Source organism: Cygnus atratus, chromosome 18 (assembly GCF_013377495.2).
Source record: "Cygnus atratus isolate AKBS03 ecotype Queensland, Australia chromosome 18, CAtr_DNAZoo_HiC_assembly, whole genome shotgun sequence".
NCBI lineage: Eukaryota > Metazoa > Chordata > Aves > Anseriformes > Anatidae > Cygnus > Cygnus atratus.
This window is the reverse complement of record NC_066379.1, coordinates 10,033,811-10,102,038: the sequence shown is the minus strand read 5'-3', so window position 1 is coordinate 10,102,038 and position 68,228 is coordinate 10,033,811. Positions and strand designations below refer to the sequence as shown.

The window sequence follows — 68,228 nt, the reverse complement described above, 5'->3', positions numbered from 1 at the left end:
AGCACCTTCTCGTTCAGGAGATGTTTCGTGTCCTCGGGTCTGAAGGGGACCCCTCCGGTGCAAAATGCGGCGTGTGACTGAAATGCCCAAGGTCTGACCTCACCTGAACCTGCCCTACCCCGTTACACACGCCTGTTTCCCTCGATGGAGATGTAGAAATGCTCCAGCTCACGGGGACGTTCCCGGGAAGATCGATGTCCCGCGTTAGCTCCCAGCCACGTTTGCAGAGGAGCCTGGCAGGACTCAAACAAAACCCCGCTTGCTCCCCGAACACCCCCTTTTCCCATTGTTTGTCCCTCTTTTCCCTTTGCTGTGTTTGTGCGAGGCAAACTGGTCCTTGACCCTGCTCTGCCATTAGCTCTTCTCTCCTGCGAGGGGACCTCGGCCGGTGTCACCCAGCAGCGCCCCGGTGACTTGGAGCTGGGGCTTCAGCCTTGGGAACGGCTTTAGCAGGGGTTTATTCTCAGGCTACCTGCTCGGCAGATGGTTCTGTTTGTTTTGTTTTATGTTTGCTTTAATTCTGCTCTTAATGTGCCTTTTATTACGTCTTCTGGCAATACTTCTAGGCCTGTGCTGGATGGATGCTAGCCTCTGTTGTTAAAGGCTGAGGCTGGGCGGCTCTGGGCTGTGTTATCTTCAGATCTCTCCAGTTAGACTTCAGAACGTGCTAAAACACTCGGCTGGAAGCTTTTTTCCCAGGACAGTGCAGGATTTTCCCAGTGCTGCCACGTATCCCTGAGCTCCTCTCCTTGTCCTGCAGGGATCTGCACCCTGCTCAAAGCCCAGCTCTGCCACCGCCGGCAGGGCCAAGCTGCAGCGTGCTGCACTTCCCTCTCCCCCTTGGTTCGCTTTTTTGTTGGATGAAAAGAAAGCCCTGGCTTTAAAAATAGGGGTTTTGGAGCAGATGATGCTGGCTGAAGCCACAGGAAAAAAAAAAAAAAAAAAAAAAGAAACGAAAAGGCAATGTTTGAGCACAGAATGAGACAACTCGTGGAATGGCGGTGGGCTCATCAAAAATAAGGTGTGTGCCCAGACAGGGCAGGCTGAAAGATTATCTCCCACCCTGGGAAAAAACCTGTTTTTTCCTTTTCCTTTCCAAGTGGTGATTGTTTGGCTGGATGTTGACTGAGGCTCGTTCTCGGACAAAGGCTGGGGGGTTGGCGATAATATCAAAAAGGCAGTTGGAGCTCTGGGCCAGCCAAATTGTCATTTCCTTACGCTGCTGTCATCCAGCCTTCTGGGGCACGCAGAGTCTGGAGCGAACAGCTGAAAAGTATTTTTAAAAACAAAGTAAAACCCTTCTTCCAGAGCAGTTCTTTCCTCCTTGTACCCAGCTCAGCCTTCCCTTGGATATTGTGCTCGACTGCAGCATTTGATCAAGGGAAAAAAAAAAAAAAAAAGGATAAAACATATAGGTAGAAATCAATGGAGCCTTTAAACAGTGCACTGTGAAAAAGGCTGCACTTTACTGTTGTCTTTCTGAACCCTGTGAAATGCTGGGAAACTGTTTTTAATAAACAAGAGTTCAAACAGTGGGGCTCCGTAGCCAACAGTCACGCCTTAAACTCTAAACTTTACATGAAAACTCTCAGATCCCTTTGAACTCTCTTTTTCCTCCCTGGCAGAGGATTCCAGTGTTTATGCATTTTTTTGAGATTGCTGGCGGGATCATGAGGAGGGTTTTAATATTTTTTTTAAACAATCTCCTGCCTTCAGAAACCATTAATGCCCACTAAGAAACATCAAGGCGTTGCTTTGAAGTGCCTTCTGGCTACAGCCCTCTTACACTCTTTGGTTACTGTGCAATCAAATAATTAAATGGAGTCTAAAAAAATTCTTTTACCTGGTAATTAAACACCCCATGTTGGACAGTTGCGAGGGTTTTTAAAGGCGCTGCAAATCTACAAAGCCTTGAAATACAAAAGCACTCCTTGCTACTAGAATAAGACACTTTCTCCCTCCGTTGGCACCGTGTCCCGCAGGCAAGGTGAGAGCTCTCCCTCCTCCTGCAGCCTCACCAAGGTCAGGCAGCGGATCCCAGAGGAGAAAGGACAGCTGAGACGGTTGTAAATTATCAAAGCTGAACTCTCAAACATTTTTTTTTTCGTTTGTTTGTTTGCTTTGGAACGAACCGTAAGGAAGAAAAAGTTGGAAATAGCACTTTGGCTACTCCATCAAATGCCGCGCTGCGGGCCAGAGGCCGGCCCCAAAGGCCAGGGAGCACGGACTTGGAGGCGAGCGCTCTCCGAAGGGCTCGGGCTTGGCTCCGGGGAAAGCCTGGATGCGAACGGCACCGGCGGTGCAAGGCTGGCAGGGCTGGCTCCTGCTCGTCCCTCGCTGGGAGGCTGTGAACGAGCCGGGGAAACTCGGTGACAGCTTCAGGAGAGCGGGGCGAGTGCCGTAACGGGGTGTGCTGTCAGGCAGTGTCCAATAACAGTTCCCTTGCTGGGAGGAGAGGGAGAGAGCCACCTCCTCCGCTCCCGCGGGAACGCCGTCTCCCTTGGAGGCACCTTTTGGATGGGAGCTCTCTGGAACCCGGCTGCCTCACTTCCCAGAAGCTAGCTGAGAAAGTTTTCTCCGCTTCCAACCTAAATTGGCCCTTCCTTCCTGGAGCTCTGCTTTGATCCGGGCATTTGAATCTCAATGCAAAACTCAGCGTTTTGGGTGGTTTTTGCACGGCAGCAAGGCGCTGCGGGCTTTAACCCCTGCCCGGCCGTGCTGCAGCGGGCTCCCTGCCTACGTGCCCGTCGATATTCCCCAACCACCTTTTGGTTTTACAGCATCTCCTCTGGGGCAGATGTCCCAAACACTGCCCTTTGCCTCCGTCCTGCTGGGGCTGTTGGGAGGGTGGTCGGTCTGTGAACGCGAATAGCTGACTGGGGACATTTGCCCTGTTGCATGCGGTGACTGCTGCTGCTGCTGCACCGCGTGTGCCTTGCCTACTCCGCATCTGCCGGTGCAACCCTTCAGTGTGTTACCTGTAGAGGATGGCCAAGGCAGCAGCTGGCTGCGAAAAGGTTGCAATCTGATGCTGTATTTGTAGGGCTGCCCAAAACCTTTGAAGATGTAAGGATGTGAGGAATCTAGAGCTTTAGAAAAGGCCCAAACCAAGCTCCAAGCTCTGCCAGGCTGCCGCAGCCGCCTGAAGGTGCTGGGGTTTTTGGAGGGTGGAAAGGTTTTTTGCTGGACTCTTTGCCATTCGTAGTTTGGGTCCGGGTGAGATCTTGAGGGTTACCTGGGCTCCCCCACGCCTAGGTGAGCCTCCTGCCCGGGGGCAGCCTGGGGAGGGCAGGAGGGAGCCGCTCGGCCGGGCTGTTGGTGCCGGGGGCAAGCCCCCTCACAGGGACGATGCCAAAGCGTCAGCATTTCTCTGGGATGCATTGCTTTGCGAGGGGAGGGAGGAGAAAAGCCAAGGCCAGGAGCACCCCGGCCACGCATCCCATTTATCCTTTGACTTGCGAAGGATTTGGGAGGGTGAGAGCTCTCTTCGAGCTGTCACAGCAGAAGGGGAGAACAAAGGGGCAGCGCAGAGCCCAGCGAGACCCCGTGGAGAGGGCACCCTTCTCTGAGCTCCTTGGGGGGAACGGGGCTGGGCTCCGGGGGCTGGGGCACTGCTGGGAGGCTGTGGGGGGAGGAAGGGGGGGGTCGCAGGATGGGGCCTGGAGCTGCGGGATGGGGCTGCGGCAGCGCCGGGACTGCAGATGAGGAGGCAGAGCAGGCGCCGTGCATCGGGAATGAAGAGGTGGTTGGTTCAAAGCAGGGCGAGCCGTGGGGTTCAGAGATGTTCCAGACTCCTGCAGGGCCCAAGACAAATGCTGAAAGCCAGAATTCCCAGAGGGTCTTTCTGTTTTCTTTTTAAAAAATAAAAATACTAATAAAAAATCTACCTGTCAAATAGTATCGAGTGAAGCGCTGAATTAAGGAAGACAAGGCTTAATGGGCTTTCTTCCCTAAAAATAGATCCTCTCATGAAAGAGATGAAGGGCATTGCCCAGGGAGGTCAGCCGAAATTGTCTGAAATTACGCTATCACCTAGATCTGGTGTCCAAAATTAGCCTCCTCTCACTGCGTGGGTTCAATGCTCCCTGAAGATTAAACGCAGCACAACATTCATTTAATCTAAAGAGAGTCTAAGACATATGGCATGCCATAGTTTAAATGTCAGAAAAACTGAGCTCAGGACTCTCTGTGATGATTAGTAATATGCTAACGAAGCCACGGGGGAAGGAGCGTACACGGGTCTGTGCGAGGAGGCTGGGCAGGGCTGGGGCAGGAATCGAGGGTGTTGCTGGGAATAATTGAAAGGGCCTGAACCAGGGCAGCTTTCCGTATCCAGAACCAGTCTGATCTTTTTACAGAAGGGGAAGGAAGATGATTTGCTTTAAATAATCCTCCAGCCTCCTCTGTGTGGGTGTTTTCTGGACTCCGTGATTAATAGAGAGAACGTTGGAAAGCAATGGGATAGGAACCTCATTTAGAGCCCAAGTGTTCCTTACTTTTTTCCTTTTTAATTAATCTGAGGTTGCTCCTGGAGTGGAGCAGTTGGAGGAAGGTGCTTGAGGAACACGAGGTTAGTGGAAGGTGGAAGCAGAAGGGAATAACCATCGCCAGCATGCGGCGAGCAGTGTGAAGCAGCAGATGCGCCTGCCTGGCCAGTGCACGGCTTCCTCCTCGTTTCAGGAGAATAAACTTCCCTTGATGGGGGGAGAAAACCCCACAAAGCCCTGAGAAATGCTGGGGGGCAGCAGCACTGAGATGCTGCAGGACCAGGGCACCTGCGAGGAGGAGGAGGGAGTTTTCATGGGACTTTTCCAGTGCAAGACGCCCTCCTGCCCTGATACTGGCTCTGTCCCTATTACTGCAGAGCCTATAGTCTACCCTTGTGTTCATGGTGGTAGGGAGCATTTTGTCGTTGTTTTGGGATCTTCACTTTATGGTCTGAGAAACTGGTGTGCAGGAAAGCACTGGAAGGCTACGGAGAAGCTGATGTACTTGGGTTGCTGTGAATTGTGTTGGGTAAGGGAGAGGAAACTCCCAGCCCCTCTGATGGTGGCGTGGCACAGAGGGACTGCGGGACGATGGCAAACGCGGCACAGAGCAGAGTGAGTCGGTGCCCTTAGTCACACCATCGTTGCCTCCTGCTTTCACACCAAAAGCCAGGAACTGAAGAATCAGACAGGACTCATGGCTTGAGGGGGTTGGCGGATTTTTATTTGTTATATTGGGGGTAGCTTCGTGCGTTTCTGGACGCTGACTCAGAAGTTTTGCCGCCTTTGAGGCAGACGTCAGACATTCAGGCTAGAGGCAGGAGAGCAAAATATGTCATGCATCGGCTTTGACCTACCTGCCAGCGGGGGCTGAGCCTGTTTTGTGTCCCAGTGTAGCCTGGTTGTTGCTTAAGGAAGGGAAGTGCATGTGCTTGGGGTACTCGGACGATGGAGATGACCCTGTGCCGGCTTGCCTGCCCACGACCCAAACCCAGCCCCCACTCCCCACCACTTTGGGCTCCGTTTGGGATCCAGCAAGACCATTGCGCTTCTTCACACCTCCCCAACAAATTCAAGCTGTGAAGCACTTGGGAAAGTGTTTTTTTTCCCCCCCAAAAAAGCCTCCAGGCAATGCATGCCCATAACAGCCCCCCAGCCCGCTGCTCGCTCCAGGCTCCACCCAGCCCAAACGCTCCCGAGGACTGTCAAAGGTCCGTCGACACGTTTTAATTGTGTTTTTGTTGGACCGTGACCCAGCCTGCAGAGCAGAACCACGGCTTTGAAGCTCTCTGCCCGGCGCGGCTGCCACTTGCCCCATCCACGCCGCCAATTACGCGGCGCGCTGCAGCCTAGCGCGGGCAGCTCTCCTGCCTCCGCGGGTGCTGTGGGCCTTAATGAATGTTTCCAGCAGGCTTTGAAGATGAAAAATGCTCTAAGTGTTAAGTATTAGTGTGATTTAGGCGTACGGAGCAGTTAGGTCTCGCTCACATTCCTTCCTGCAGCGAGCCCTGCTCGGCTTTGCTTTTGCAAAGCTCAGTGCTGGGCACGGCGCTGGGGGGTGAGGCGGTGTTCCTGCGGGAGCAGCACAGCTCCTTGCAGCGGGATGTTCGCTTGGAAAGCAGGGCCCTGGGGTGCTAGGGAGGCTGTGCTCCCCCAGACAGACAGATATCTTCTGTACCGTTTAAAAAAAATCGAAGTTGTACTTTTAAAGTTGTAGCCGTGCAATTTTCCCACGCTGCCGTTCCATTTAAACGCTGACAACACTGAGCTGTGATCACCATCTTTATCCCGACACAGGCTGAAAAACAAAATGTTTCTGAAATGCTGAAGGTAGCTGAACATTTTCAGGGTGTCACACATTAAGGTTGTGTCTAACGATCTCCATGTCCCACTTATAATTGAAACAGAAGAGAGTGTTCACTTTTCATTCATTTTTAAAAGACTATTCAAATACCCTTTCATCTCCGCTAAACAGCCTGCCATGTATTTGAAGCCATTTTATATTTTGTTTCTACAGACATCCAAAAAACAGAGGTGAGTATTTTGGAACATTGATAGAAAGATGCAAAGGCTTGTGAGGCACTGAATGGCTTCAAGCTGCCTCAAACACATTTATCTTCCCAAGAAGAATTAGGCACAGTGTGATTCATTTTAATAGCAGAAGAAAAATAATACTACGATGTAGTGCTAAGTTCCCAACCTTTGATGGTAGACTAAAAAAAGAGAGAGAGAAAAAAAATCTTTCTTCCCTTATGTTGTTGAAGTCTCCCTACACCCATCCGTTATGTCCAGCTTATCAATTAAGATGAACCCCATGAACTTCAGATGGTTTTTAAAACAAGGCACCATCCATTTAAATGTGTAAAACTGCCTGCGGCTCCCTTTAAGTGCGGGATTCAGTCCCGAGCTCTGTGTACTCGGTGTGAAGTTGAGCCCTTTGATAGAAGTTTTACTGATGTTTTAAATGAAGTCTTCTCAAACACACAAAATAACCCAGATAATTTAAAACCTCACAGAAAAAATAGGGTGGAGAGAAAAAAAAAAAAGAGGTAGTTGGTGCCATTGGTCTAGCAGAAGAAAAGAGGCTGGCTTTGGTTACCAACATGACAGACCAAAAGCTTTTCCACAATTGCTTTCCCAGGGTTACTTGCTTGAGACGGGAAAGGTCTGGGCGACAGCTGGGAGACAAATCCAGCCCTGGTATGGGCAGCTTCCCTCAGGAACAAATTAAGGTCGTTCATCTATAAAATAGGTTTTGTGCCATAAATACCAGCGCGAGGATGGGCACGCGGTTAGCAGCTCCCGGCCTTCGTCTCGCTCACCCCTCAGCTCCCTCCCAAAGGCAGGTGGGCGAGCCAAGAGGTGGGGGTGGCTCGGGCAGGTGCTGCAGGCAACTGAGGGAGATGAGCTGGAAGCCAGGAGCACCCCGCAGGGATGTGCCCACCCTCCACCACCTCACCACGAAGCCCACCGATGTGCCAACATGGGCTGGCCAGAGAGAGCCAGAATCGGGAGTTTGAGAAATCCCTCCTGGGCTTCAGCATCCCAAGAGAAAGTCCTTCTCCTCTGTTCTGCCTTCCTCTCCCCATCGGGCAGGTTTGCAGGCCATACCAAATTTGTGCCCGAGTTACCTGAAGGACCTGTGCGTGATTTAATCGCTGCACTCGAGTCCAGCCCAAGCCTTTGCCTTACCTACTGGAGCTGCAAATGCTTCCCAGCAGGAACAGCTCCTGACAAGGAGGGGAGGGAGGGAAGGCAGGGCAGAGCTCAGCTACTGTTTTCAGCTACCACCGCACATGAGAAGAAACCTTTTAAGACATTAGGGGTGGAAAAAAAGAAGTCAGACAATATTAATTTGAAAAATATAAAATTTTAATAAAGGCTACATCTCTTAATTACAATAATTATTGTACCAAGTAATTTTTTTTAAATGAAACTCTTTATAATGCATAATTTACAGTATAAGTAGAACAAAATGCCATGGCAAAAGTCATGAGTACAGGACTTGTAATAAAAGGCATAAAATATATTTATACATAAACCCCTTAAACAAACAAGGGAGAGCTTGAACCCTGAATATAGGGCGACGCATGGCCTAGTAACACCATGCAGGCACAGGTACTGTACTGATTAAATTTAAACAACACTAGAGATAGTGTATTAATATTTTCACCGTACATTTTCTACAATATATACAGACTTACACGAAGTAGCAATGGCAAACAGAATGCACAGATTAACTTAATCAACACAAAACCCAACTGTAGAAATGCAAGGTCTTCCTTGGGAAAGGGTCGCTCTGTCCTAACACCCACGCACACGCACGCACATGTGAAGCTTTCCAAAGGGTTGCAGAGAGCCTTCACTGACACCTCCCATTGGCTTCAATGGGTGTTGTGAGGGTAAGGCAAAAAAAAAAAACACCACCAAAAACCACCACACAACTAATCACACGCTCCACAACAATCTGAAAATACTCCTCATCATAGTTACATGTCGTTTAAATATAAGTTGTGCTAACATTGAAGTAGAATGGCTAAGAAATTAGCTAGCTGTGTGGAATACATACGGGTTTTTAACTGGCTTTAGCAATGTGTCCTTTTGGTGTGTTAAGTATGGAAATGGGAACTGGATGGCTCCTTCTACAGCTCTTCCACACTTGGGTTTTGCTCTAGCTCACCTCGACCAAGATAGGCACTGGACACCACACGGCACCCTCAACACTGACAGCAGCAAAGCAAAAACCTCACACCACAGAAATCCATGGACGAAATAGCAAGTTTTTGGTGTTATATTGCATCTAACATACTTAATGCTTAAGACCTTTATTTCAAATTAGAGCAGCATAGATTAAAATGCACCGGGCTCTAGATGGATGGTAGGACAGTATTTTTATTTCTTTTTATTATTATTATTATTCCTTTAGAAAAGTTTTATCTTCACTTGGAGAAATATTGGGCACAACATCGGTCCTTCCCTCCTCCCCCTTCAAAAAAAAAAAAATCATGAATGCGCTCCTGGCCATACTCCTAAATTTTAGATAGTGGGAACAATATAAAAAAATAAACTAATCCTTCCTCCCATCACCCTGCTTCCCAGCCCCTCTCTTCTCCATTGTTAAAGCAGCATATCCAAAAACTGGACATAAGGGGAAACAGACTGTTCAATAAATATCAATAAGGATTACTGTTAAGGTAAGCTATACATAGTTTCTCTTAGTCCATAGATTTCAGATCCCCAGGAAATCATATATTATGTATGGAAGTCTCTCAAACACAGTCTGCATCTCCAATAGCCAACAGTGGTCATGTTTTTAATAAATAGTTCAGGGTTTTTATCATCTCAGTACCCAACTCATGAATAATAAATGCCATTTTTTTCCTCTAAGGCTAATTCAGCAAAGTCTTCAGAGACTTCACTTTTTTTTCTTCATTGGTTCAAAACTTTCCTTCAGAGTTTTTTTTTTTCCTTATCATCACTACTGTTGTGTGTCCAAAGACTTTTCTAGCTTAAATTTTCTTAAGAAACACAGATGCCATCAATCGATCCTTTCTACTTTCCCAAGAATCCTTCCTTCGTACATGGGCAGAATTGTTTCATCTTCCCAAATCTCTTCAAACACTGCACCACAGTCAAACTCGTCGCTTGCTTTTTTGAAGTAGTATCTGTGGTGAGGAGAATTAAAACACAGTTAAAAATCAAAAGGTAAAGTAAAGGATGCTTTGGCAGCTCTTTAAACCACAACATTTTCAATCTCTCCCTCCTAGGACACTCCTCCAGCTCCCAGTGTGGCCAGGAAAACCTCAGGGCAGGTCAGGTCCAGCAACATGAAAGCGTCCCCGGCTCTGCAGGGATGTAAGCGGGGACAGCGATGGGACAGAGGGAGCGAGGCTGAGCACGCTCCTCAGCAGTGACAGCAGCTTCTACAGCACTGTGAGTAAATTACACGCGTTGGCAGTGGATATCCTTAGCAGTAAGGAAAATTAGAAAGCATGGTGATTTCTGGTCAAATATCTTATTTAAAAAATAAATAAATACAATTTCAAAGCAAGGCATTCTTAAGGTTCCCCTCTCTCCCCACCTCCTTTCTTTCATGTGTTTTCTTGTTTCAAAGCCTAGTCCCAACATTAAAATTAGCAACTGTTATTAAAAGGAGAGGCTTTTGAGGCATACAGATGGATTAAAAGAAAGCCTGCCCAGCTTCCTGCAAAGCAGCAGCTGAAACTCTGTGGTAGTGCTACAGAAAAACTGGGAGCTCCCCATTAGAAACAACAAAGTGCCTAATTCACATATCCATTTTAAATGACAGAAACTACTGTATTTGTTTTCTGATGCTTCGTAGCGGTCACATGCAAAGAGCAACCCCGATCTAGCTTGCAAGATGTGACACCAGAAGGTCAAGTAGCAGTGTCCTGCATTCCTTCTCTTTTGCTTTGGGTCGTTAGATCATGAAGCCAATGCTCCCAGAGACAAAAAACACCCCCCACCCCTCCCGTGTCAAACAGTAAGGACCCCTCTATTATCCTGAATTAGACCGTTCAGCTTCTTGATTAAAGGTTCCTTTTATCCCGTTTCTAGCTTTCTTCCTTCTAAGGCTGCTTAATTGCATATGCACAAATGAAGGGCTTCCATTCAGAGGGGTAGCATTTAGGGAGCCTGTCCGTCTGCCACCGCACACCTCCTCGGACATGCCTGCTCCCTTGCTCTCTTGGAAAAGTGCTTTCCCATCTGATCACCAGAAATGGAAAAACCTTCATCAGAATTACCAAAAAAAAAAAAAAAAGAACACTTCCCACACCCCTCCCCTGTAGTTTCCAGACGACTGGGGTTAGCAGATGTTTGCTAGGTGAGATTTTCAAAAAAGGAGAGCAAATCAAACTTACTTTTACTGGTAAAACTGAAAAAGCCAGGGCAGGCTATTAGAATTTTGTTTTTAAGTAGGAAATGTTCTATTATGCATTTTTAAAATACACAGTAAAGATGACTTTCATATCTATTTATTTTTAGGGTAAGTTAAAATTATTTTGGTAGGGGGATAAAAGCTGGCTTTTTGCTTACAGAGATTGAAGCAGCTACATTTAGTCAAGGTATGTTTAGGATTTATTTTTGTAAAGTCAGTCCAAGCTGAATTGACACATGTTGTGTCTTTAAAGGTTCAGCAAGGAAAACACATTATTTAAGTTCCTCACAGCCTGCGCTCACTGAAGGCAATGGCACAACTCCCACCACCGTTAATGCTGCAGGTCAAGGCCACAATTCCCCAGGCCAGCAGGCTTGAAACAAAACCAAAAAAACAAGGAAAGTTTGAATGAATTACAAAGAACTTTCTCTTTCCTTTCCCCTTCTCCGCCCCTCTCCAGATAACAGCCGTTCTTCCCAATAACTTCCTCCACAAGCTGAAATGCTGGCTGTGTTTACAAAATTTTTATTTGAGAAAACACGCTATGACCTTTTACATAATTACAACCTTACTTCACAGAAAAAAGGGGGAAAAAAAAAAAAAGAGAGGAGGCAAAGCAAAATCCTCCCCCACAACATCTTCAAACAAGTCGCTCTGCTCTTATTTGCTCAGAAATGGGCTTTCCATTGAAACATATTTTATGTGGCAAGCCTTGCTTTTCTTTTTTTTTTTTGGACATCTGGCACCAATAGAGCCGAGCAGGCCTGGTGTTACAGCTCTGTTTTGAACCACTGCCATGTTAAGATTACCCGACACCACCCAGTTTTTTTGTGTGTGTGTGTGTGTTTGTTTTTTGTTAACGCCATCAGTATTAAATCACTGCTTAATTCCTTCTTTTTTTTGGGGGGGGGGGGGGGGAGCAAAGCAGCAATTTTTTGCAGGGCTGCCCCATGGCCCAGTGGGCACAGGCCTCAGCTTCGAGGAGGAGCAGTGACAGGGCCCGAGGTACCCGCCTCACAAACTGATTCAATCAATAAAGAATTTGGAGAGTCAAGCATTTATGCATGTCTTTGTGCATTAAATGAAAGGCAAAGGCTTCAAAGACATGCTTATTAAATGTGCCTTAAAAAGAAATCAATGCCAGATGTGACCAAAGCAGCCTAGTTAGTGCCTCCCCGTAACACACACGCTACTCTGGGCACTGCGGCCCTCTTCCCTGAAGGTCACCCGCAGTTTCACTCAAAGTCCAGCCAAAAGTCAAAGCTTAGATCAAAATGATTCCCTGGAGGTACACACATTTGTGTAATTAGTTTCACCTTGTGTCTGTGCAAGATAAAATACTGGGCATGTACCCAAGTTCCTTTTATAAATTTCAGTATTGTCTTTACCCAGGTGTAAAGGGGTGAGATCTAAGCAAAACATTGTTTCATCCTTGTCAGTCACTTAAAAACATTTTCTAAAGTAATTACAGTCTGACAAGGCACAAATAATTGCACCTGGAGGGGCTTTCAGGCCACAGAGGTTCTAGGCTCCTACTCCAGCACTCAGTCATCGCACAAAAATTGTCACGGAAAACAAACACACCAAAAAAATTTAAAAAGTATTTTTTTTTTGGCGGGGGGGGGGGGGTGTTGGCAGGGTACTACAGCCACAGGGGACAGAGCAGCAGCAAACCAGGGCAAGGCTGAGCAAACTGGTCTGCAACTGGGTCATGGGGCTGCATCCATGTCTGTAGCAAGAGGAAGTACACGGAGGGCCGTGAGAGACTGTACGAGCTGGGAAGTGGTGAAGGGGTGCAAGAAACAGCAGCACCTACCCTGGAGGCTGTCCAGGTTGGGTGTACTTGCAGGTTGCTGCCATCTGATGGCAGCTGGGCGGGCTGCAAAGATGACTGGGGGGCAGGATTGGCAATATTTCAGCCCCAGCCCCACTGGGCAGCATCCAGAGACAGACCCCCCCAGCTCAGCAACCCCCAGCCTGAGAGCGCCCCAGGGTGATTTCTGAGCTGCATATGTAGAGTTTCCAAAGCTAAAGACAAGCCAGTGATGGTGCACCAGCCGGAAAGTCCTCTTAACAAAACAAAATGACCATTTGGAGGTTAAATCCGAAGCTGCCAGTTACAGGGCAGGCTGCCTGGCTCTTTGAAGACGTGCCAAATTCAGTGCAAATTCAAACCTTAAAGCTGGACCTTCACCCCCCTGCACAGCCTGTACAAGAAGTGGCAGACAGATGATCCCACTAGCACCCAAATCCACTGGGAGATTACAGCAAAAACAGCCGACAAAGATACTGCCATGGGAACAAGAGCAAGGAAGGAGCAAACTGGCTAAACTGGGCCCTGGAAACCAGACACACAGGGTTCACTGGTGGTGTCTGAGGAAAAACCCAGTATCAGTGGTGGATTTTTCCCTACAGGGCAGTGTTTTTTCCCACTAACAAAGAGAAAAGGTTTTTGAAGAGCTGAAACAAACTGGCTTGCACCTCAGCTACATGTCTGCTCAGATGCAGTATCCCAGCCTTCCACTCACTGGATTTACAGCAACACTATTCAAACACACACCAGGAGCTGTGGGACAGAGGTGGCCTTGTGCCCATTTTACAAACACACAAAAAATTACAGTAGCAACAGGAGGACAAAGCCGTATGAATGTTGACACCTCTGGTTTGTAAAGTGAACCCCACAACCCACCCCACTCTAGGGGCTCCAGGCCCTCACTGCAAGGTGAGGTATTCACCTGGTATCCAGCTTTTTGGACAAGAGCTGTAGCACAAGGCTTGCCAGCCTGCATGTTTATGCAACTCGGAAAGAGGCAGGGGAGGGAGAAGGAGAGGAGGTGGCCCAGTAGCCAAGCTGCTGCTCAGGGAGTGCAGCTTGTCCCATTGCTCCATCTCCAAGCTGCTCTTGGTTTGAGTGGGAAGAGAATAAGAATAGAAAAGCTACAGGCTCCACAAGGTGATGTAAATGTGTTGCTGTGGGCAGATCTGCAAAAATATCTGCTGATTCTTTTGTCTTATTTCAGTACACGAAAGAACAAACAAATGACAAAGGTTCTTACCTATAATTTCCCTTTTTGCTCAGCTGCTCTTTAAAGTGCCCAAGTGTCAGGCTCTGGGCCTTTAACATTCTCCTGTAGGGAATTTCTTCTCCGCAAAAAAAATAGGTGACAACCAACTCACTAGACTGAGAGGTGTGAACAACCGGGAGTTTCTTTGGCTCTTTGTGACTGTAAAACAAAAACAACACACACAAAAACTCTATTTTTCCACTTGAGAACAAGCAGTTTCACTGCACTCAGTCTACACGTAATGCTGGTCAGAAATACAGTGGGTGTGACCTGCAAGTCAGATATTCCTGTACTCGAGGTGAATTTGTCATGCTGTGTTTGCACAGCACTTAGCCCTGTGGGATGCTGGGCTCTGACAGCAGCTCCTGGTTGCTTTGATGGTGGAAATATCAGCATCACAAAGCGCCCAGCCTCAGGGTGCATCTGAGCAGCAGCGACTCAGTCCCAGTTTGTGGCTGGGAGAACTGAGGTTAGGAACTTGCTGTAAAATCAGGACCAAGGTCCAGATGAGCGTGCAGGGGCTCACCATAGGCTAAGTACCTGCCAGGCCCAAGCACTGTACACGTCTGATTTTAAAAGATTCATTTCATCTACCTTCATACAAAGCATCTGACAGACTTCTTTCTCATGCACAAATCTACCTGCAACCAGTAACAGCTAACAGAGTAAAATTACTCCAAGACTATTTCACCTGAAGTACACAGGTGATCTTATTTTTTACTCATGAACATTAAGGATAAAATTAACCGGATCTTGTCATTTGAAATAAGGAACCCTTCTTAAAGAATAATTAAAACAATATTACACAGCAAAATGGCAACGCTCTGGTGAACGCCATGCAGCCAAATCTACAACTGCTTCTGAGGCAATGTACACTTGGCATGTCAAAAGGTCACAAAGTGTTAGTCTGCAGTAATTTAGTCTTCCTAATTTGTTCTAAGTCTTTGTAGAGTGGCTTCAGAAAAAAAAGCTGCTAGCAAAGACAGCTGGTGGACTTAAGGTCAACCAATTAAAAATGAAAGGCTCTAGTCAGGTGGCTCAGTCTGGACTTCAAACATTACTCATTGCTTAAGATGAAGAGGGTAAGAAAGAAAACTTTAATTATTTAGGCCATTTTAGACCTCTCTGTAGCAGATTTCTTGTTAAAAGAACCATCCTGTAATTAGACTAATCCAATCTTTGTCCACTTTACAGGAATGCAAGTTAAAAAGAGCCAGAGACAAGATTTGAAAATGTTTTGTTCTTTCTTTAAGAAGAATGTTTGAAAGACTAAAACTTCAGATATAAAAATTTCCTCTCTTTTCAAAGCACAATCCATTTAATGAAAATAAAATTATTATAATATATATATTTCCCAATCCTTTTATCCATGTGCAATACTCACTCTTCTGTCGTTAGACTTGCATTGCAAAATGGGGTGTTTCCCCCCTGAACAGCAGCTGAGTGGTTTCGATCCCTCTGCTGATTTGAGGTTGAACATCTGAAGTTGGGGGGAACAAATGGGGGAAAGGAAATAAAAAAAAAAAAGTTCTTTTTAAAAATTGTTGAAATACGATCTTCTTAATTGAAATCTCCTGTGGGTCGTTAAGTTCGCTCTTTGTATCAACCCTCATATGTTGTAAACAATCAAAGGAAGAATTAAAAATGCTGTGGGCTAATGATCCTTCCATACCCAAATGAATGATAACCAGTCCAATTCTCCACTTGGTATGTAGCTGGAGTCCGGCCCAGAGGAAAAATGGGCAAATTACAGCCATCAAAAGAGTGGAAGTAATAGCCTAGGATTCAAACTATTTGTGCCGGGGTAGGGTGGGGTTGGAATAAGGAGGCTCATCCTTGGGGCTTGGCCAAGCTGTGCCGTCATGCATCCCCACGGTCCAGCCCCATTCCTGATCTGGACCTCTACCTACACCGCGGGGAAGACACCGTCCACACGTTCGCACACGCCTGCTACAGCCTTGCCAGCTCTCAGCCTCCATTTGGGTGAAGAAGAGCACAACCAGCACCCAGCAAATGGCCCTGGCTGAGGCTCCTACCCCGGGCAAACCCCTACTGCTCCCCAAATCCCAGCACCAAACCCAGCTGGGGCCACCCCGTCCCTCCTGCCGCCGTTACCGTTGCTTCTGAGGCTTGGAGACTTCGGCGAGCCGGCGACACGCTTCCTCCAACTGGGCGAGGGTGTTGGGCGGCGTGAGCGGGGGCATGGTGGGGTCCTGGACGAAGGGGTGGGCGGGCTGCACCCCGCGCGGGTGGCTACCGGTCCCCCAGGGGTGGTGGCGGCCGGGGCGCTCGCCGGGGGCCCCCTTGGCAAAATCGGAGCTGTAGGCCTTCTTTGTGCTTTGTGTGCTTGGGGAGGGGAAGAAGTCGGGTTAGAAAAGCTGGAAAATATGACTTTAATAGCAGCTCCTATTCTGCTCGCTCCCTCTCAAAAGTCTGTCATAACATGAAAGGAGGTTTATTGCCAAAAACATGACATTTTTGTGGTTTTTCTGGTTCTGCGGAACAGCTTTTATATTAAACCGGAGGAGCAAAGAGTCTCATTTGTTTTTAGCGATTGTAAAAATAGACAGCCCATGTAATATATAAATATTTACCGGGAGCGATATTGCTGTAGACAGCTGCGTATTTACCTATGGGGCTTGTGCTTATTTTGTCTCTCGCTCTCCAGCATCCACTGCCAGACGTTCTGCGCCCGGTCCGCCTCACCGCCAGGTAGCTGCACCCCACCGGGGCCGGGCAGCCCCCCGTCCCCAGCCGGCAGGGCGACGCTCTCCGCTCCTCTGCCCGGCCTCTTGGTCAGCGTGCCCGTCCTGCTGGTGGCGAGAAGGGGACACGAGCCCATGGTTAGTCGCCTGCGCTGCCCCACGCACCCCAAGCAGCACCGACCACAACCCACCCAGCCCCCTGTGGTTTTCCCAAGCGATCCCACTGCGGGAGGAGGATGGGCTGATGTTTTTTGTGTGGGTGTGATGGAGAAAGGCTCGCGGCTTACCCGCAGGGCTCCAGCGGAGGGAGAGGTGGGTCTGTGCCTTTCAGGTGGCCCTTGCACTTGGAGAAGCAGTAGTAGTCGCTGCCTGTTGGGCAGCAGCACTGCGCCCGCTGAGCCGCCTCCGCCTCGATCTGCTCCTTCGTCTTGGGTACGGCGTGGTGGTGGATGTAGTGGTGGTGGACGTGCTTGGTGGTCTGCTTGGTGATAAATCCCTTACCCAGGAGGGTGCAGGCAGCCGGTGAGGCCACACCGGGCTGCAGCTTGCCTCCTGGCAGGCGATCGGGGGAGCGGGCACGGGGGCTGTGCCGGCCCATGCCGGGAGACTGGCAGCCGGGGGTCTTCAGCACGCGGGAGAGGTGCTCGTCCAGGATGGCCTGGGGGTCCTCCTCGTAGCTGCCGGACGGTAGGAGCGAGAGCGGGTGCTGCGGGTGCTGGGGGTTCGCCATCTCCCGACTGCTCTGCAGGCTGGCAGGGAGCTCCGAGCCCTCCTTCTCCTCGTCCTGGAGGTGAAGCATTGGTGAGGAATAAATGCAAGAGGTCGGGAAGTCAGTGAGACACAAGCTGGGACATCCCCCCCCGTCCCCAGCTTGCCCACCGCAGAGCCATCCCACGGGAGCTGCGCTCCTCCCTGTGCCCTCAGAGCAGGCAGGATACGGCCCCGCTGCCTCCTCAGCCCAGCGGCATGCGGGATCTCTGCCCGGTCCCAGCAGGGTTAATCCTCCTACCTCCTTGATTTGCTGCAGCCTCTCCTCCAGACTGTCCATGGTTTCTTGCTCCTGCTTCAGCTTCTCCAGCCGGGAAATGAGCTCCGCAGCGAAGGCAGCCGGCTCCACCGGAGTCATCTCCTTGGGAAGCCGGTGGGTCCTCTACAAGGAGCGGGGACAGAAGGCACAAGGCATGGTTAGCGGGCAGCGCGGGGCACAGGCGCTTAGCCGGAGCAGCATCGCCAGCTCCGCTACGCTTGTTGTGTATCCATGTTTGGATGAAAAGACGACCGCAACTAGGCATGGTCTGCTCTGGATTTTTATGAGCTAGTGCTGTGGCCTCATGGAGTGACATCCTCCCCACCAGCGTTTGCCTTCGGCAGGAGCAGTTGGTCGCACTCTGAGGAACCCCCGCTTGTTCTCTCTGTAGTACAACCAGCCCATCAGTAGCTACTCTGAAGTAGAAAATCTTCAAAGACTGTTGTCAAACATCAAAAAAAAAAAAAAAACTCTGAGGTGGGAGGGAGAGACTTTAACTCAAGGAATAAAGTGAGTATAAACAGAAAGGAGTTGGAAATTAAAAAAAATAAGATGGGGGAGAAAAAGGGAAAGAAAAAAAAAAAGAAGTCAAACGGTTGCAGATCAGAGAAGTACTGGTAATTTATTTCCTGGCTACACACTGGGCACCTTTGAGGTAGTGTTGTCTCAACAGTGTCCTAGATCTCTTCCCCCCCCTCCATCTCTTTGTACAGAAAATGAAGAAAGCTGCTGCAGGCTAGCAGTGCTATACTGCTGAGCTTGGCTGCCTCAAGCAGATCTATCAAGGGAAAAAGGGAACATCTCCAAATCAAGTGCAGAATATAAAAAGGCAAAACGAGAATTTCTGCCAAAAGAAGCAAACATGGTAGGGAAATTGGGAGTTGGAAAAAAATGGAAAAAGAAAGCACCCACCTGACTCTCCCCTCCTTCCTGCCACCCCCATGCACCCCCACTCCACTCCCCCTCACCCCTACTTTCACTCTTTCCTTTTTTTTTTTTCGTTGAAAGCAGAAAGCTGAACTGCCAACTCTTTCACATACTACCCACCAGATGAGGTGGGGCCTCTCTCCGGCAACCACTTAGCTCCAGAAATGATGTGAGGGTAGAAAAAGGCCACTCTGCTGGAAATTGTCACTCTTACACAAGCTGGCTCTATTCAGTCCCTGATCAAAGCACTGCCTTACAGAGAAAGTCGATTTGCACGCCCTGGGACAAAATAATCTAATTTACAAGCTCAGGCTATAGAACTTTCTTTATGGAGGAAGGGAAAAAAATACCAAAAAGAAAAACCACATAAACCACCCCCCTCCACCAGAAACATCATCTATGATTTCTTGCTGCTTAAGACAGCAGAAAGAGGAATTTTAGCATATTAATCTCAAGACAAGATAAGTTTATACTTGTCTGTGTAAACAGTTTATTCACTGCAGGAATCAGGAGCCTGAGAGTCAACTGAATTAGCAAGTCAGCGAGTTAATTTTCAAGAGCAAGGCAACTCCACGAACTGGACCCCCTCAAAGCAAGGCAGCGAGAGTTCTGAAGGCACATATTTGCTGCAAATGTTTCTCTTTTGGGAGAGCCTCCTTCCTGCCAGCTTACACATGGTGTGCTTTTGAAGGCTGCGAGCGATGCGTGCAAGGCAAACCCTGGGCTGTGCGGCACCGAGGAGGTGTCAAGGTGGTGCCCGGCTCCTGCACCTGCAGCCAATGCTCTGCCAGACCTCACCAGAGCATCCACGCTTGAGTTGAGACCAGGAGGGCAAATTCAGTGCCATGGAAGAGCCCTAATTAGCACCTGGCTTTCAGGCGATGACCAGATGTGACTGTGCATAAGCAGGTTTCTGCAAGGGTGCTGAAAGCACACAGCTCCTGCCTGACGCTGAGCAAGATCTCTCCTGAAAAGCTCTGGCACCGGGTAAGGATGGAAACACGCCCCTCCCCTGCTCCCGTCCCTCCAAGTGTACCGACAGTCCCGGGGGGTTTGTCCCAGGCCCTGCAGCTCCCACCTGAACTTACCGGAAAATGAGGTAGAGAAACTTGACCGTTGGCCTTAACGCTCCGATGCATCTCCCTCTGGAGCTGCTTCTTGCTCCCGATTCTGTACGGGGGGATCCCATCTCTGCACACGGAAGAGAGGTCACCGTCAGCTGGGGCTCTTGGAGGCATGGCTTGGCAGATCAGCCTGGCTTCCACGCAATCACCCCGTGCTCTAACCAAGCCAGTTCTCCATCGGCTCTAAAATACCCTGGGCGTGCTACAGGCCTATGTTCCCAGCTGTCCCGAGTGCCCTGGATGTCACCTGAGGCCAGGATAAGCCTCCAGCATCTGGCGGCTCGGGAAGGGGCTGTGTCACCACCCGCACGGCTGAGCAGTAACTAAGTACAAGCTGAGAAGCGAGCTGAAGGCAACTCCACCTGAGAAGACGCCCCAAAGATCCCATTAGCTTCACTTCTGAGGCATCTCCCTGAAAGGCCCTTCCACTGATAGGCTGAAGCTTTTGCCCTTCAGCTTTGTTGCAGTTTTCACCACCAAATTAAGCTGAGACCACAACTTTCTTCTAGCCCTAAACCACCCCATGGGACATCGGCACTACGGAAACAAGAAGGAGGCTGAAGATGGATGGCCACCAAAGGGCTGCTCCCCACCTCTAGCCCTACTGAGGCTCTGAGATGTTTCTCCTGCCCTGAGGCTGGCCAGCACAGGCTGGCGAGGTGCAAGCAAACGCGGGCCGTGCCCTTCGGCACAACATTGCTCCCCTCATTGCCAGGAAGCCACGAGGAGAGGCCAGGAGAGGAGGACGGGTGCCAACAGAACACTGCACGGCCTGCTCAAGGCAACGTGGGGCGTTCTCATCTGGCCACGCAAAAAAAAAAAATACCTCAGTTAGGATTAAAGGGCCTTCCGCAGACAGCGGGGACAACCAGAAGAGCATGCCTGGAAATCCTGAATGTCTGATGCCACCCCTTCTCTCAGACTCGCTGAATAACCTTGATCTCCGGCCCAGTCCCTTTCATCCCTCTGCCCCCACACCTTACTCATCTCCAGAACAGCTCCTGCCCAGCAGAAAGCTGTGGTGGCCGAGCAGGCAGCGGCAGCCCTGCGTGCCCAGGCCGCACTGGTGGTGCGACACGTTTCGGGTGCACGGCCAGAGCCAACACACGAGGGAACGCCATCCCGGGGTGCCAGGTCCCTTCTCCGGAGGTGGATGGCTAGATCTTGCCACTCCACACTCATGGTTTGAAGCACCCTGTCTCAGGCCTTCATGAAGAGCTCAGCTAATCCTTCAGTCGCTATTAAAGAGTGACTGTTTTAATGGGCAAGACTAAGTCGCAAAGCCCAGAGTGAAAGAGCAGAACAAATTCATCTTCATGAACTTGGAAAAATCTTGATAATGAGAGCGAGCACGCTGGGAGCCCACGAACAGTCCGTGATGCCACAAGATGATCACCAGGCTCCTGCAGACGCAGCCCGTGAGTGTGCATTACGCTCCAAGTGGAAGGAGCTCATTGTGCCCGTTGCACAACACGGGGCTGCGGAGCGCCTTGTGGGGGGGCAGCTGGCCGTGGCCACCAACCGCAGCCGCTGGTGGCCCCCGAGTGTTTCTGCCCCGTGCGCGGGGCACCTGACATGCCTGCATTAGGCTGGGGGAAGGATGGGGGAGAGCAAATCTTGAGCGAAAGCCAAATGAGCTGCACCTTCAGAGAAGCATCTGTTCACTGAGGCTTACTGAGATAAAGGTCTCTTAGGGAAGACCTTCAGTACACAGAATAATGAGTAAAACAGACATTTTAAAGGTAAGTAAAACCGCCAGCATGAGCACATTACAGGCACACATACATAAAGGTCTAATCCCGTTAGCACAGTCAATGACAGAGGAGGTGCCCTCCCTCAGTGGCAGTCCCAGAGGCCAGACGGGGCACGCAGGGGGGATGCTGAGGGTCTGTGCTCAGCACGAGGCACCCAAGGACACGACCAAGGGACAAGGGGGAGCTCCCCACCTCCCTCCCTCTGGGTCTGCCAGCAGGAGATGCTGTCCCCAGCCCTTGTACCAGGCTGGGTGCAGCTCTCCTTGCGGGGTGTCCCCATGTTCCCTGTGCTGCAGGACCATCTCTGCCCAAAGGGATGGTCCATGAGCTATGGAGCAGGAGTGGGGACTTGTGCTGCTCCCGCAGCCCAGCCAGGCAGGGTGGCTCGAAAAGAAGGAGAAAAAGCAAAGCCCTGCAGAAGCCAACTCAAGAGCGCGGCTCCTCTCTTTTTTAAGATCTGCCCTTGTTCAGGTCGGTATGAAGGCCGCTGCTTTCCCCTAAACCTCCTCTGGTTGCACAGCAGAGCCCCAGATCAAGCCTCCTGCTCCCTGCTTTTACAGCCCTGCCTTGTCAGAAGAGTTTTACAACTTGTAACAAAGTGCAGAATTAAAGGGAAAAAAAAAAAAGAAGGTATTTCACTGTGATGGGAAGGCAGTGCAGCTTGGGAAAGTCAGCCTGGAGAATGAGGAGGGACTTTTATAGCCAGTTTGATGAGTGCTTTCTAAATCTAGGCCTTCGACATGAAATGGGGGAGAACGGACAATGCCAGATTAGGAGGGCTGAACAAAATGTGGTCACCTACTGCAGGAGGGACAGGTGGGTAGAGCTGGAGCCAGGCTCAGTACAGCCAAGAGATACTGTGGGGGGCAAAACCCCGACACTGAAATAGCCCCCCTGATGAGGAGAAAGTGCCTTTAAAACTAAAAGGCTCCAGCACAGAGCACGGGTTGAGGGTCAACGCCAAGCAAGAAGGTGCTCCTCTTGGTGCAGCCTCTCCCCATGCTCCAGCAGCAAACATTTGCACTCACCTTCTTGGCTACTAAAGGCTGTGGGCTGAAGAGCTACAGGGTTTAGGCACTAAATAGTAGAGTTTAATTATAAACATTTCAGCTAACCAGGCTGGGGCTAAGCCAATCTGTTTCTGGGGGAAATACTAGTTTGAAGTCTTCTACCCAGTCAGCTGCCATTTAAGCTGAGCCAATTATCTTAGCCTTTTGACTCAGATGTGCCTGACCTAACCTGAATGTAGTTTTACTGCTGCTTTGAAATATCAGACTCATGCGCATATGCATTCACTCCCATCTTCATTTGGCAACGGCTCTGAAACAAGCCTCTGATCTTGCCAACATCAAAAGCCTGGTTTGTAAGATAAGGTAATATTTGAAGTTTGCTCAGCAGCATTCCCCTGTGTCCAAAGTAAATCCATAAATAAGATATAAGCAAATAAAAAAAAATCCCCTTTCCTCTCCCCCCCCAATCAAGAAATGGAAATATAAATTTGCATGATGCTTTGTGGCTATTACAAAACATATACACACAGGCTGATCCCTGGCACCTAACATAGAAAAAAAAAAAAAAAAAAAAGGCAGCTTGTGCACTATTTGGAGACCTCTCCTAAATCCAGTGCAGTTGAGGTTTAGATATATTTTTAAAAAACTGACTTTGCTGTTGTGTCTGACAGACTTTTCCAGAACAAGTTTTTGCTCTTCAGTCGATACCAACATAAGCCAAAAGAACTCACTTCCATTCGCGCTGACGGAACAGAATAAAACCGGGTCCCCTGTTGAAAAGTGGCAAAGCCTGGCAGCAGGAGAGCACCCTGGCACGGCCTGCAGAAGCACGGCGGGCTTGTGCCCCCATCGCACGCACGGTGCCTTCAGGAACCGGCAGAGCCAGGTGCCAGGAACGGCTGCTAATCCCAAGTGTTTTACTGCGATCTTGGCAGCAGCCCTCCGTCTCCGTAAAGGAAGTTTTACATCAGCCTCAACTTCAGCCGAGCCTCAAGAAGTGCCAATTTACCTCTCCCACTTCCAAAACACAACCGCCCCGGTGCCCGCAGATGGAGCGGGGCCGTGGGGACGCCCGGGAGCTGGCTCCGCAGCAGGACCCGGTCCTTTGGCAGGGCTGCTCCCGGCCCCGCCGTGCTGCCCCCCCAGCCGCCCCCCAACCTGGAGCTGCGGGCAGTTTAATCAGCCAAGCTTCCCCAAACTCTCACAGCCTGCACGGGCTATTGTTATGGCAGGAAAAAACAGGCAGGCTTCTTTCATGCGCTGCTTTATGGGGAGCTCCTATTCACTTGTTCAAGGAAATTTCAAAGCGGGCTGCTACCCTCTTATCCCCGCTAAGCTCCCCTGGACTAACAATGGGCTGAAAGCGATTCAGTTAAGCCTTTCATCCACCATGCACTTTATTTCTCACTCAGTGCTCTCATCTGTATAAGGCCTACAATTGGCATTGCTGTGAAGAGAGGGTATAATCCTAGCCCTGTGAATCCCAAGTGACCCTACACTGGTCCAGAAATGACTAACCCGATGAATGCTCTGTTGACACATGATCACATACAACCAGAGCCAGTAAGAAGAAATAAAGAAGTCACCCTATGATTCAGCTCTTTTATTTAATGCCAATATTGTTCAATAAGGGAATCTAGTGGGACAACAAACTATTTTTTTCCATAATATCAGTTCAAAACACACTTGTGCATAAAAAAAAAAAAAAAAGCTTTTGTTTATGCATCAAGGATTTTTGGTAAATCCTGTTTTCCATTGTGCAGCATCATGCAGCACTGCTGACTTAAAGAACCCAGAATGCAAATCTCCCTGAGGAGTACACGGGAATCACTGGCCACAAGTGACAGAGGCACTGGGGAAGTTTCACTGGTGAGACGCAGAGCACAGCACTGTTAAGTGACAGGTTGGTTTTTCCAGAGGACTTGTACTTAAGTGAAGATCATGAAACACAAACGGAAACATCTGCCTTCTATCCAGTTGAAGAAAATGGTCCTTCAGAGCACTATGCGAGTCCTACTGTCTCTTCTACCCCCAGACACAAAAGCCCCATTTCTCTCCTGCTGGGGAAGGCAAACTGAGGAAGAACAGTCACACAACTTACTCCCAGCTGCACACTTCTCAGCAGAGTCAGGCGGAAAACACAGATCCTGCAGTTCCTGGGCTCAGCCACAAAACCACCTCTCATCCCTACCCTCCTAACACACTCAGCCCTGCTCCACGCAGCTCCATTCAAATGGCCCTTTGAAGACTGCCCCAGCCACACTAGATGAGCAGCTATTTGCCCCTTCAGGTCACTGGCCCTATTAATGTACATTCTGACATACCAATGAACCTTAATTACAGCAAGTACTTCCTACAGGAAGCAATCTCCTTCTCTTTGATGACTGATAACTAGTTAAGGAAGCCTGGCCTTAAGACAGAAGGCACAGGGAGATACACTCCTTGGGTTAGTCAGGCAGCACTACCAGCACAGGGGAAAACACGTTTCCTGAGCTGCAGCTGCACAATGGCAACAGAGGGGTTCACCACCTTACTCCATCCAATGCCTACGGCGACAGCACGAAGCACGAGGCTGCCAGGCCTTGCTACGCCCCCCGGTTTGGCAGGACCCTCAGTCCCACCAGTCCCCGTCACGCATCAGCACAGATCTGCAGATGGCACGTCCCAAAGGGCCCGGGCAGGACGGGATACTCACACGCTGCTGTCTGTCATCGACATGGAGTCGTCCGTCAGGGCATCACTGGATATTTCACTGTCGTTTGCGCTCGTTGCGGGGGCAAAGACATAGCCGGAATTCACATGGTAGGGGTTAACGGGATCGTTCCTCTTGAAGGACCTAGGGATGAGCAAAACAAGAGTCCAGTTACCAGTCGGGCTTGGGCTGGAGGACAACACACAAGTTTAAGGGCGGCACTCTCCTTTTGGGAACCACGTACACTGGCTGCTCAGGCTCCTGAGGAGCAACCAGCCACCCACTGCCTGGGCAGTGTCTAAGAGCATCCAAAGACCAACCTTAAAGCTGTTGCTTTTGGCATTGGACATGCAGTTTACAAAATCCCATGAAGCACCCCTGGGCGCTCTGACACCTTCAGAGACTTGCTCCTTAGAGCTTGGTGCTGCTCTGCCGAGGCCAACGGGAGCTCTGCTGTTGGCATCAGCAAGCACAAGATCAAGAAGTTCAGAGCTCAAGTCCCACTGCAAGCCGCTGAGGGACCAGCTAATAAATGCCTCAATCTCCACTGAATACAGGAGTTAGGGGCGCTTTGGGAGAACCAGTTACGGTATCTGTGTGGCCTGCGACAAAAGAACTGCCCAAAACTGCTGGGGCAGGACCACCGTGTGTCACGGCGAGCATGGCCAGAGCCGCCATCCGCTGCCTCCGCCTTGGCCTCGCAGAGGGCTGCCATCTTCCCCGCACTACAAAGAGGCCCACTTGTAAGGAGAACCGACTACTTCCTCAGTTTGGGGTTTCTTGTGCTTAGGGTTGGGCGAGGGGAGAGGAGGATGGGAGGGCAGGACCAGCATGACGTGCTGCGGGCGGCGCTTTGAAAGGGGAAGGTGACAGCGGCTCGCATTAACGGTTACCGACACCGACACCCCGGGCTTGGCAAACCCAAAGCCCCACCGGGGCGTTTGAGCTGAGCGCCCAGGAGCAGACACAAGGAATTCAAGGCGATGGCACGGCGGGGTCACCATGTGGGGGAACCGGGTGTCCCTGTGCCCGCTGGGGGCCACCTCCAGCGCCCCCAAGGTCCCAGCCAGGATCAATAGACATATCTTGGGCAGGCGATAAGGGGATTACGCAGGGAGCTTCTAAAGCTGCGTGTTAAGGTGCAGATTTTGTTCCTCTGCGAGGGAAGATGGGGTTGTTAAGCTTCCGCGTTTGTATATCAAAGCAAAGGGCCTTGTCATCTGATAAGGACTGCTGATTTTAATAATTAGGGCCACTTACCCAGGACTTGGGGGCCTAAGGAATGTGCCAGCAGGCTCGGCAGGTTTTTTGTTTTTTAATGGGCTTTCAAGCTCCCCACCCCCACGGCGGGGCTGGAGGGGCCGGGGCTGGATGCAAGTGAGCAGCAGAGCGGCCCTAATGGGGAGCAGCAGAGCCCTCCTGCCGCTACCCACCCCATCGCCCGTCCCTTGCTCTGCTCTCACAAACATCCAGCCACCACTGCCCCACCGCCGTGCATCCCTGCCCCACCAGCACGGGAGAACAGGAGCTTTACAAAGGCTGAGGTTAAAAAAAAAATGAAAAAGGCAAAAAAAAACACAGGAGGGGGAAGCATGGGGGAGCTGATGGGCCTCTCTGGTATGAGGCGCGGGGCTGGGGCTGCTCGCAGGTATTCGGCCCAGCCGGGGCTGCATTCCTTTCCAAGGGAGGCCAAGACGTTTCTGATGAGGAGATCAAGATGTTAAAAAATATATAGCCAAAAAAAAAAAAACAAAAACAACAAAAAACGAGATAGTGAGGAATGCCACAGGAAAGAAGTTAAATCTTCAAAGATGAATTAATTCCACATGTGGGCGAAAGCTAAGTTATCCCACTACTGCTCCAGAAAAGTTCCTCTAAAAACGTGCAGCCTTCTGCTCGGCGTCAGGGGGACGTGGAGTCCCCGTGACACCGCCCAGGTCCTCGGGGGGCTGCTGGGCTGACTGTGCACGGGATGCAGCTCGTCATGACTTTGACTTGCAACCAGCTTGGGTCTTAGGAGTGCATCCGAGGACCATGGGGCTTGGTGGAGAGGATGCTCCACAAGGCTCGGTGGAGCAGGATGCTCCCCAGCCCACGACCACTGCCCTGCCCAGAGGGGTCTGGCTTCTCCCAGGCTGAGCCAGGAGGGCTGCGTTCCCGTGCTCTCCCCACAGATGCGATTGCTGGAGAAGCTGCGGTGGGGGCGGAGGCAGCAGCTCCGTATGAACACGGCACAGGGAGAGGAGGTGTGTCCAAGCACAGCGTTTGGGAAGATATAATTAGAGAAAGTGGCCAGAACTAACTCATCTTCCCAGGCAGTACCGGGCCGCAGCACTGCTTTACCTACCAAAACCCCATTGACACAAAAGTCCCCACAGTTTACATATTTTTTAAAGTAGGCCCCCACGCTCCCCCTTCACCACAGCACCCTCCAGAAATCCCCACATACTTCGAGCAAAACAGCCCCCGCCGGTTTTCTCTGTTTAATTTTTATTTTAATTTGACCACCTTACTCCAGTAATTGCACCCAGATGCACCAAGTTGCCTGCGAGGGTTTTAAATTCCAGGGGAAAGCGGTGGGCTCCTGCCACAGATGCTGCGCCCAGGCACACACACACACACACCCCCCCCCAGGCTCCAAACCCCGCGTGCAAAGTGTTTTCAGCTGTCAGGTAGCAGTTGCTCTGGAGCTTCAAGGAGAATGCCTGATGTTTCTCCGACTATTCTTATCCTGATGCGGTGACACGCAGCGGGTAACTCCATGTGCTGCGTTAGGCCGTGGGCACAGAGGCGGTACACTGCCATGAAAGCTTCAGGGGCTCTTGGTCCCATCCCCTGTTACGAGGGCACAGTTGCAGGGTGGGATTTTTTTTTTTTTTATTGCCAAACTCCACTTCTTCGAAATGAAAGCACTCTGGCAGTTCAAACCAGAGATTTCTACAGAGAAGTGAGAGTCTACAAGGTGCGTTTTGAGGCGAAACTGAATCTCATTAAGTATTTTCTTGGGACAAACATCACTGGGCAATCACGGGTTTAAAGGCAAAAAGAGGAAAAAATGCGTGCGCAAATGTGAAAAAAAAAAAGTGTATTTTAACAAAACTACGTTAATCACAGCTTCCATGCTCTAATTGTAGAACACTGCTTGGAGCATAGCTTTACAATGGCATCATTTACTTTGATAATTGAAGCCAAACTCGGTTTCAATAACTTCACACAAAACGAGCTCCACCGGCGGGTTCTTTCAAAGGCCAGGAAGCCCTCGGAGCCGGCAGAAGGCCATCTGCAAGCCCCAGCCTTCCCCGAGCAAGGCCAGCCCCACTGATGTTAGAGCCGAGAGCTTAATGGGAGGCAGATGAGTCCACCTTGGCCTGAACAAAAACACACTGTGCGGCGGCGCTGCAAAGGAAGGAGCCCAGCTCTGTGTACACAAACTCGTGCATGATAAATTTAGAAGCGCATATAAATAATAGCTGGAATTCCTGGACAATGGGGCCAGGTCCAACACTCTCGGCGGCGTGGGGAGGCCGCTTTTAACCTCACCACAACATACAGGGGAGGGCAGTCACTCTAAAGGACAAGAGCTCTCTCAGTCGAAAATATTTCCTGTATTAGGGCTCCAAATACATGGGCAGCAATTTGCATGCACGCGCCTGCTTTGCAGCCAGGCGCAAACACCGTGTTGTCACTTCCCTTCTGTTCCTGGCCGTTACTGGTGCTGGAGCCAACGTCCTGCAGCTCGCACGGTTTCTGTGGTCTCCAGCTTGCCATGCTTTTGGCCGTGACTCCATGCCCTGGGATTTCCAGGTGGTCTCTCATGCAAACACTGGGCTGGCCCCAGATTGCTCAGCTCCTGGGATCAGGTGCACTCAGCCCAGCTTTTGCTTCTATGGTCACATCGAAACCCACTGAAGCAAGTGGAAAGAGCCTGCACAGCACTTCCAGAACGTAACACACTGGGAAGGAGAGCAGGAATTCTTTAATTCCATCGCACATACTAGGAGGGAGGCGTGGTTTGGCCACTCACCAGGAAAGACTATGTGTAAGCTTCAGCTCCAATCCTAAATGCAATCCTAAATGCTGAGTGATGAGAGATAACCCATCCATATGCTCATCAGCTCCTAGCACATGCACGCACAAGTGGCTTCACAAACGGACACCTCAGGGAGGGACCGAGAAGCATCTCAGCTTGACCTCCCTCTCTTTGCATTGAGATCTCTTGGCCCCATGGAGAGCAAACGCTCCTGGAAATTCAACAGAAGGTGATCAAAGCCAAATGCACCACCTCATGTCCTGGGAGGGTAGATCTGATGTGTGAGGAGCAAGCTGCACTAATCCTTGGACAAAAAAAAAAAAGGGGGGGAAAAGACAAGGAAAAAAAAACCACAGCACTAATCGGGCAAGCAGCCACAGTTCTGCGAGAGCTCTCACGGACAAGGAGCATGTGGGTTTTCAGCAGGGCCTGCAGCACTGCTAGAACGTTACAGCCAAGCCCTTCCAGCTCTGAATACCAACAAAGGCTGCAAGATAAAAGCATCCAACATCCCCCTCCTGGAAAGCAAGCGAAGGGCAGCAGTTCAAACCAGGTTCTGCAGAACAGCAGATGCTCGGGCAGCAACACGGAGGGGCACGAGACGAGGATCCCCAAACCCCACATCCTCCACACGCCAGCTGCCAAGCGGCGCCTCCGCCCCGCGACGGCTCCCAGCAGGAGAGCCCCCGAGGCCACGGTGGGACGGGGCGTGTCCCTCCTGTCCCGTACCCACGCTGATGGCTGTCACCCCTCCAGCAGAGGCAAAGGACCAAAGCCGCCTCTCGCTCGGCCCCACAGCATCGCCCCTGCAGCCCTGAGGAGCCCTCCCAGCTCCCGCTGGGGCAGGAGGAGGCTCAGGCTCGCAGCCCCTCGGCACCAGGAAGCCCTGCACAGCTGGAAGCTCTCTGCAGGGCAGGAGGAGAGAGCACTCCAGCACAGCCTCCCCTGCGAGGCAGAGCGCAGCCCAAAGCAGCCCGATGCCCTTTGATGTCCATGAATCACAGACACGCTCTCAAAATTCCTGTAAACGAGATGTCAAACACTTACCATAGCAAAACCCAAACTCCTCGTCCAGCAGACAGGAGCGCACATCTGCCAGCAGAGCCCTCTCCTCTCAACCCTGATTCAACAAGCCACATTTATGGTAAGGGTGGGGAGAGGAAAGAATACATTTTCAGAGGATTATACAACTCATCATTTGCTCATCAGAGTCTCTCTTCCCCATCCCCCTTCTCTCGGAGAGGGCTCTTGCTCTCCTCACCCTCATCTCCTCACCTCATCATCATTTCTTTTGCTTCCAACAAAAGAAAGGGGCCGGGGTGGCAGACGTGCCCCTACCACGGGCACAAGAAGACAGTGCCATCCCATAACCCGCACACATCCTCTCCAGCTGCCATTAGGCACAACCACATCTTGCAAGTTTAGCTCTGAGTACACAGCCAAGAGGAGAGCACCAAAGATCTGCTCTTACTCCACACCTGCGATGTCTGTACTACCTTCAGTACTTAAAATTAAGTATCCCTCTGTATACATTGGCTCACAGCCATCCCAAATGGCTTTGACATGATACCAACCGCGAACGCGATGAGAGAGGCTGCGTATCACACAAACACAGTCAAAATAAAAGAAGATTTTCTGCAAGTTGCATAGTTTGATGTAGTAAGTGCATACATTTCCTGCTCCATGACCGCACAATTGCTTCCCACATAACCAACATAGTTAAACGCTGGCTGATGGTGGAGTTGGTGAACGAGTAGGTTACATTATTCATGTGTCTATGTGATCCTCTCTACTGCTGCGCTTAATAGGTTTGAAAGTTGAACCAATAATTAACGTATGTCCGGAGGACATAGTTGCTATGAAGTTTTTGATCTATACGAGAACTGAAAGAGCCAATAGAGCTCAAGAGCACAGTATCTTGTTTTCCCTCTGCAGAGGGGAAAAAAAAAAAAAAAAAAAAAAAGGAAAAGCCAACGCCCCCCAAATTCCACAGCACTCGGAGGCGCATGAAGCACCCGTGTCCCCTGCGAGCCCAGCCTTCCCTGGCCTCGCTGTCCAGCACGCCGCTCCACCAGCCTCTCCAAAAGCAGCCTCAAAGTCCCCAAAGTTAACACAGAGCACGATTCCCACGGCTTCCCTTACCTGTAGCCGTTCTCAATAGCTTCCGTAGCTCTGACGTTCGCTGTAACCCTCAACGTCTTGCTGGATAGTCCGACCACCGAAGGCAGGATTTTGTTTTTAAAGTCTGCACAGCTCCATTCCTCTTCTTCATTCAAGGTCGGGAGATAGCCACAGACAACTTTTAAGCTCCCCAGTCCGTTGCTGTTCATGTAAGCAGGATTCTCTCCTCCACTCCTTACATATTCGAGGTATATATCAGAAGTTAAAAACATCTGGTAAGCATTTTCCTCCATCACAGTCTGAATCTCAGTCTGTGCCTGATCAAACATTATAGAATCTATCTGCTGCTTCTTGATGCTATCCCTTATGTAGGTCTTGGTAGCAGGCTTGAGCTGCTTGGAGACAATGCTGTTGTTCTCGATGTACCTTTTGTATATAGCTTTGGCTACTCTTAAAGTTTTGGTATCCTTAAGGTCCATCTGCCTGAAGCCATTGCAGGCAAACCAGAAGTCTAAGGTATCCACACATTTTTCCCTTTCCAAGAAGGTCCGAAAAAGATAGGCACCATCTTGATCTCCCAACAAGGAATGCAAGGATTTGGTCCATCTGGCCAGAGGGGAGTCTGGAGACGCGCTGCCTTCTGGCTCCCCGAGCCCGTTCTCATTCCTCCTCGGGGCAGGAGGCACCGGCATGGCCTTGAAGCTTTGGCTTTTCACGAGGAAGGAGCTGGCGGGCTGCGGGCATGGTGCCTCTCCTTCCTCCCCCGGGACAGGGGGCCGGGGGGCGTCTTCCCTGAAGCTGCTGCTGGGGTCTGGGAGGTGGGCGAGGACCACGGCGCTGCTCATGGCTCCGGAGCCCGGCGGGGAGAGGGGCTCGGAGATCCTGCAGGAGCCGCCTGCGCCTCCGCCTGCCTCTCACTCAAGTCAGCAGGGGATCCTCTGAGCCTCCTCTCTGCAAAGGGAAAAAGAAAAAGGGGGGGGGGGGGGGGGGGGGGGAGAGAAAAAAGGAGTATTGATCTAATCAAAACCAGATCCTCCCGACATCAAAGACAAAAAGTAAACAGGCTTTTCAACTCTCCAAAAAAAAAAAAAAAAAAAAAGAAAGAAAGAGAGAGAGGAGGGGGGAGAGAAAGGAAGGGGAGCGGGAGCGCGGCTCCATGGCAGCCCGGTGGCGAGTACCAGCCCCGCGCCGCTCAACTCCCGGAGCACTTTTACGGGGCCGGGGGGGCACCTCGGCCCTCCCGCAGCTCGGGGGGGGGGGGCTCCGGGTGGCTCTGCCCCGCCGGCTGCTGCCCATCGGGCCCCCCCAGCACCCTCCGGACCCCCCCGGCCGGGCAGCGCTCGCCCCATTTCGGGGTACACCCCACCCCCCCCCCGCGCTGAGGGGGGGGAGAGGGGCTTTTTGGGGTGCCTCGCGTGAAATCCGGGAGCGGGGCACGGGCAGCCGGACACCACCCACTCCACCACCCCCCAAAAAAATAATTAAAAAAATTAAATGGGGGGGGGGGGGGGGGGGCGGCAGCCGTACCTGTGCGCAGGGGGCGTCCCGGGCTCTCCGGGCAATAAATAGGAATAAAAGGGAAGGGGCCGGGGGGGGACCGGGGGGGGTGAAGCCTCGCTGCCCGGCGCTGCACGAAGCCCAGGATCGATCCCGACGGAGGCTGCCCGTAAAAACCTGCTCCAGAAATGGCGACGGGGCCGGGAGGAGGGAGCCGGGCACCGCGCAGGGGAAAAGTCCGGCACGCTGCGGCTCCCCCGGCCCCGCTCCGCGCAGCCCCCGTGCCGTTCACACCGGCCCGGTCAGCGGAGAAAATCGATTAAGTAAATAAATAAATGAACGAATCCATAAAAATCCGCAAACCGGAGTGAGACAGAGCAATAAAAGCGGCCGGCGGGGAGCGCGGCCCCGAAGTTGCCACTCACCGCGCAGCCGGAGCTCGCTGCGCGCCCGCGGCCCCGCCGCTCCCCCGCTGCCTGTCCGCCTGTCCGTCCGTCTGTCCGACCGGCCTTCCTCCTCCTCCTCCTCCTCCTCCTCTCCTCCTCCTCCTCCCCGGCGGTGCAACCGCATCGGAGAGCATCGGGGGGTGGGGGGGGGAAGGTGGGAAAAGGGAGCGGGGAGGGGGGGCTCTGCGAGGGAAGGAGCCCCCTGCGATCCGCGCCTCCCTCCTCTCCCTCCCTCCCCTGGCTGTTTTATTTTATTTATTTTAAATACAAAAGCGCTGGCCCCTCCCCCGCCGCCTCCTCCCCCTCCCTCCCTCCCCCCGCCCCTCCCCGCCCCCCCCCCCGGGCTCTCCCCGCATCAAAGCGGGGGCCGCCGGAGCGGTCCTGCAAGGGCGGTAGCGAAGCCGCGTTTTGAGGCCAAAAAGCGGGGAAAAAAGCAAAAAAGCAAAAGCCATAAAAATCACCGTACATACAAAGCAGAAGCGGGGGGAGCCCCCCCCCCAGCACCGCCCGGTGCTCCTGCCTGCGGACATCCCCGGTGCGGGGCGTGCGGCGGGGAGCCTGCTGCGGGGGGGCTGGCCCTGTCCGGGGAGGGAGAGAGAAAATATTTAGATGGGGGGGGGGAGGGATAAAATAAAGCCCCCCCCCCCCGCTCTCGGCATCCTAGAGCGGCTACGGAGTTGCCAGGACCTTATCAAAGGGAAGCGATCGGCAGCCACCGCCCCCGGGCGGGGGCACCGCGGCACCGCCGCCCCCAGCCTTAAAGGCGCAGGCGAGGCCCCCCCCTACCCCCCCCCCCCCGGGACCCCTTAACCCCCCCCATGCTCCCCATATCCCCCCCATATCCCCCCCAAATCTCCCCCATGCCCCCATCCCCTGGCCAGCCGCAGCGCTGCGGGCCGGGGGGACGCTCGCAGCCATGCAAACTTGCCGCAAAGTTTTCGTCTCGGGGAGAAAATGGGTCTGCTGCCGCCCCCCCCCCCCCCTTTTTTTCCCCTTTTTTACATTTGTTTAATAAATAATCCGAAGGCATGTTTTCGCTCGGCATGCTAATTGAACAATGTCTGACTGCGATACAGCTGGCACATCAGCACAACTCTTTTCTGCCGTCGTGCTCGTATCCCCCCCCCCCCCCCGAATCCCGCCCCCCCATCTGTTAAATATTAAGCAGGCACGGGACGGAGGGGGTTGGCTCCGTGCAAGAGGTTTTCATTAGGGCTTGGCCCCCAAACCTGTCCTCCAGATCCAAGGCGCCTGCTGCCCTGCGCCCGGCCCTGCTCCCGGGCTGCCCGTGGGGGCTCCGTGGGTCCCCCTGGGCAAAGCCCTGCTGGGCTCTGGCCCCCATCCTGCTGCCCCCCCCCCCGGTCCTCAGCCCCATTTCCATGGTGCTGGAAGGCAGCAAACAGCCCCCCTGCAGCGCCTGGCACTCCACAAGCCCCCAGGAGGGACCACTGTGGGCACCCCATGCCCAGGCTGGCCTCAGCACCCCTCCATCCCCCTTTCTGCTAGGGGAAAAGCTCCAGAAAATGAGCCCCTTGGGGCTAGGAAGGTGGTGGGCAGCTGGGCAGCGCGGGGCAGGCAGCGCATGTGGTGACGCCTCTAGCTAAATAAATAAATAAATAAATAAAATAAAAAGGCACTTTCTAGTTTTGGTGTGCCTGAGCATCGTTTATGGCATGCCCTGGGCAAAAGCACACGCACGGTGCTGGGCCCCCACCCTGCCCCGGCACAGCCTGGGGTTGCCCACGCCAGCCAAAATCGCCCACGGCCCTGAGAAGGGGAGCCAAAAAGGACCCACCGCTGAGGAGTGTCCCGCCAGCCTCATCCTGCCCCTCCTGCCAACCCACATCTCCACCGCACGGGTGGACCCCGCTGTGAGACCCCGGGGGCACGAGGAGGAGCGCGGGGCCCCGCTCACATCCCCATCCCCAGCAGCTGGCACAGCGGGGAGACAAACCCCAGCTCTGGCCCCAAGTGGTGAGGGAGACCCTAGGACGGAAATCAGAGTCGCGGCCATAAAACTCCCTGCCCACCCGTGCCGCCTTCTCGTTGTACACCACTGAAAGCACAGCTCGTTTGCAGCACCCCTAAATGAGGCACTTGTCCCCACCAGGAGCTCGAGAGCTCGACGGCTCTTCCTAAACTCTCGGCCCCACCGGTGGCACCACGATCCCGAGCCGAGCAGCAAGGAGGCCACGAGTCATGGTAGCCCTGATGTGGCGTCCTCCGAAGCTTCGATTCCACCAGCTCTGGGATGGCCGAGTGCACCCGAGAGCTACGAGCAGCGAGGAGCTGACCCCATGCATGTTAATAGCTGCCTGGCCCGGGCAGCCCGGGCTAATAATACGAAGTAACACGGCGGTGCTTGGTTGTTGCTGCCCGATTACACATTTTTCAGGCCTGGGAACGTCTGCCACCGGACAGGGAAAGCAAACTTTCTGCCAAAGCTACAAGCGTCCTCTAATGCCGAGCAGTAAAAGCCATTTCTAGGCCCAGCACGCGGTTAGGAGTTACCAGGATTACTGGTATTTTTACGGCCGCTGGTGCTGACTATCGACACGCCACCGTGCCAGATGCTACCGAACCACACAAAAGGGTCCCTTCCTGGGAGAACGCACAGCCTGCGTCCCCCGAGCCCCTTGTGATGGGGGTGTGAGACCTCCTCTAGCCCAGGAGAGACCACCGCCAGCCGCCGGGAGGGGACTGAGCTCTGCCTGCTGCTGCGTCCCGAACTTGCTCCGAGGCACCAAGCTGGCATTAAAAACTCCGTGTCCCATTTAGCACCATAGCACAGAAAAATTAAGCCATTGCAATGGAAGCTGAAAACCTTGAACTTTTCCACTTTGGGATAAAATCTCTTCCAGCATCATTTCATTACACCTCACGTAGGCATCAAAGTGTCACTGAACCAACCCGTTTCCTCCAAGCCCCATCGTGCAGTAGTACTGCCCTCAGCCATGCACTGATGCCCTGCACCACGCAATAAAGCAGCTCAGGTTCTTAAATTTACTGCATTATTCGGGATCACATGCATCAGAATGGCCCAGCCAAAGAACAGCCCGCCATCCTGCCTCTGACACCGCAGGCGGACGCTTTGGGAACAAAATTAGAGGAGGGCAAGCCCCTGGGGCCGTGGCTTTGTGTGAAGTGCCCGCGGAGCACTGTCCTCCCAGCGCTGCAGTGGCCCCATTCATTTTCTGGAGTCTATTTTCTCATCCTGCCAACAGGGAAGAGTCACGTAGTGCCTGAGGTTTGAAAGTAATCTGATGAACTAGGCAGGCGGTGGCAGGTACAAGAAGGTCCTCCACAGTTTTCTTCATCTTTATCAGTTTCTGGAAGTCCTTATTCATAGATCTACAGGGAATCTCTGTGCTCAGGTAGCAGCTGCAGTCATCAAGAAAGCAGAGTATCTTTGAATTTTCTTCTGATTTTCCAGTCTAAACTTGAATCTGAATTCCCAGGCTGAACAGCAGGAAAATTAACTATTTATATTTTATTTGTTAGCTCTTTTTTATTTTAGATATAAATTCAGTAAATGTGTGAAAAAAAACGACAGCAAAAAGCTCTGTAAGGTAGCATCACCCAGCCGAGCTAATGCCCTCGTGGTGCCACTGCAAAGGCCAGCCACATCCTCGCCTTGCTGGATGCTGCTACGGATCACACTCACAGTCAGAGCAAAGAAGCTTGAAGTCACATCGTGGCACCAAAAAGGAATAATTTTAGATGAAAAGAAGAATCCGTGTGCAGTGAAGCTCCGTAATAAAAAGAAATGAATTTTTTATTTTTTTTTTATGTGTGTGAGAGCTTTTTTGGAGCAGGTGGTGAAGAAAAACAGAACACTGTAGGAAAGAAAAAAAGCAGTGGGAGCCATTAAGGAGCCGAAGAGCTCCCGGTGCAGCGCAGCACCCCGCGCTGTCCCGCCTGCCCCCAAGCAGCTCGGTGCCTCCGCTGCCTCTCCTGCCCACAAGGCCGTTGCCTGCAGGTGTCCTGCTCCACGGGAGGTGTCTCCAGGTTGGTGTCTGCCTGCAGAAAACGAGGCCAAGCGCCAGCGATGGCGAGGCTCTGAAGGTGACACCGGGGCTGTGTCGCTCAGCTCTCCTGGATACAGTTATTTATGGGTACACCCGAGCCGAGGGACCTACACCTTGCCAGTTCTTAAACTGCCTTCACCTTGAAATAGTCCTCTCGGTGCTGGCATGTCTAAAGGCGACGCTGCTGTCCCCTCCTGCCTTGTCACATCGCTCATGCTGTTTGGAGCAAGCCTCACTGACAGCCTCCACCCGTCAGGGACCACTGCATCCATCGGGTGCCTCCTGCCACCGTGCGTGTCCAGGGGAGGAGAGGTGCAAAGCATCCTCGGCAACTTGTGCAAGCATTGGCTGCTCGCTGCGGGGGGGGCTCACTTTTCTTTTAGGTGAGTGGTGCCGCTCCACTGCTCCATCCAGCCACGCCAGGTGTTTGGCCATCCCCAGGGCCAGCTCTGATGGCTAATTGCTCTCCTATATGTTGAAATTCTACTGATATGGGGAGTATAATGAAATCTAACAGCCTGGTAAATAACAAGAATAGCGACGCCTACATCTTACATCTTGCTTTTCCTGGACTGCAAGTCCCGTACCGCAGATGAAAGTCGGTGCCCATCACTGCACACACCGGGGACACTGAGGACAGGGCAGTGCCTTCCCCGTGTCCATCCCCAAACCAGCAACAAAGCCACAAAACGCCACCAAGCCCTGGCCAGCCCCAGCCACTTTGGCACCAGCAGGTCAGAGTTGAGCCAGCAGCGACGCCGACCCTTCCCACCACCGCGAAACGCACGGCAGCGGTGGGCCGGGGGGCTCGGGGCGCGCGGCATCGCACAGCCCGAGGGGACCCACGCGGCAGCACGGCCAAAATCTGAACGCGGCGTTAGTCAGAGGCTGACATCACGGGCGCTGTCATATGCTCAGCAAGCTGCGGCGTTCTCGCTGGTGGTCATGTTGATAACAAGATCAAAGGCTTGCAAGTATTTCAACAGAAGTGCTGGGAACAGTCTTGATCAAAATAAGAGGAAGGCCCTGTATACAGACGACATGAGAGGTTTGCAACCCACATGTGAACCTTTGAAGTTATTCTTTTTTATTATTATTTTTTATAAACTAGTTTAACATCATTAGTTTAAGAGGTATAAAACTGATCAGCTGTATAACCTCTCTACATACTGCAAGCACAGAGTATTACCCGCATGCAGGCATGCTTTTGCGGTGGAGAAGAAAGCACTGCCAGAGATACTCAAAAATAAGACAAGAAAACACACAATTAGTTTTATGGGATTTGAAGTTCATTTCATAAATCGACATACTTTTGTTACCAAGTATTGCCAGATAAGTCTGATACATTTTCTCTTCCTATAATCCTTTTCACGTTTCCATTCCCCCCTACAGACTTTTTTCCTTGATGTTTTGTTCAGCACACTCCCTGCTATCTGCACACGTTTGGCCGGACTTTTTAGACTTGAAAGGGGCCCCGTATCAGCATTAAACGTTCTCTGAGAGCTGATAAAACGCACACAAGCACTTTGCTATCTATTAACATTTTTGAACTGCTTCCTTCACCTGCACGGAACAGTGATTGAAAAGAGGGTGGGGGCAAAAAAGGGGAACGAGGATATTTATGGCCAACTTTCCGCGACTTATTTTTTCCACACGCCCTTCCTCATTACGCATGAACTAGACACCGCTTTCTCTGCTAGCTTCTTGTTCAACAACCAGTAGATCTGCAAGGCCTCTGACGGGCAGCTACTTGATCCAGCATACTGGATGTGTGCCCACTGCCTTGGGAACAAGGGATGCAAACCCTACGCTGTCGCATGCAGCTGTGCTACGTCCTCTGCTGAGCTCCTCACAGGTGGCAGAGTCCAAATTTTACCCCTGAAGGTAACGTTTAAATCCTGTTGGAGGCCAGGAGGTGCCTACGTTACAAAAACACCCTGAAATCAGGTGGAACTGATTTGGGAGAAGGTGGAAATATTTCCACTGATGGACTTAGGTGTGGGATGGGACTGCTGTGCCTGCTGGGGACGTACCTGTGATGCCACAGCGGAGCCACTGAGCATGGTCCTCTTGGCAGGCAAAGTGGGAACTCCTTAGAGTCCACGTTCCTCCTCGATCTCTCTCTGCTCACCGCTTTGCTAGGCTTAGTACTGATTCTGGTTTTGCTTCATACATAGCCTATGAGCGCCGTGGGGACTGTGAATGCAGAGCGGCCTGCAGGTCAGCCTGCAGGGGTTCTGCACCCACTGCACCCACGGGTGCCAGTGAAGCGCTCCTCGGGCACACCCAGGCGAGGTGTCCTCCTGCACCGGTGTTGTTGGCTTGCTAAAAGCATCAACGGATAACATTTCTCTGGCAGTTTGGATCTTCGTCTGCCAAATGGGTTCAGAAAGGCCTTCCCTTCCAATTCGAGAAGCTTCAGCCCCACCCACACGTGCACTCCTCCTGCTCCTGCCCACCCCAGCCCCCTGCCCTCGCCCCGAGAGCGCTGGGCAGCACCGGCTCTGCGTTTCAGCAGGGGGGGGAACAGGAGAAACACCAGGAGGTGATGGCAGCACCGGTGCTGGCGAGGAGCAGGAAGGCCGGGAGCAGAATCCATCCCACGTGCTCAGGAACGGGCCCGTTTTTCCCTGCTCAGGGGAGCCGTTCTGCTGCATGCGCAGAGCAAGCAGCGTGCGCTGGCTCCGGTCCTGCGAGGGCCGGACGCTGCTGGACGAGCCCGTGGCCAGCGTGGTAACGAGTCGGGGCCAAGGGTGTCTTGGCAGGGCAGCGCAGGAAGTGAAATATATGATGTGTTACCAGCCTGAACTGATGGGATTCGATTCTGCAATATAATCCGTTTTGTTTTCTGGCTGGTTTCTAGAGCTGTGTAAAAACGGTTACTTAAAAACTCAACTAAGGATGAAGTGTACTCACTGAAAGTCTCAGCGAGGAAAGGAAACCCAAATGTTTTGAGTTTAACTATTAAGCATAGTTTCCAGCTAGTGTGCTCAGAATTTGAAATTAAACAAATGAAAGAAACATGTTTCAATGGTTTTATGTAGGCAATAATGTCATTAACAGGAAATCAAGAAATTGGGCTTTGCAGCTGCAGCACGAAGTTTAACCCTTCCCATGCAGCGGGGTGCTTGCTGGGCTGCTGCAGGATGGTTTGAGCTGCGCCTGCCGCGGGGCACCCCACGCAGACAGCAGGGCCCTGGGTACCCCCATGATCCCAAAAGGGCGATGATCATGGGAAAAGCAGGAGAAGAGAAACCAGTTACAAGCAGTAAGTCCTTCCCGATTAGTGGCAACCTTTGAGATCACTAAGTCAAATGGAACTCTCCACTTCCAGGGGAAAAAAGAAAAAGAAAACAAACAATAAAAAAAACAAAGAAAAAGAAAACAAAACAAACAATAAAACCAACCTGCAATCCTTTTGCACAGCTATTTTCAGGTGTGCTGTCAAAGTTGAGCGCCCTAAAATGACACCAGTTTTGGTCTGTTTCTGCCTGTCAGTTCGATTCTCAGTACCAGGGAAGGCACTGAAGGAGCTGGGTGATGCCACCACCACGCCTCTCACAAGCAGGACCAATACTGAGGCTGCAAAACCACCATTTTTTTTAAAGGATGCCTGTGAAATACAGACTGGAGGGAGGAGACTTTGCATGGTGAAAGCCTCATCCCCACGTTGTACAGCAGGCACAGCCCCAGCCCCAAGGTCCCTGGGGTTTCCTGTACACAAACAGTTACACAACCAAACCCCTTATCTGAGCCCAGCCGACGCTGGAAACACCTCTGAGAATACCCCCAGTACCCACCAGATGGAGGGGACAATAACAGGGAAAAACCAGAGGCAGATTATTCAGTTAAGCAATGTTTTTATGGTTTGAGATGCCCGTGCGCAAACACACCACGTAGGACACAACGTGAACCTGGTTGTGGTGCTGGGAATGCCCCAAGGGTCCCTCTTGGCCTTGCATCAGGGGAAACCCCAGCCTCCTGGGATGGTAAAAATGGTTCACATGGGCTGTCTGCCCGAAAAATGGTGGGATGGGATGGGATGGGATGGGATAGGACTCTATACCCTGGGTCTGCCTCTGTTACAGAGCAAAAGCAGCGAGCTGGGTTTGTTGCTGACCTGCACCAAACTGGGTGGGACTTCCCACTGTGTCGGGAAACCAGCACAGTTCCCCAAAGTCCCCAAAAGATAAGTGATGCCCTTTGGTTTGATTTCTCCTTCACCCAAGCCGCCACTGGCAGGCTGCTGGGGGCAGGCTCCATACAAAGCTCTCCTTCATTGCCTTGAATGCACAAAAAGCCCCGAGGGCTGCCACTCCTGTACTCTTTTGTTCAAGCCAGCAAACAGGGGGCCAGCAGTGACAGAATTTGTGCTCTAAGGCCTGGCCCTCCACATCAGAAGCATGCGTGTATTCTTTACACAATTTTCTAGAACTGGAACCAGAAAAATTCAGTGTGCTGTTGTGGCACAACACAGACCCAGCTGCCAGCCCTTGTCCTCCCTCCAGAGCAGCACCAACATCCAGAATATGTTTATTGCTGTGGGGCCCTCCGGCTCTCAAACAAATACCTGGATGGTGCTTGGGAGAGCTTTCCCTGGCACTGGGCCCCTTCTGCCCAAGAAACACCCAGTGCAAATTTTCGGTACCATTTCATCCAATATCAGGTTGCACTGCTCTCCCTTTTTCGCAATTTCTCTAATTTATGCATATTTTTTTAGTAGATAGTATCTTCCCCTGCCAAAGCCCTATTGATTGTAAGAAAACATGTTTTCTTCCACCATGGGAACCTACACCATAATCCTTTCAAGACAGGTTAAATAATTAATCTCAGCATCATTGTTTCACGTTTTCATTAAACGTAGGGAAGGCATAGTAAGCGTGAGGTCAATCTCTCTCCAGACTAGACCCAAAAATGGCTCTTTGGACATGTCTTTGGTTAAGAGTCATTATTGATTTTTCTTTTTAGTAGAAATCATCATGCCGTGGGAGAGACCATCAAAATATTGTTTTAAGCTTTTCTCCTTTTGCTAGTTATGACTTCTCATCTTTTTGTAGAAGCCTGGAAATCATTTACTCAATATCCTTTCTCCCCATAAGAAACTGGGGGAACTGGGAACCTTGTTATGTCACTGAAAATCAGGAGAAACTGGAGAGAGATTTGGCCACATCCTCACTACTGTGTAGTCCCAAAGCTGTAGTCACCAGCTTTGGCCACTGAAACCACGTTCTGGGCTCTCTCTTCCCAACACAGCCGAAATTAAGACACCTTTTTCCCTTGAGAACAAATTTAACTTAAGTCTCCTGATATCTTGAGAGCATAATCCTGGACTTTTCTCAATGCCACTGACCTCCCCCCCATTTTTCATAACATTTTTGTTTTTCAGGATGACCGTGGGTAATGGCCACCCCCTTACTTCAAGAGCCCTTCCAGTTCATGGGCTGTACAAGTCATAGCCCACCTCCGCCATGGGACTGGAGCAGGGCCTAGTTTGCTATTGTTAGGCTGGAAAAGGCCAGCACATCCTCCCCGTGCCCCTCTGCAGCGGGGGCACGGACTGGCAGCAGCACTGCAGGGCTGTGATCTCTGAGCACGTTTTGTGCAGTTCTGGATCTGGGAGCCGGGGGCTGCTTTGGGCACCGGTAACACGTACTTTAGTGCTGGTCCCACTTACCCACCCCGTCTGCACCACTGGTAATAGACTCATTAAAAGCACAACAGAAATGCTGAAATAACTGCTTATTACTATAGACATAACTTTAGACAATAACTTAAATTCTGTAGGTTTAACCAATTTACCATCGTCCTTTCATTATGCAGGGTGAACATGAGAACAGAGGGCAGCGTATGTTAAATTGCTTTCAGTTCGTAAAGAATGTAATATCAGTGCAGACAAAAAAATACGTTAATTTATTAAATTCAGCAGTAAGTCGTTTCCACGAGCTCATGCCTGTTCCCATCTGCTGTTGAAGTGAGCACAGATCACAGACTGATGTGGTACACCTGACAGCAGGCAGCACTGCAAGTGTCCATCTGTCACACGGGGCTCTAAGTAAAATGACAAAAACCTGGGGGCCGGACACCTGGGGTCAATCAGCGCCCAGCCCTGGGCTTTGGCCATGTGCATAAAAGCACTGTGCCCAGAGGCGCCGAGGGTTTGCTCTGCATCTCTGAGCAGCACGAGCCCTCATAGAAGGCCTGGGTCGGAAGGGACCTTAAAGATCCTCTACCTCCAACCTACCTGCCTCCCCTTGCTGCAGAGGGGAGCAGGGACATGCTTTGGGGCAGCAGCCACAGCCCGCTTCCTTAGGCCGCCCCCTTCACTGTGAGTGCTTCGTGCAGGATCAGGGAATGCATCCAGTTCAAAACGACCCTCCTCCCCACAAAAAACAGACACAGAAAAGGGCTGTTTACACCCTGGATCGATTCCTCGCCCTGATTCAGCGCGCAGCCACAGGACGGTTGCACTGGTGCAAGGCACAAGGCGCTGCACTGGCAGCCGGCAGCGGCCACGGCACTGGGGATGGGAGGACTCTGTGCAATTGTCTTTACTTTTGATTTTAGTCCATATGTTTTCAGCTTACAAACGTACTTTTTATATTTACTTCAGGTGTCCCCCGCTCCCAGCTGAGTCAGGGCTGTTCCTTTATGTGCTGTTTCCAAATTCCTGGGCCAGCTTTAAATGCCTTGGACGCAGAGGGCGCAAAGGGCAGCTCCAAGTGCCCAAAAAGAAATGGATGCTTAGCCACAGAGTTTGATAAAACTCAGGGAGAATTATCCAGACATACCCACCTCAGCAGACAAGTTTAAATATGGATAAAGATAGTTGGAATAATATAGATACATTTTTTTCCATGTTGTTTTCTGTTTTGACTCCTTTTGGATTATTCAAAGGGAGGTTCAGGCTTTGATCTTCTCTATTGGCAATATTTTTTCTGCGAGGTTTTTATAGTTTGAGAAGAGATGTTACATGCTTGCAACAGAGACTATCAATATGATGTGGGTCTGAACAAAAAACCTGGTGTCAGGTTCTCCATTTGGAGTGTTACCTCAAGCTTTGAAGTTTGTAATGATTCAAAAGCATCTAGAGCTGCTACAAATGTTAATAAAATTAAAGCCATCTGAAAGTGAGGCTTGCATGTGCCTTTGAAAGTAGGTCTGTGATCAGTTATTACCCTCAATTACCTTGTTGTCCACTCTTTTAGCTCGAGGTTAAACTCTTAACACTTCGCTTTGAAGTGGTTATCCTTTTATCTATGACCGGACTGAGGAATTTAAGGGCAATAATCAATGAGAGCTTCATAAGAATAAAGGGGAGACAAGGCCAGGGAAAGAGGTGTGAATGTGCCCTTAACGGCTGGCTGCGGTTCTGGGGGCTGCAGGGGACGTGGTGCTCACTGATATGATCTTAAAAAAAAAAAAAAAAAAATAGAAAGAAAGAAAGGGGAAAGGGGGGAAAGAAAGAAAGGAAAGAAAAAAAAAGGAGCCCCAGCAATTTCCAAACCACTGCTAAAAATAAAGCAAAAGCACTAATTCGGGGTGGGGCTGGGAGTGGGGAGAGCACAGCGAGGTGAAGCGCTCATCAAAGGCGCGGGACAAGTAGTGAGGCCCACAGATACGATTAAAGTATTGGCTTAATCGGGGCTTTGATGTCCGCCACGGCACGTCACCCTGCCAGGCGACAGCAGGGACGGGGACGGCCGCGTCCCCCCTGTCCCGCTGCAGAGCTGCGTGGCGAGTGGTCCCCAGCACTGCGAGTGGTCCCCAGCACTGAGAGCGGTCCCCGTTGCAGGACCTCAGCCCAACGAGAGCAGTGCCTGGGTCAAATGGTGGCACCACCAGAGACACCACGAGATGCCCGGCGGGCCACAAGCGGGTCGCTCCCAGCCCCAACCCGCAGGGTCCCTTGCGAGGGGACGTCTTGCTCTCTGCCACCTGCACCCCGCTGGTCCTTGGCCACCTCCCAGCTCCCACAGCGCACCACGAAGCCACCAAGGGACACGGGAGTCCCTTTTTGGAGAACGGCTGGCCCAGGGGAGCCACGACGAGGTTGTTATCCCAGTCCTGCACGCACACTGCCAACGAGGAGCCCCAACACCGGCCACGTCCCTCTGCGCACCCCCGAAGGACATCGGCGTGCCACCCAGCCCCTTCCCCAAGGAAAGGCAGACACCCTCTGCTTTTACTCCATCAAGGGAAAATTGTTGTAGTACTGCTGGCCAATTTTCTTTCTTTCTTTTTCTTTTCTTTTTTTTTTTTTTTTTAAATCCAAGGTGCCTAAAGCAAGGTGTTGAAATCTGTGTTTCGAACGCAGAGCTTGGCATGGGATCAAATCCAAATGGCCTGGTTTTTCTGAAGTCCTGAGCACAACCTCCAACACTGTCAAGCGAGAGCTGCATGTGCTCAGCATCTCTGAAAATCGCCCCGCTTTGCTTTGATCCAGTGCCAACGTTTGGATTTGTGTGTCTAATTTAAGGTGCTTGGGTTGGAAAATGTTGACAATTATTGTTACTCTGAAATTAAATCAGTGCTTAATTATTGAAATTGATGGTAACTTATAGTGGCATTTTCTAAAGAGCCTAAGGGAATCAGAAAGAGATTTTCAAAGGCATAATGGCAGTTCAATGTCTCAGGGCCACGTCTGCCTCCTCATACCTGCACTTTCTTACTGCCTGCCCCCGTTCTGGTTCTTTTTAAGGGCCTCCTGAGAGGTGCCGAGGTCTCTCTACCGTGAAGGTACAAGGAGAGGTGGATCCAAGCCCATGAGTGCAGACCTCAGCTTCCAGCCCTCCAAATGCACTTGGCTAAATCACAGTGAAAAATCAATTGGCTTTGGGTGCCTAATTCCCCTATAATCCTTCAGATAATCCCAGCTTTAGGCTTCCAGATACTGATAAAAAATAGAACAATGCAAGAAATTTGTGCAAACATAATAGAAAACAAATATATAGCTCATACAATTTTCAGATACTCTGAACTTAATAAGAAATAGGTTTAGGACAATAGCAATAAAATATTGCTCAAGAGAGAGAGCAAAGGCACCGAGACCGCGGAGCCCGGGGCTGAGAACACTGTTTCGTAATTAAGGTAGCCTCGAGACAACGATTGTCATACAGCGGCGTTGCTCAAGGACCCAACCATTATTGCTTTCATTATAATTTTTCAGGAGAGGAACTTTTTCTGGCTCGGCTCCACATTCATTCAAAGCTCCCAGTCACTAACGAGAAAGCATTGATTGAGAAACGCTAATGACAGCCTCCGCGGGATGCAGTGAAGCAAGCCGGGGAGAGCCTTGCGCTGCGAGGGGCAGGCATGGAGCGGGCTGACGGCAGACCAGGAGGCTTGCTGGAGAGGCTGACACCGGTGGGGACACCGAATGTCATGCTGGGGGCGAGGAAACCACCGAGAGCAGCATGGTGAGACGCGGATGGCCAAGCCTTGCAGAGAGAGGCGGAGGTTTTTGCTCTTTGTGCAGCCAACTGGCTGAAAAAGGAGCGGCAGGGAAGGTTTCTCAAAGAAAATGGAGCTGACTTGAAAAAAAAAAAAGCTGGTAAACACAGTGTTACAGCCTAACATCTTTTTTGTCCCCCCGTCAAAACCCAAATTCAACTAAAATAATTTCAGTTGGTTGTAGCCCTTCCACCTGGTCCCAAGTGAATCTCCCTGGAACGGCAGGATTAACTCCCATCATCCGACATTACCTTGAACATGACCGTGCCTGCCTGCTCTTAACTGCTGACCTATCTTAATCATCCTCGTAATTAATACGCCGAAGTGAAGTCATGTCCCAACACGGTCTAATTTTCTAGCGAAGACAAGTGCCAAGAAGCTTTAGGAACAAATGGAAACACCCCGCGATGGCTTCCTCTTGCACCAGCCCCAGAGAGCCACTGCGGGTAGTTGCTCGCCTACCTCCAGAGCCCTTTCATGCATCAGCCCAGGAGGACCAGGAGGACGCCTGGCCCGGGTTAATTTACTGGCTAAGCAAACGAGCAGCAGCCGTGGCCGTGGGGCTCAGCAACCAGCCAGGGCTCGGCAGCGCTCGCACCGGCTCCAGCTGCTCTGATGTTTGGCCAATTATCAGCACGTGGATACTCAGGCAAGACGGAGGTAATGGAAGGAGGTAATGAAGGAAGAAAGAAACGCTTTCAAGTTCTCACTGCTTCTGTAATAATGCTTCTGCCCGGGACAGTCCGAGCACACCCCAGCTCCGGGAGCATCTCTGGCTGCTGAGATGTGGCCGGCCGTGGCGCGGGGAGCACGGACATGTCCCGGAGGTGCAGTATGAGAATTATTTTATTTTTTTTCCCAACTTGTTGTATCAAAGAACGGAGCCAAATACCCTAAAAAAAAATAGATGAGTGTGTTATAAAAGGTCCCGGATCCTCCAGAAAGCAGTGTACGTGGCTGAGGACAGCGTGCTGCACTGCTCTGCTCCCAGGAAACACACCAGGCATTTCTTCTTCTGGGGTGCTCGTGTAACCCAGCCGGGGTCTACGCTGGTGCCCCCAGCCCTGAGAGCTGCTGCTGAGCTGGCAGACGGACAAGTCATGTACATGGTCCTTCCCCAGGCCCAGGGGGATCTTGCAGGGGGTGACCAGGTCCCTTGAGTCTTGGAAGAGGGGAAAACGGTGCCATAAAGCCCTGGGGTACACGGAGGAGCCCCGAGCCAGGCAGTGCCTGGAGCTGCAGGAGCTGTGCCGGGGAGGCCAGGTGGCTCTCCCCATCTCGGAGACACGGGGCACCAGAGGGTTCTCAGGGCCAGGCAGGAATCGCGGGCTAACAAAGCTCAATCAGCTTCCGTTAAGGCTTCAATGTGTTTTCTCCCCACCCAAGACAAACAGCCTTCCCCTGGGTCTCCCCCTCACCCACTCATCCTCGGCACCTTCCCTTTTTCTCCCTCCACCATTAAGAGTGGAGGCAGACAATGGGAGAGCGATGAGTGTCAGCCCCTGCTTTCGGCACCGCGGTGATGGTCCTGGTGATGGGGCCGCCGGGCTGGCTCCTGCCTCCATCCCGGCTCGAGGGGTGGCGAGGGGTGGCTCCCTCCCTGCCTTTTACCATTCCTCCAACATACTGCCTCAAACCCTTCTGGAACAGTGCATCATGTGCGTGCTGGGGCAGACGGGTCCTACTGCAACTCATCCCCGCTCTGATGCATGACCCACCAGCAATGCTTACAAATTAACGCCTCCCTTCCCAGGTGTCCCATGGGTTTAAAGGAGCAGGGGGTAATCCCTGGTAATGCCTCCTCCTCCCCGCACAGCAGGTTCAGACCTTCCCAAAGCAGCCGGAGGGATGGGGAGGAGAGGCGCAGCCACGCTGCACGAGGCCGCGGCAAGGTTTTGGGACTCTGACGAGTTGGCAAATCCCTGGATAAAAGGGAAAATATGTTTGTAATAAATAACACTGAAGTAACACGTTGCGAAATATTTACTCCCTCGGAAAGACGGCTGTTTGCTCGCAGTGGAGCTGCTATCTGATCCTCTGCCAAATGGCGCTGAGCTCCCTGGAAAAGAGACTTTTCTGCGGTTGGCAGGAGAAACCAGGTGCCCAAAGAGCAGCACTGCGTGCATGTGCGCAGGCATGCGTGTGCGAGGGGGAGATGGGCCAGGGGGTCTCCGAGTCCTGTGCAAGTCCTGCGAGCGCAGAGCGGAGGCACTGCGCGGCTGAAACTCTGATTTTAAGAGTGCACCTACCGATATGTCAGCGTGGAGACTGGGAGAAGGAGGAGAGGGGAAAAAAGAGAGGTGTTGATAAAACACTTGTTAGAAAGAAAATTGGATTAGCGGTGCCATTCCAGCCATGAAGTTCTTTGAGCTGGGGAAAAGAAAATAATAATCTTGTTCCTTTCTTTCCCCTCTCTCCGCAGCCCACAGAAGGCCTCACAGCCAAAACATCAGTCCCTCTAATCTTATTTTCTTTTTTCTAGCATGTATTTTATTAACCCCTTTTCTCATTTAACTACGATGAATAGCTCAGTGGGTAACATCCTTCTTAGAAAGTGAAAACCTCCTTGGAGATGCGGCGCAGGAACAGAAATGCAGACAAACTTCCAGTTCCCGCACTTGGAAGAGAAGCCCCTTCTGTAATCCTGTCTGGTGGATCCCGACGTTGTCCCCCAAGGTAGCCGCTATTTCCAGGTCCCCTCTGCAGAGCGGGGACAATCGGGGAATTTAGCTGCCGACACGCTAGGAGATCATCCCCGCCGCTCTGAGCTCCGTGCCACGGAGCAGAGATTAGGGGATAAAGAAATGGGTGCCCACGCTTGGCTTGGGAAAGCCGGGCTCTGGTGGGCGAGGGTCCCGCTGCGGCGGGCGGGGCGCTCTGTCCAGGCAAGGTGCTGGAGCACGCAGTGGGACCAGTCCTTCGGTGCAGCAACGCAGATGGATGTGGCCAACCTCAGCCCGCAGTGATGTGCCCCGTGGCAGAGTGGGGGGAAATCTGCTCGGGGGGCTCATCCTGGAGCCCGCTGGGGAGCCCCAGGCCCTCAGGAGCGGTGCCCGGGCTCATCGCTGGAGGCCAGGCTGGGCTGGCGGGCACGTAGGGCACCACGGGATGGAGTCAGGAGCCTGCAGCTATGGGGCACATACAGTACAATCCTCCACCACCCTGCAGGGTCAGCCCCACGCCGACACGGGGCTGCTGCCGGCACCGGGGTTCCCAGCGGTCCCATCCCCACCGCGCTCCAGGAATCAGGAATTTGTCCTCTTTGAGCGATTTCGTGCCGCAAAGCAAACAGGTATCTCAGAAAGCTCACCGGCCCGTCTTCCGCTGCGCACAGTGATGTAAGTGAGGCCAAAGAAAAACAAGAACAACAAAAAAATCCCCTCCAAACCCAACAAATAAAACGTCAAACCCGAGATATTCCTGCCCAGCACTGCTCTAAGTGAGAACAGAGCTTTGGCCTGGCGATAAAGAAAATGTCAGCTCCAACTCGCTTGGATGCTGCCTTCTCTCCAAGCGGCCTCCTTCCCGGGAGAGGAGCGGGAGCAGGATCCGGCCCCGCGCGATATTCGTGCGTTATTTTCCTTGACAGCTGCGGTGCATAGTGGTAAGTGCATGTTTAATTCATTCACAATTTATGGTGTAATGAGAACAATGAGTGTGTCTGAGGGAATAATTGCTTCACGGCGGGGAGCTGGAGAGTTCAAGTTGGTTGGCACCTGGACTTTGAATCGGGGCCGGCGGGGATTGGCTCCGCCGGCCCCACAATAGCGCTGGTAACAAAGCTGCCGGGGACAGGGAGGGGGCTCGCAGCCACCCCCGCGCTTCGCCGCTGCCCGCCCGAGCTGCCCGCGCCTTTCCCTGGGCGTGCGGGGCCGCCGGCCGCGTCCCAGCCGCTCCCCACAGACCTCTCCAGCCCCACCGTGCTGGGCACCGTGCAGAGCTGCGGGGGCGCTGAGCTGGCCCTTTCTCACCCTTCATTTTTGCAAGCGCTCTGCAAAGCCGTGCCCCCTGGAAAAATGTTCTTTTATGCCACCCCCGCCCCAAAGACCTCTCCAGAGCTTGGTCCTGGCCGCCCGCTACCGAAAACCTCCTTTTGTCGGGGAGGGAAGGGACGTAGGGAGGGGGCTGACCCCTGGCAGTGTCCTCAGCAGCCACATGGAGTTTCGGAGGCCTCGGAGGTCAAGAGCATCCATATGGAGGGCCCGGCCGCCCCGCGCGTCTCCCAGCTGTCCCCACGGCAGCTGCGCTCGCAGCCCAGCACGGCTCCCGCGGGGGCAGCTCCCCGAGGGGCCCTGGAGCCCGACGGCCTCGGGAAGGCTGCGGCCGGAGCCGTGTCTGGCTCCGAACCCTCTCTGGGGCACTAACAATCCGCCAGGCTGAGCCCCGGCAGATCGCGTTATCCACCACGGGCGCTTTCATGCCGTGTCTGAACGGGGCCGGGTTTAGAGCCGGCAATAAAGAGACGCCGACAAAGCGTTGCTCAAGCGGCGCGAGGTCTGTAAGAGGCTGTGAGCAGCTCGTGCCTCTTGGCACCCAGCGGAAGCGCAGATCTGATTTCTCCACCAGACGTGTCAAAGCACGAGCAACAAATCTTCCGTGCCACAAATCCACCCCGAGGAGATAATCTATCAAGACGGGGCTCTTGGACAGAGCTTCACACGTCGGAGGGGAACGGGCTTGTAAAGCGCTTTGAGAACCTCGGGTGGAAGGTGCCATGTAACCACAGGGCTGTTGTTCATTACGGCCCCGTTATATTGGGGATCTGCGCTAGAGACTATCGGCGCTCGAGCTTTTCCATACAAGGACCGCACGGGATGGAGCTGGGACTCTGTTCCCGGCCTCCATATGGGAAAGCCGTGTGCTGGGGATGTGCTCGCCTTGGACTTCTTTCAGAGATGCTGAGCTGCGAGTCCTGGTACGCATTAATCCCCACGCAGGGCTCGGCAAAACGCTTCGAGCATGGATGTAACACTTGGTAGTGAGCGGAGCCTGCTGTTAGCTGGGGCAACATCTGGGTGTGAGCAGATGCGGGCCATGCGGATGGGCAAGGCCCTGCGAGGGCTTTCTGTTAGGGACCCGGAGGCGTTTTGCTAAGTGTTTAAATGCCTTAGGCACATAAATTCAAAGCTGTCACTTGAGCTGGGAACCTAAGTCAGGCTGAAAGGATCAGGACTTCAGGCTCCTGTGTCACACAGGTCCCTTTGAAAATATCCCACCTGTCTACATGATGGAAATAGGCACAGATAGGACCGGGAGACAGAGTTTAAGTGCAGACAGAAACACGGATTTGCAGTCCTGACAGAGAGTCGCGTTTTATCCCATCTCGTCTGAGGTTAAACACAACGTTCTGTCAAGCCACATACGGAGGAAAGCATGGTTTGGCAGCGGCGTCTCGCGTAACCACGGCTGAACATGGCATACCTCCGCAGGGCCGCCGCTGCAGCAGCACGATTTGCATCGCGGGGAGCGACTGCCAGCTTGACTTTCATCTGCGCCTTAGGAGCACCGAGGAAGCAGAGTAGCTGTGCGTACACCAGCCCTTACGTCCGCCCTGTAACGCTGCATCTCAGCACAGCTACGGCTGTTCGTTATAAGCGCGGGTCCCTCTCTGCACGGGCAGGAAAAACTGCAGATGCTGAGTGCTTGAAGAGAGATGCTACCAGGACGCTGCCTGCATCTGCCCTGGGCAGGGAAGGCTGAAAGCAAGGTGTGGCCGTAGGTGTAAAATGGGAACGGGGCTAGGGTGCAACCCCCTCGCCCTCTGCTCCGTCCCTTCCACGATGCTGGGCCAGTGCTGTGCTCAGCCATGGCCAGAGCCCCCCAAAATCCCACCTGGGTGGCATTCAGACACAGCCTGGAACCAGAGGAGGATTCAGACCCATCCCCGAGCCCAATCTCTTCTCCCGTCTTCCAGCATGACAAACCCAGCCCAGATGGCAGGTCAGGATACAAATAAAACCACCCGTAATTGCACGTGGTTAATTACCAAGGGTGGTTGGGTTTCTTAGAGAACATTAGGTTGTGAAGAGTCTCAATCAGAGAGCCCTCAGGGCAGTCAAATCAAAGCAAGCATCAAAACCTAGAGCTGTTTTGAAAACACAGCTTCAAATGCATACTGCGGCGGGGCAAGGCTGCAGCGGCCTGCCCAGCGAGCAGCACGGCGCTGGAAGGGCTCCTGCTGCAAGGCCGGACCGCGCGAGAGGGCAAAGGCTGCGACCTCCAGGCCACAGACATCTGCAGGAGCCTCCAGGGAGCCCCAGGACTCCACCGAGGGCGATTCCAGCCATGCCATAGCCTCGGTGCTCATCCAAGCTCCGAGGCAGCCCTCGTGCCCCAGGCGAGCCGGGGAGATGTTTCCCCTGCCCTTCTCCCCGGCCGACCTGTCTGCGCGCAGCTCTGAGGCTGTGCTTGGGAGAGGTGTGCTTTACAGAATTGTCCTTCACCAACATGCAGACAATTAGAAGTTAATTTAGGAACATTATTCCTAATAAGGAAGTTTAATAAATAAATAAGTTTTAATAAACTCACAAAAAATTGTGAGTGATAATTGCAAAGTCTGCACGTATTTTTAGACAGCCCGAACCAACGCATCTTGTATTATCAGTTTTTTGGAATGACGTAGCAGTGTTACAGGCAAGGACAAGGTGCAGGGAGGGTGAAAGCAGCACTGAGTAAAATTAAAGAAAAAAAGCCAAGTGAAGAAAGAAAGCGCTGCTTGGCCTGGCAGGGCCACGCGGGCGTTCCCAGCTGGGGAGCGGGCGCTGCAGCCCTGGTGCTCACGCGGGGCGCTCAGGCCCATCTGTCGCGGTGGCATCGGGCCAAGACACAAGCAGGCCAGATCCTGCACGATGCTCAGGCTCACAGGCCAACTTCGCACTGCTTGTTGCAGTGAAGAGGGCTCACCTCGAGAACAAAGCCTAAAATACGCCTTAGCATTGCCTAGAGCGGAAGGATCAACCCCCAGCCTAAAATACATGAAAGAAAGTACGCTGCAGCCCATATTAGACCCGTGGCAAAGGGTAAATACCTTGATTCCAACCAACATCACAATGTACTACATTGTGCGTCGCAGCAATCACAGACCCACTCCACGTGGGAAGCTGCTCTACCTGCATGAAAGAGGGCAGAGATGTGCCCAAGTGCTCGGCCCCGCTGCTGTTGGGACAGGGCGTGGGGCGGCAGCTGGGCCTCGTTGTAACCGGAGCTGGTCTGCAGGTGCCTGGTTATTTTTTTACTACACCCAGTATTTATATTTCAAACCGTAGCACAACCGCCCAGCAGAGTGGTTTATGGCACCCATAATGCCGGCAGGAAGAGCCATGTCAAAGGCCTGGCAAAGCTGCACCAGAGACACCGCCTGCGTTGGGGTCGAACCTTGAGTTGTGGGAACGGGGCTGCAGGAGATGCTCCATGGTCGGCTGCTCTGCTCCCTCCCTGCTGCAGGAAAGGGGGTCTGCGTGTTTGCTGCCCTCTTGTTTAAATTTCTCCTGCTTTTACAGCAAGGAAACTGGGCCTCGTCCAAACCCTTTAAACTCAAAGATAAACTTTCAGGAGATTGAAGTTGGCTCTGGGCAGGAAGCCGTGTGTCCCACTGCTCCTTGCTCAGGAGCGAGCTGGGGGAAACACAACTCACAAAGGCCCACGTGCTGCACTCTGTGCCCACGGGAGGCTCAAGGACCTCTCTTTACACTAAATGCCGCAGCGACAGGAAGGTGATTTGAATGGGTTGTGTGACACGAGCCCCAGGAAGGGGACCAGCTGGCCAGATGTGCACCCAACGGGCCCACTATGTCATGGCAGATGTGTCTCACTGCTTGCTTTGTGCTCGTTCAGATGCAGCCACAAACAGTGCCCTTCCTTCCAGCCGTGCCCTGAGCAGCACAGCAGGTACATGCACTTCATGCCTGCCTCCAGCAGAAGGCCATGTCCACCCCTCATGTGCCCAGAAAGAAGCCAAGAGAGCAAAGCGGAACCTCCAGGGACAGCCATCGGGGCAAAGCACTCATGCTGCTCCAGGTCCCCAAACCTGCACCAGCTCGATGCTGCTGATCACAGCATTTCCTGAGCACAGCAGCACCAACCCCCTGCTGTAACCTGTGCAGGAGATGGCAGTAACATAGGTGGTCCTCCAGAGCGAGCTTACAGGGCTTGGGCTACAGCCAGCCGCGGTCTCCTGAAAGTTTGAGTTTAAAGGGTTTGGACTAGGCCCAGCTTCCTAGCTGTAAAGGCAGGAAGAGTTTAAACAAGAGGACAGCAAATACAGTGACAAAATTGGATCTCTATTACAAAGTCACAGAAGAAAATGGAGACTCGCTTACGGCGCGCAATTCAAAAGTGCCTGCATATCCTTCTGAGAGAGGCAAAGTAGGTGGTGGGACCGCTGCCACGCCTTGCAACCTGGCTGTTGCCTTGACCGAAACCTGCCTGTGTAGTTTCTCTATCACTTTAGCTATGAGACAGCTGCATTAAAAATGTTGCATTCCTTTTCTCTGCAAACTGATCAATCCTACGGGTTACTTTGAAAAAAAATACAAATGGTTGAATCATTTGTTTTCTCCAGGTGTTGTGCAGCAATCAGTGAAGAAAGGTTGAAATTTCAGAATAATTTTGAGGGGGCCAGGTGACTTCTGTCAGGGGCAGACTCCCTCCCTGGCTATCCCAAAGCCTTTCTCCCTCACAGGTCTCACAGCTCCATGGCGGTGACCTCCTGGCACCACCACCTTGAAAAAAAAACACCTTAAGGACAGGCAGAGGCTCACCTGAGGAGGGCCAGGCCCTCTCCTTTGGAGCCAGGGCTGAGTCCCCTTTGTTGACGGTTTTATCACCTCATTACATGGAAACCTGGGTGGGGCTTTTTGTTTAATATTTTGGCAACTTCAGCTACCATTAAGCCATTAACTCTGCAGGACTCTGTCTCCTAGTGGGTGGCAGGTTTTCTTCCCTCCTGCTTTACGGAGAATTACAGGCCCCGGTGAGTGATTTTGCTCTGTCAGAGCAAATTGCCTTCACTGACCTAACATCTAATAAAATGGAAGATGTTTCTTCAATTATTTCAAGTGCAAAGCACTAGATTTTGTGTTATTTCCACTTACATTTGAAATATATATAGAGTGTGGATAAATTGAAACAACCTAATTTTAGGACTTCTAGCAATTTTTCCATAACTACCTCTAACTGTAGTGCTCACGCTGCTCTGAAGAAAAACAGAAAAAAGGAGGGAAAAAAAAAATCTCCTCAGCACAGGTCACTGACAATTTCAGCTCTAATAGACAACTATATTAGGAGCAGTAATTAACGGTAAATGGAGCCTTTGAGTGTCTGGTCTGCTCCGGATCTGTGCCCTCAGTGAGGCCTGGGTGCCCAGCGGCTAAATCATCTGCTAAACAGGTTTTTAGTGCCGTAAATACACTGTTTTTAGTGCCGTAAATACACCGTGGGCTGGGTAAACATGTGCTGGGGTGACTCGCCCTTTCTGGTGCTCAGAGCACCCTAAAGATGGTATTTTGCTGAAATAGCTACAGACTTTTGAGAAGTATTTACATTTTGTACAGTGCTAGTCTGGACTTTAAACGATTTTTCAGGTCCCTGAATGCCCAAGTTTCATGTTAAGTACCCAGTTTTAGCAGCTTTGTGGCAGGTCAGTGAGCTGAGCCCCAGGTTCCCTAGCTGCAAGGCAGCACCCTGACCAGTAAATCTTGCACAAATAGGCTAAAAATCTTCATTAAGCAGAGAAATGAAGAAATAGAACTCACGTTTCCTCACTCCATTTTACCAACGCGTCTTCACACAGGCCCAGCTCCTACTCTGCTCAGATAATCCAGCTCTGAATTTCACTCGAAGAAAGCAAATGGGGAAAAGCAACAGGGGAGGCGTCTGCCTGCTCAGCCTGCAAAGTTCTGAACTCGCACTGTCGAGGTTTCATCCAACCGAGCGTTACCGAGAGGAACCTCAGCTCCTTCTAGGAGCAGGCCGCACGAGGCGGCCTGTCATGGCGCTGGCACCCAGCACAGCCAGGCCCAACGCCTGCTCCTAGCCCCTTGTGCCTCACTGAGGAGCCCGGGACGAGCAACATTTCATCCCCCGCAGCCCTGGGAAGATGAAGGAGAGGGGAGGAAGAGTTGATTAAAATCAGAGTTTTCTCTATAGATCCAAATCTATACTGAAATTAGTCAGCCAGTGACCTCATCCAACAGCGATGAGCAAACAAGATGACAAGCAAGTGTCGATAAGTCTCAGAAGACGTAACATCATTCCTGAGCACAATTAAACACAGCCTTACAAACATTCGTGCTCTGAGTGCTCATGAAATCCATATGGAGTCATTAGCCTTCTTAGGTCTGGCTTCCCACCACCCTCAGATGCAGAATGAGCCCCTGGCTGCATGCAAAGTCACCGAGATTTAGGTTGGCTCTGAATTTAAAGAGAAAGAGCCATTTCTGAGGAATCCGTTGCTAAAATACTTTCTCTGGAAGAGGAGTGGTCAGCTGTGAAGCCACAGACCGTCTCAGACAAACTCCCTAACAGACTTGCCACATCTTCAGCCTTGTGTTAAAAGGCTGACTCTGTGCTACAGCTAACGGTGGGGTTCAGCAGTAAGGAAGCCAGCAGGTCAGTGACTGCTTCAGTATTGCACCTTATGGGGTGGGAGCTACCCCTTGGGCCATACGGACTGTCACAGGCTTCGGCTGGAATAAACTTCGCCTCTGATCTACAACAGCTTCAGTGCAAAGCCACTCGGAATATGCACACGTGCTGTGCCAGACAGCGAAGCAGAGGGAGTGGGATACACCTCGGGCCACCACAGAGTACAGGAACCATACTGACTGGCTTTACACCACCTGATGTTCTTCACTGGAGGTTCCTGGATGCCACAAGGCACAGAGATGTTTGGTATATACATAAGAACACATGGAACCCCACCCTTGTGCGTTTTATATGACATCTGTATTATTAAAATAAACTGCTGTTAAATTAGTGGTGGAGAGGAGGAAAGAAAAAAGAAACCTACCACAAGAAAAAGAGTGGAGGTTACTTTAATATCCACTGTTTTCAAAACTCTTTTTCTTCACATTTGTGTTTTAAAGAATAAATCAACTGAATCCCACTAAACACGTCCTGCACCGTCCAAGAGTTCTCATCACTATTGGTCACATGGGGAGAGACAAGGGCACTATTACATAGTCCTTAGTTTCAGCTCAGGATCACTTTGATATTTCCTGTGGATTCTAGGTCCAGAATTTCACTGATTTCCTTGAAGCCTTTGGGCAAAACTGGGCAAACTTAACTTTAGCATTGGCTTGGCTAGTGAAGGAAGCACAGCATGTAATGACTGGTAACCAACAGGAAGGATTCACAGGATAAGGCCTGGATCAGCAGAGATCTGAGCCACTTTGCTCGTGGACTGCAAAGCACGTGCACGATGCAAGGTCTTCACGCTTTTCTGCTATCATGTTTGTCTGTAAATGAAGTGGAGATCATCTCATGGTAGCAAATGGTAAATAAATGATATTTTGGCCAGAGGCTTGACTTATTTATACTATTACAAATTTCAAATACCATGAAAGAGAGCTGCATAATTGCTATGTAGAAGTGTTACAAACTGCTCCCAAACACAACACATGCACGTTCACTTGCTTTCTCGCACACAAGTTAAATTTTCACAGGATCAGATCCTTATTCACGTCCTTCAGTGCTGTTTCACAAAAAAAAATTCTAATTTAGGGAGGAAAAGTTTTATTTAATTATCTTCTTTTCTTGATTTGAGTTGACCAACTGCATATCTTCCACTGGCTTTATCAAAGAAGCCAGCGGTACAAGAGCACAACTAATTTTAAGCAGGCTTTAGTTGGCAGACTTAAAATTGATCATGCATTTTAGTTTCAGTAACTTGCAATTTCTTGCACTCTTTGATAGCACACTTTAAAGAACAAGCCTTCTTTAATGACAAAGGCTTAAAAGAAATGACCCTTCTGAACAAAATATCAAAGCTTAGAACAGATAGTCCCTCAAAAAAGTCTGAATTAAAATGACCTTGTGTTCTGAAACTTTTTCATACAATATCTGACGTCTTACTTTTCCTTTGTACCCTCAGAATGAAACCAACTATAATTCAGTAGTATGTGGTGCCTCCGGTACATTTTGTGATTTGGGAAGAACTTGCAGTGCATTAAGATAATTTAAAAAATAAAAATAATCAGATCGCATATATACTCTCTGTCAAGACTGCTTGTCATTAGTATCAAAGCTGTGTATGTTTTCCAGAAAATTCAATAAAACACTGTAATATATTAGAGCAATCACAACTATTTCTTCTAGTTACAGTAAAATATTTTTCTGTGCAGCAAAATCATTCCTCAGTTTGAAACCACAGTTTGCAGAGATTTAGGGGATATCTGCTGTGCTGCCCCCATCACAATTACAATTAAAGCATTGTTGCAGGACAAAGCAAAGGGCTGGGAGAAGGTTGGAGGTTGCGTCCCTTTTCTTCCAACTGCACCAGAAATGAGCCTATTTGTTACATATGACACAAGAACTGTGAGCAGCACTGAAATAAAGTTTAACCTTGACTCTAGTGAAGAACATTATATAAAGTGCACAAAAAATGCAGGATAGAGTGAAACTATCTTCTCTCATACAGCAAAATTCAATAAAATAATAACAACAATAACAATAATAATCCACTAGAAATGAAGTTCTAGCCATACTCTAGCCAGTTTTGCCAGAGCTCGTTTTACAGGCTATGAAGCCAACTGCTGGCAGCTGGCAATTCCTTACCTAGCAGGTGAAAAGAGAGACAGAGAGCAAGTTCCGGACAGGAGAAGCTCTCTGACCTTGCAGTTTAGACTCTACCTGTTACATAAGTGATCAAACAAATGCTAACAACTACAAACCCATCCTAGCCAGTGTTGAGTTTAATTGCTAATCAGGTTTATAAGCACCTTCAAAATGGGTCTCACACTGTATTTGATGTTAGAGAGTTTGCTAGAGTTTTAGAACTCCCAAATTGACTAATTCCTACTTTTCCCAAACTGTTTTTTTCCATCATCAATTACATCAGCAACCCAATCCCATAGAAAAGAAGGAAAATCAGGCCTGAATTGAACAAACTACGCAGGGAAGAGCATACAGAGGAGGCTCTGTGCGTTACCTCATGGATGTACCCACCCTCAGCACTTTCAAAAGCCCTATAATCACCCAGTTATCGTGCACAAACACCAGCCAGAATCAAGATCTCCTCATTTCCTCTGTGTGTGAGAAGAGAGATTTCGCTGTCCCACTGCCTGTTGTTTAAGGACAAAGCAACACCCAACCAGTAAATCACAGCCCGCAGCTCTGGGAGCTCTCAGTGCTCCTTCTGTAGAGCCAAACCATCGCTGCCATGCATCTCCCTGAGCAAATACATTAAATTTTACTGCCCACAATTAACTGCATGTATCCTAACAAATTCTTCCTACTAAAATTCATCATTGCCCCAGGCGGGGCTTTGTGGCACCTGCCGCAGCACTTCCTTCCTTATCAGAGCCATGACAACCCCTTATCTCTAATTAGAGGAATCACCTGTTGATTCAAGTAAGGTGGAAAACCTGCGCAGGCCCAGGCCGGGCTGACAAGCAGCAAAACACCGAGCAAGGCCGGGGCCTGTGTTTGGCAAGGAGCTCTCTGCCAGCGCTGCCAGGAGGTGGGGAGGATGGAGCCCAGCCTGCCAAAGCCTTTCCTCATTGATCTCCATGCCAGGTGGAGATAAGAGCACAGCTGGGGCTCGGCAGGACAGCCACCTCCTGCCGCAGGCACTCAAGCCATTGCTTGCGCCATGCACAGGACCCTCTGGACCATGGCACTGAGCACTGGGTGAGGGGGGACAAGCAGCCGTCCCCGCCTGCGGGGACAGGGAGAGCTCTGCTCCCGCAGCCAGTGCTGCAGCTGGACCTCGAAGAGAGAAATTCCTGGCCCCCTCTCAAGCACTCAGGACATGAGCTGTGCCCTGATACGAATGCTGCCGGCAGCATGGTGCCTAGGAAGAAAATGGCTATTCTTGTATTCAGCGTATCTAAATTTACAGATTACAAATGTACTTGGGTACATTCTTGCTCGCGGATGGCCAAGAGATAAGGAAGCTCTGTGCTGAGGAGGCAGAGAGAGCTACGAGGATGGCTCCCTGTCCAGGTCCTTTGGCTTTCCCCCACTTCCCACACCTCATCCTCTGAAAACCCTGGGGCACCTGCTTGGAGGTACCAGGACGTTCAAGAGAGCCTGTGCACGCGCCCACACGGAACCGGGGCCGTATCAGTTATGACTCTTTTTCAATAACGCCGCATAACTGTGTTATCAGTAAGTGACAAAGGACTTTCCTGTGACCAGTGTACGCAACCCCACTGGTAGCTTTATATGCAGTTAACTGGCAACAGTGACTGCATTTGTCATCATGGTGTTCTCATTCATGCTACAATGCTTTTCTTGAAATACAGCATGGAATATTTTCCCAGTTAAAAAAGCCATAAAAAAATATCATATGCACTGTGGCTATTTAAGTGAGTGAGATGCCCAAGCAGGACAATAATGGCAAAACAAAATAGTACAAAATAATATTTTAATATTATGTAAACACATGGACACAAAACAATGTCAAAATATGTTAAAATATCTTGGACAATAATAATAGAAAATGGGATTTTCTTCATGTATAAAAGTGAAAAGAATGGTACTAGGAAGTAGTAACAAAAATATTAGTAGAGGAAACTTTTCCTCTTGGTAAGCAAGCACAGAGTCAAACACGCAGTATATCAAAAGTATAAGTCTGTAATAAGATGATGATAAAAGGTAATGGAAGGAAAATACAACTAAAAAAAATCTGGCACGAGCAATGGATGTGTTCCCATGAACTTCACTGCATTTTGTATGCTAACAAAACAGCCACTGATCTTTGCATTTTAATTACAAGAGCCAAATCTTCAAACCTATTCAAAGCAGTCCATTTGGCAATTGAAGAAATCCAACAGCTCCAGCAGCTACCTGAAAATTAAGAGATTCTCATTAGTTCTATCTTACTGTTCTTGCTACAACACACAACAGGCTGAAATCACGGTTGGGCCCTGTCGCAGCGGGCTCGGTTACGGCTGTGACCACATCTGCAGCCATAGGCACAGGCAGGCTGAAGTTAGTTCTTCACTGACAGATGTCCAGTGTCAGCAAAAAAAAAAGCACTATTTCAGTGAACAAGGGTCCGGTAACTTCAAAAACAAAATTTTGCATGAATGTAGTCTTGGAAAAATATTTGATCAGAACCAGAACTTCTCTGAACAGAAGCACAGAAGCTCCTCTCCTGCTCGCTCTGTCCCCAGCCCTTCCTCTCCACTGGGACGTGCACAGGGCTCCTTCCACCCTCGACTTTTGGTCACTTGTGACCAGGCCTGCTCAATGATTATTCATCGTTTTAAATAGCTATTTTCCTAACTGTGAAGACACTAACTCAAAAAAATTTGAGACAAAATCCATCCCTTTGCAGTGCTACTGCTGTTACTGGAGAGTCTTGAAACTATATTACAGCTTTATATTTACCTAGTTTTCATTTTTTTTTTGAAGTTACCTACACTGGACGTATTGCCAAGAATTTATGACATTTTCAGCTTCCAATTAGCTTTATCTAATTCTTGTTAACAAAAAATTTTGGATTAACATTTTCAGACAACTTCCATGCTGTTAACATCTTTACAAATGTCCAATTATCTTACACATTTTTACACTAATTTTACAAGCACGCATTTTTATTTGCAGAACACCTCATGTGCAATATGAAAGTATCAACAAAGCCAATAAATTTAAAAAGACGGAGTGACTTTACTAGGAAATTTCCTTTTACTCACCTATCCATGTGAATCACTTACTCTAAAGGCACAGCAAGTCTTTTTATTGCTGCAGCACTTGCCATAATTTATATTGGAGGGTGTAAACGTTTGAAAAAAGCTCAGGCTCATGAAGATCCGGTACTTTGAAGATGTGATCTGTAATATTATGCATTGCATCATTGTTTTCTATCTTAAAAGGAGGTGGCATCACCGCAGAGCTGCAGCTGTGCACTGAGCCACTGTCTCATGAACATCGAGGCAAAGCCCAGACTTGCAATGCACCTGCAAGTTCTCTAATCTTGCTCTAATAGTACTGACTAAGCACTGGGAAAATTCTCAGACGCTTGTTTACTGAAAATAAGGATCTTTTAAAACTGCAACCATATTTGAGTGTTTTAATTAAGCCGTAAAACTTCAATAACTGGGATCTACAGGTGTGAAATGGTACAAATTAATCAAAGATAATCACGTACCTCCTGGTGTGGTAGGTATTCAGCTCGGCCTGTAGGGCAGAGGCTCTTTTCTGCAGAACGTTTACCTGTAAAATACATCCCAAATGAAAATGTTGTACAAAATTCTAATAAATAAGTCTGCACTCATTTCATAATGGTGTTTTTCTTGCCTATCGTGCCTAAGTAAATGCAGTAACATTTTAGCTGCATACTGGAATTAATCATAATACTTTACAGAAGATTGTCAGCATGGCTTTCCTGGCCTGCATATCCTCAACACACCAGCTGCATGCTCCCTTTCTTTAAGAACAGAGTCAAAACAGTTTTGAAATTCAGCTTGCGGTAGCATATCGATTACGTGAGGGGTTGGGAACTCCAGTTGCACCCTCAACGCCCATATGAAGCCTGTGCTCTGATCCCTGCACTTCTCCTCTGCTGTGAAGATACTCACCTGTTCTGGATGGGTGCGAAAATTAATGTTTATTAATACACCGTGGCCACTTTTGGACAAATCAACAAGAGCTGACAATTGGGCAGCATACTTTATATTTAGCAATGCTTTTCAAAAACTTTGCCTAAGCATCCAGTATTTTCTTTTTGTTTATTTTTATCGCTGCTCGGGCTTTTACCCAGCCCATGTTCTTCATCCTCCTCCAACAATAAATAATCCTGACAGGTGCAGAGATTCCATTGCCCTTCTTGTCTGATGTTTCAAAACAGGAATTTCAACAATTTTCAAAGACTAGGACACCTGTGCTTCAGAAAAGAGCCCTGCTATCTGAGTGGTCTGTGACTACAGCGTACCACTGGAAATACAGCCAGCAGCTATGTATTTCTGGGATAACACCCAGTTTTTAGTGTGTGTAGTTACTTTTACTCTTTTGAAATGCTGCTGATGCTTACAAAAGCCCTGCAGGTAGATATCAGATTCTGCTTTTTTTAACTCCTTAAAAGGTGTGATACTCTTATATTAGCTCCAGTGTAACGCTTCCTACTAGACAGTGCTAATGGTCAACCACACTTTAAAAATAGCTTTTTACTATCAACTGGAAATAGATTTCCCCACTTGATCCTTAACTCTTTATTTCCCACAAATATTTAAATGAAAAAGAGCTTCACTTCCATTAGGAATCCCTTGAAATGTGGGCAGAGTGCCTGTAACGTAGTGTTGAAGTTTTGGCACTAGCAGCACATAGGAATTTGAAACTTTCCCCTACGAAAATTTCCTACTTCTATTAAAGGCAAACTTTGTCAGTGAAGTGTCTTGTGCTTGGAAGAAAATGCTACATAATAACCCTTATGCATTGTAGAGGAAGGAAGGAAGGGAGCAAGGAAGGAAATAAGGAAGGAAGGGGAAAAAAAGACAATAAAAAGCAAATACATGAAATTACTATCTCCATAGAGAGATTGCATAAGAAAGAGAAATTGAGAGTTTGTAGATCTATAATAGCTTGAAAAATGGTCCTTTAAATTGGTATAAGGCGTGTGCTGGTGCCAAGCCTAAACACGCATGCTGTGTCCTCAGGGCTTTTGCTCTTCTCCGAGCCCTGGGCAGCTCTGAGCCACCACCAGGACTGCCATGGTGTTTCCTCATTTCTTCCCTTCAGCCCAGGACAGATTCCAGTCCTTCCGACCCATGCCTAAAAGCAGTCCTGCACTGGGCCATGTGCCAACACTGCCTGGTTTTTTTTGGAGTACTGTTATTTGACATCTATGATCACTCCTCTTTATTGTTATTTATCCTTCCTCAGACCTTTAGGTGTCTGCGAGTTCAGGCAATGATGATATTTTGCTTTCTTCCAGCTCCTAATAATAATATAATATATCCTAATAGGACAGCACCAAATGACTTCTTTGGGAACCCCACACTAGAAACATAACCAGTTTATTATTTACAACGTAGTTCCCTATTTACAATGAGATTTTGATATTTCTGTTAGCCAGTTTTATGCCTGTTTCATATAAACCATATTGATTCTGCGTTACTGTAGATGAGCTAGTGTTTTGAAACATTTAAGAGAAAGCATTACAGAAGTCCATCAGAATCTCTTTCTACAGGAAAACCTAGAAGTAATACAGCAATCACTGGGACTACTGTCTTAAAAGAAATATCTCACTTGCTTCATTATATAGGCTGAGAAGAAAACAAAATGATTTCTCACTCTTTCGCATCCTTTACAAGCATCCTTTAAACAACTCCTCTAGGAAAAACAGGGTAAGAAAAGTGAGAGCAAACTGTATGCTGTATTTGAAAGGCTGTGAAAATGCTACTGAACACAGCAATATTTTCTACTTTTGACTCTCAAGTGGAACAAAATCTGGCATCAAAAGATACAATATGATAGATAAATGGATAAAGATTTACCTGAGATTTTAAAGATACAATGGTGTCTTCAAGTTCCTGTCTCAAAGATGCTGGCATCAGACTTTTGAGTGTGTTTTCATATTCTTGTCGTATATGGGTCATCTGTAAGAGAACAGAAAAATACATAAAGAGAGGACTACTTTTGGATGTTAGAGAATAACTTTTTTGCTTCTTTTGCCCTATTTGGAGTTCAAGTAAACTCAGAATTGTTAGATCAAGAGAAAGTTAAGAAGAGAGAAGAAAGATCAGCCAAGACCTGTAAAGAGCAAAAGCGGAATAAAAGAGGAAGAAAGGAAAAAGAAAACATGAAAAGGAAATAGTCATGAAAAGGCAATGCTAAGGCATTTGCTGGGACGTAGTCAGAAGAAGGAATGCTACTAGCTTTCCTAAATCTATCTCAGTAGAGCATTTAAGCAGACAAACTGCAGATCGTTAGTCAGCAGGTTTCTAGCTCACAGAAGTTTCTTTTTTGTCTTTAGTGGGATCTTAATCAGGTCAGTGTGTGATGTTTGCCCCTTACTCCCTTAGACAAGGTGACTTACTGTTTCCCGAGAGTTTTTACAAAATTTCTCAGCCTCAGGGATCTTTTAAGGCATTTTTTTGTTCACTGTGCACCCATTTTTCATTGCACTTTGCATCTTCCTGAATTTCATTCTTGGGTGATTGAGGGATATGGGCAAAAGGTTTCATGGCCTGCCAGTACCAGTGCAAGTATTTAAAAACCTGCTTTAAAGTTATTATACACAAAATCTGCAAATTGTTCTTTGCCCCTTTTCACAGATCATGGTTCAATCATGCTTCATGAACTAAGGCAAACCAGTTTATCTAATAGTTTTACAGCGTATTGCAGATAACCTGATAAAGATACCTGACCAGCAAGAAGATTCTGCCTATTTCATCACATAAAATAGCAATATTATCATCTGTACAATTAACTCTCTTCCCATAAGGTGGATACAATTGTATTCTAAAGTGAACTACCAAGTGGAGTAGCACATGTTAGAAATTTGCAAGTAAACAATAGGCAAGAATGTTAACTTGTTTTATTGTACAGCTGGGAGACCTCAACCAACAGGTTCCAGCATCTTCAACATGTTAGGAGAGGAGATGTTTGCATAAAAATCACTACAACTAAAGAAAAACATTTTACTCTGTAACCTTATCCAACAGATGTTGAATTTACAGTACAAAGTGGCGTTAGGTGAGGACAGCTCAATTGGAAGGATTGTGCTTTGGTACTCTATGCTGTGGCTGTACTTGCTGAACCTTGGTGCATGAGTCCCAAGAGCCTTGCTCAGCTTTGCATCTTGCAGGACTATTTGCACGCTTTATTACTTTGCTGAACCAGGGCCTCACATCTGTACTCACCTTCCAATAGGATTAACTGCTTAATTCAAATTAACCAAGCACTTAGGTGTTTTTCTGGATTAGCAGCTGAATATGTAAATAAAGGATGAAAGGGATTCAATATCAGATTAATTTATGAAGTATCTTTAAACTTTCAAATTGATTCTTTTTTCCGATGCATCTACACACCAATGCCATTTTGTGCCGATTCTACTTTAGATACAAAATTTCTTAGATCTGCCATTGTGACCACAAATCAAAACCTTGGTCTCACATCTGAAGAAGCCGTAAGATCTAACTTCCAGCTCCCAGCCTGCTTACACACGTGCTCACACACGTGACGACTGAGCCCAAAGTTCACCCAACGATGTGCCAATTACTATCTTCTGGAGAAAGCAGGGCATGCCAAGCTATGCATTATGCTCAGTACAATTAGCAATGTAAGAGGAATAAAACAATCTGATGAAAATTTTGTCTATGAGTCATTCCAACGTGCAGGAAGAGATCTCCAAATCTCTGTGCAAATAGGCAATTAGAGGCTTTCCTTGTGAACTGCAAGTGATGCTACTATGCAAATACAAAGAAATAACAGGAAAAAAACCACTGTAAGACAGGAAACCTTGTTTGAACTCTGCTAGTATATAAGCCAGTGATCAAAATTTATGCTTTTTAAAGTTACTCCAATAAACTTATTCTACTCTTTCTATAAAGGCTTACAAAGTTCTGAATAGGTGCTTTGCCAGCATAAATACTTTCCGAGCCAACTGCTCATTTGGGTGGGGACCTTGATACAGCAGAAACATGTATTTCAGTTAATTCACATTTCTTACATTTGTTCGTGGTGAGAAAGGAGTAGAAACAGGCAGCTAGAACCGCAAAATGCTTTTATTTCCTCACTGTGAGTGATGAAGGTATATTTCACATGTCCGAGGGTCTGGATGGCTATGCTGGTTATAAACCTATTCCCACCGCCAGCGACGTCCAGTGGAGGCTTCAGGCGTGGGACGGCTCGGGGAGCTCTGCGGGTGCTGGGCTGGCACCGCCGGTGCAGCCTGGCCTCTCCGTGTGCCACAGCTGAAGCCATGGGCACAGCGCTGCCACTTCCCCCAAGTTTTGGGAGTCCCTGAAAACTTGGGCTTGTTCCCTGTCCCTTACTGCATTTGAAGTCAGGACAGACTCCCTTTCACTGCATACAGGCTTAGTGCACGAACCCAATCCCATCCACCACGAACCACCTTTGCTGCACAGCTTTGCGGTGGGTTTGCAGAAGCCCCCAGGCAGACAAATGTCACTTTTAATTACTCAAACTGTCTACAGGCCACGTTCACTCGAGGTTCCAGGCTACGTTCGACCCAACACTTCCTACCACCTTGCTACTACACTGGGGTGACCCAACCAGCAAAGAAAGCCCAGATTTCAAGCCAAACTTGCCCTTAAGCTCCCCATTTACAGTCAATGG

At 50.2% G+C, this 68,228-nt stretch overlaps 2 protein-coding genes across 4 annotated transcripts in view; both read right to left on the bottom strand.

The window, feature by feature from the left end:
- Positions 1-7,837: 7,837 nt before the first annotated feature.
- On the bottom strand, positions 7,838-33,553 carry AXIN2 (axin 2). 2 transcript variants are annotated; one of them, XM_035558743.2, is made up of 11 exons: positions 33,265-33,553; positions 31,364-32,293; positions 25,195-25,335; positions 19,700-19,802; positions 17,667-17,807; positions 16,945-17,441; positions 16,583-16,765; positions 16,068-16,298; positions 15,337-15,432; positions 13,944-14,111; positions 7,838-9,652 (listed from the first exon to the last, which is right to left on the bottom strand). In XM_035558743.2, exons 2-11 carry the CDS (start codon positions 32,185-32,187, stop codon positions 9,526-9,528), a joined length of 2,511 nt encoding a protein of 836 aa, XP_035414636.1. In that variant the 5' UTR covers positions 32,188-32,293; positions 33,265-33,553; the 3' UTR covers positions 7,838-9,525. The 2 variants fall into 2 exon arrangements, with proteins under 2 accessions (XP_035414636.1, XP_035414637.1); XM_035558744.2 differs by having other exon boundaries at positions 16,583-16,762; positions 33,265-33,519.
- Positions 33,554-61,333: 27,780 nt separating this feature from the next.
- The window catches only part of CEP112 (centrosomal protein 112), a 162,377-nt gene continuing 155,482 nt past the window's right edge, over positions 61,334-68,228 (bottom strand). Inside the window, exons 25-27 of one of the 2 annotated variants that reach the window (XM_035558738.1) lie at positions 65,423-65,524; positions 63,079-63,143; positions 61,334-61,772 (exon numbers count right to left, since the gene is read on the bottom strand). In XM_035558738.1, coding sequence (XP_035414631.1) covers positions 61,769-61,772; positions 63,079-63,143; positions 65,423-65,524 — 171 coding nt within the window. In that variant the 3' untranslated portion in view covers positions 61,334-61,768. The remainder of the gene's footprint in view (positions 61,773-63,078; positions 63,144-65,422; positions 65,525-68,228) is intronic. The other variant, XM_035558739.2, reaches the window with a different exon arrangement.

Bases quoted from the DNA above. Each gene is read 5' to 3' on its own strand.
- AXIN2 (XM_035558743.2), bottom strand. From the start codon at position 32,187: ATGAGCAGCGCCGTGGTCCTCGCCCACCTCCCAGACCCCAGCAGCAGC. The intron at 19,803-25,194 runs GTGAGTATCCCG...TTCCGTGTGCAG, and splicing joins TCGATGACAGACAGCAGCGT to AGATGGGATCCCCCCGTACA. The intron at 16,299-16,582 runs GTAAATACGCAG...CCCCTCCCCAAG, and splicing joins AATAAGCACAAGCCCCATAG to CACACAAAGCACAAAGAAGG.